Raw genomic sequence first — 72,089 nt, 5'->3', positions numbered from 1 at the left:
CAATTCTCACAGGGAAACAATGTGCTAGATGCTCCTTCTTGTAACACACATGGTTTTCTGTCAAGAGATATATTTGTTTCTTCAACTTAGTTGAACAGGCCTATTTAGAAAAAATGAGCTTTTCTCCACCTTGAAACTTCTGATTTGTAGTGAATATTCATTCAAAAACTAACTCAATATTAACAGGGAAACAATGTGCAGGAGGCTCGAGCTTCTAACAAAGATGATTTTCTTTCGTGAGATACAAGTCTTTCTTCACCTTAGTTGAATTGGTCCATTTGGAACAAAATGAGCCTTTTTCCATCTTGAAAACTGTGATTAGCAGGAATTATTCCTTGCAAAACAAACTCAATTCTGACAGGGACATAATGTACTAGTTGCTACTGCTCATAACACAGTTGGGTTTCTTTCGAGAGGTATACTTGTTTTTTCAACTCTGCTGTATGGGCCTATTTGGAACAAAGAGAGCTTATTATTATCTTGGAAAAGGCTCATAGCAAGCAGTATTCATTTGAAACACGGTATCAATTCTCCCAGTAACCAGTACACTAGATGCTGTAGCTTCCAACATAGATTGTTTTCTTTGGAGAGATGTATGTGTTTCTTCAGCTTAACTGTATTGGCTTACAAAATGAGCCTTTCTCCACCTTGAAATTTCTGACTTGAGGGAAGTATTCGTTCAAAACCTAAATCAATTCTCACAGGAAAACAATGTGTTTGATGCTACTGCTTCTAACAGAGTTGTTCTTTTCAGAGATACATGTGTTTCTTCAAGTTAACTGGAGAGTTCAATTTGGAACCAAATGAGACTTTTCCAACTTGAATATTCTGATTTGCAGATAGTATTCCTTTCAAAAATTAACTCAATTGTCACCGAGAAATAATGTGCTAGATGCTTCAGCTTCTAATACAGATAGTTTCTTTCTGGATATACATGTGTTTTTTCAGCTTAGCCTAATATGCCTGTTTGGAACAAAGTGAGCCTTCTTGACCTTGAAAACGATTTTAAGGAGGAAGTATTCCTTTCAAATAATCACTCAGTTCTTACAGGGAAACAATGTGCTAGATGCTGCAGCTTCTTAAGTGGATGATTTTCTTTGAATAGATGCATGTGTTCTTCAACTCAGCCAAATAGGCCTATTTGGAGCAAACAGAGCCCATACACACCTTGAATCACAAAAGTTGCCGGAAGTATTCCTTTGAAAAATGAACTCAGTTCTCACAGGGAAGCAAAGTGCTTGATGCTCCTGCTTCCAACACAGGTGGTTTCCTTTCAAGATATACATGTGTTTCTTCAACTAACCTGAGTTAGGCCCACTTGGAAAAAAATAAACCTTTCTCTACCAGGAAAACTATGTGAAGCAGGAAGAATTCCTTTCAAAAACTAACTCAATTCTTACAGAGAAACAATGTTTCAGATGCTGCCACTTCTAACATAGATGGTTTTCTTTGGAGAGGTGAACATGCGCTTTAACTCAGAAGAATAGGCGTATTTGGAGATAACACAGCCTATCTCCATCTTTACGCACCGAAGTTGGAGGAAGTATTTCTTTGAAAAACTAACTCAATTCTCACAGGGAAACAATGTACTAGACGCTACTGCTTCTAGCACAAATGGATTTCTTTCCAGAGATACATGTGTTTCATCAACTTAGCTGAATACACCTATTTGGAACAAAGAGAGCCTATGTGCACCTTGAAAAACACAAGTGGCCGCAAGAATTCCTTTCAGAAATTAATTGAATTGTCCCAGGGAAATAATGTGCTTCTGCTTCTAACACATATGGTTTTCTTTCAAGAGAGAAAGTGTTTCTTCAACTCAACTTAATAGGCCTATTTGTAGCAAACAGAGCCTATAATCCACCTTGAAAAACCTAAAGCTTGAAGCATTCGATTCAAAAACTAACTGAGTTCTCACAGGGAAAAAACGTGCTATGTGTTCCTGCTTCTAACACAGATGGTTTTCTTTCAAGTGCTACATGTGTTTCTTCAGCAGAGGTGAATAGGCTTGTTTGGAAAAACATCAGCCTTTCTCCACTTAGAAAATTCTGATTTCCTGAATGTATTCCTTTCAAAAACTAACTCAGTTCTCACAGGGAGACAAGGTGCAAGATGCTGCTAATCTAACACACATGGGTTTCTACCCAGAGATATATGTGTTTCATGAGCTCAGCTGTATATAGCTGGAACAAAGAGAGCCTATCTCCACTTTGGAAAATGCATATAGCAGGAAGTATTCCTTTCAAAAGCTACATCAATTCTCACTGGAAAACAATGTGCTAGATGCTGCAGCTTCTAATATTGATAGATTTCTTTCGAGACATGCATGGGTTTCTTCAACCTAAATGAATGTACCTATTGGGAGCAAACAGAGCCTAACTCCACCCTGAAAAACCTAAGTTGCAGGACGGATTCCTTTCTAAAACAAGCTCAATTCTCATAAGGAAACAATGTGCTATATGCTACACCTTCTAACATAGATAGTTTTCTTTGGAAAGATACATGTGTTTCTTCAACTCAGCTAAATTGGCCTATTTGGAACAGAGAGAGCTTATCTTCACCTTGAAACATCTAAGTTGCAGGAAGTATTCCTTTTAAAAACTAACTCAATTTTAATAGGAAACAATGTGCAAGAGGCTCCTGCTTCTAACACAGATGATTTTCTCTGGTGAGATAAACGTCTTTCTACAACTCAGCTGAATAGGCCTACTTGGAAAAAAGGAGCATTTCTCCATCTTGAAAATGCTTATTGCAAGGATATATTCTCTTCACAAACTAACTCAATAATCAGAAGGAAACAATGTGTTAGATGTTGCAACTATGCGCATAGATGGTTTTCTTTGGAGAGGTACATATGTTTCATCCACTCAACTGAATAGGCCTATTTGGAACAAAATGAGCCTTTCTCCACTGCGAAAACTATGATTAGCTTGGAGTACTAGTTTCAAAAGCTCACTCAATTCTCCAGGGAAACAATATCCTAGATCTTCCTGCTTCTAACACAGATAGTTTTCCCTCAAGAGATACATGTGTTTCTTCATCCAATTTGAATACCCTGTTTGCAAGAAAATGACCCTTTCTACATCTTAAAAACTATGATTTGCAGGAAGTATTCATTTCAAAAGTAACTCAATGGTCACGTATAAACCATGTGCAAGATGCTGCAGCTGCTAGCCTGGATACTTTTCTTTGGATTGGTACATGTGTTTCTTCAACTCAGCTGAATAGGGTTCATGGAGTAAACAGAGCCTACTCACACCTTGAAACCCTGCTGTTGCAGGATGTATTCCTTCCAAAAGTGACACAATCATCGGAGGAAGACAATGTGCTTGGTACTCCTGCTGTTAACATGTGTGGTTTTGTTTGCAAGATACACATGTTCCTTCAGCTTTGATGAAGAGTCCTCTTTGGAACCAAATGAACCTTTCCCCACTCTGAATATTGTGACTTGCAGGAGTTATTCCTTCCAAAAGAGACCCACTGCTCACATGTAAATAATGAGCAAGATGCTTTGCTTCTAGCACAGGTGGTGTTCTTTTGACAAATACATAGGTTTCTACAACTTAGCTGAATAGGCCTACTTACAACAAAATGAGCCATTATCTACATTGAAAAGTATGATTAGAAGGAAGGATTTCTGCAAGAACTAAGTCAATTCTCAAAGGGAAACTACGTGCTAGATGCTTCTGCTTCTCACAGGGATTGTGTTCTTTTGAAAAATGCATGTGTTTCTTCTACTTAGATGAATAGACCTATTTGGAACAAAATGAGCCTTTCACCACCTTGAAAAGTGTAATTTACACGAGGTATTCTACTAAAACATACTCAATTCTCACAGAGAACAAAGTGCCAGATGCTCCTACTTCTAAATAGTGGTTTTCATTCGTGATATACATGTGTTTCACCCTAGCTGAATAGGCCAATTTGGCACAAACGAGCCACTCTCCACCTTTAAAACTTTGATTTGCAGAAAGTACTCCTTTGAAAACTAACTTTATTCTCACAGGGAAAGAATGTTCTAGGTGCTCCTGCTTCTAAGACAGTTGGTTTTCTTGCGAGAGATTCTTGTGTTCCTTCAACTTACTGAAATGGCCTATATGGAACAAAATGAACCTTTCTCCACTTTGAAAATTCTGTTTTGCAAGAAGTATTTCTTTCAAAACCTAACTATAGTCACACAGGTAAACAAAGTGGTGGATGCTAGTGCTTCTAACTCAAATGGCTTTCTTTCAAGAGATACATGTGTTTCCTCAACTGAGCTGAATAGGCCTATTTGCAATAAAGTCAGCCTATCTCCACCTTAAAGAACCAAAGGGGCAGAAAGTATTCCTTTCCAAACCTAACTCAGTTTTCCCAGGGAAACAGTGTGCTAGATGCTCCAGCTTCTAACACAGATTTTTTTAGGGGGGATATATATGTGTTTCTTCAACTCGGCTGAATAGGTCTATTTGGAAATAAATGAGCCTTTCTCAACCTTGAAAATTCTGATTTGCAGGAAGTATTCCTTTGAAAAATTAACTAAACTCTCAGAGTTAAGCAATGAGATAGATTCTGCTGCTTTTTACATCCATGGGTTTCTTTGGAGAGACATGCGTGATTCATCAACTCAGGTGTATAGGCCTACTTGGAAGAAAGAGAGGCTATCTGTACCATGGAAAACCCACCTAGCATGAAGTATTCCTTTCAAAAACTAACTCAATTCTCAAAAGGAAACAATGGGCTTGATGGTGCAGCTTCTAACAAAGATGTTTTTCTTAGAAGAGGTATACTCAGCTGAATATACCTATTTGGAGCAAACAGAGTCTAACTCCACCTTCAAATACCTAAGTTGCAGAAAAGGATTCGATTCAAAAACTAAGTCAATTCTTACATGGAAACAATGTGCTAGAGTGTGCAGCATCTGACGTAGATGTTTTTCTAAGGAGAGGTACATGTGTTTCTTCAACTCAGCTGAATTGCCTGTTTGGAACAAAATGAGCCTTTATCCACCTTGAAAATTATGATTGGCAGGAAGCATTCCTTTCAAAAGTAACACAAATTTACATGGAAGCTATGTGCAAGATGCTTCAGCTCCTAAAACAGATGGCTTACTTTGGATACATACATGTATTTCTTCAACTCAGGTGAAGAAGCCTTTTGGGAGCAAACTGCGCCTATCTCCCCTTGAAACAGCTAAGTTTCCTTTCAAAATCTAACTCAATTCTCACAGGGAAGAAATGTGCTACATGCTGCTGCTTCTAACACAAATGGACTTCTTTTCAAAACTAAATGTGTTTCTTAAACTTAGCTGAATAGGCCAACTTGGAAAATATAAGCCTTTCTGCATGTTCAAAACTGTGATTTGCACTATGTACTGCTTTGGAAACTACCTCAGTTCTCACAGGGTAGTGCTAACACACATGGTTTTCTTTCAAGATATATATGTGTTTCACCAACTCACCTGTACACGCCTATTTCTAACAAAAAGAGCCTGTCAATACCCTTGGATAACCCACATAGCAGGAAGTATTCCTCTCAAATACTAGCTCAAATCTCACAAGGAAACAATGTGCTTGAACCTGCATCTGCTAACACAGATGGTTTTCTTTGGAGAGATACATGGGTTGCTTGAACTCAGCTGCATATCCCTATTTGGAGCAAAGAGAGCCTATGTCCACCTTGAATCACCTAAGTGGCAGGAAGTCTTCCTTTCAAAAACGAACTCAATTCTCACAGGGAAACAATGTGCTAGATGCTCCTTCTTGTAACACACATGGTTTTCTGTCAAGAGATATATTTGTTTCTTCAACTTAGTTGAACAGGCCTATTTAGAAAAAATGAGCTTTTCTCCACCTTGAAACTTCTGATTTGTAGTGAATATTCATTCAAAAACTAACTCAATATTAACAGGGAAACAATGTGCAGGAGGCTCGAGCTTCTAACAAAGATGATTTTCTTTCGTGAGATACAAGTCTTTCTTCACCTTAGTTGAATTGGTCCATTTGGAACAAAATGAGCCTTTTTCCATCTTGAAAACTGTGATTAGCAGGAATTATTCCTTGCAAAACAAACTCAATTCTGACAGGGACATAATGTACTAGTTGCTACTGCTCATAACACAGTTGGGTTTCTTTCGAGAGGTATACTTGTTTTTTCAACTCTGCTGTATGGGCCTATTTTGAACAATGAGAGCTTATTATTATCTTGGAAAAGGCTCATAGCAAGCAGTATTCATTTGAAACACGGTATCAATTCTCCCAGTAACCAGTACACTAGATGCTGTAGCTTCCAACATAGATTGTTTTCTTTGGAGAGATGTATGTGTTTCTTCAGCTTAACTGTATTGGCTTACAAAATGAGCCTTTCTCCACCTTGAAATTTCTGACTTGAGGGAAGTATTCGTTCAAAACCTAAATCAATTCTCACAGGAAAACAATGTGTTTGATGCTACTGCTTCTAACAGAGTTGTTCTTTTCAGAGATACATGTGTTTCTTCAAGTTAACTGGAGAGTTCAATTTGGAACCAAATGAGACTTTTCCAACTTGAATATTCTGATTTGCAGATAGTATTCCTTTCAAAAATTAACTCAATTGTCACCGAGAAATAATGTGCTAGATGCTTCAGCTTCTAATACAGATAGTTTCTTTCTGGATATACATGTGTTTTTTCAGCTTAGCCTAATATGCCTGTTTGGAACAAAGTGAGCCTTCTTGACCTTGAAAACGATTTTAAGGAGGAAGTATTCCTTTCAAATAATCACTCAGTTCTTACAGGGAAACAATGTGCTAGATGCTGCAGCTTCTTAAGTGGATGATTTTCTTTGAATAGATGCATGTGTTCTTCAACTCAGCCAAATAGGCCTATTTGGAGCAAACAGAGCCCATACACACCTTGAATCACAAAAGTTGCCGGAAGTATTCCTTTGAAAAATGAACACAGTTCTCACAGGGAAGCAAAGTGCTTGATGCTCCTGCTTCCAACACAGGTGGTTTCCTTTCAAGATATACATGTGTTTCTTCAACTAACCTGAGTTAGGCCCACTTGGAAAAAAATAAACCTTTCTCTACCAGGAAAACTATGTGAAGCAGGAAGAATTCCTTTCAAAAACTAACTCAATTCTTACAGAGAAACAATGTTTCAGATGCTGCCACTTCTAACATAGATGGTTTTCTTTGGAGAGGTGAACATGCGCTTTAACTCAGAAGAATAGGCGTATTTGGAGATAACACAGCCTATCTCCATCTTTACGCACCGAAGTTGGAGGAAGTATTTCTTTGAAAAACTAACTCAATTCTCACAGGGAAACAATGTACTAGACGCTACTGCTTCTAGCACAAATGGATTTCTTTCCAGAGATACATGTGTTTCATCAACTTAGCTGAATACACCTATTTGGAACAAAGAGAGCCTATGTGCACCTTGAAAAACACAAGTGGCCGCAAGAATTCCTTTCAGAAATTAATTGAATTGTCCCAGGGAAATAATGTGCTTCTGCTTCTAACACATATGGTTTTCTTTCAAGAGAGAAAGTGTTTCTTCAACTCAACTTAATAGGCCTATTTGTAGCAAACAGAGCCTATAATCCACCTTGAAAAACCTAAAGCTTGAAGCATTCGATTCAAAAACTAACTGAGTTCTCACAGGGAAAAAACGTGCTATGTGTTCCTGCTTCTAACACAGATGGTTTTCTTTCAAGTGCTACATGTGTTTCTTCAGCAGAGGTGAATAGGCTTGTTTGGAAAAACATCAGCCTTTCTCCACTTAGAAAATTCTGATTTCCTGAATGTATTCCTTTCAAAAACTAACTCAGTTCTCACAGGGAGACAAGGTGCAAGATGCTGCTAATCTAACACACATGGGTTTCTACCCAGAGATATATGTGTTTCATGAGCTCAGCTGTATATAGCTGGAACAAAGAGAGCCTATCTCCACTTTGGAAAATGCATATAGCAGGAAGTATTCCTTTCAAAAGCTACATCAATTCTCACTGGAAAACAATGTGCTAGATGCTGCAGCTTCTAATATTGATAGATTTCTTTCGAGACATGCATGGGTTTCTTCAACCTAAATGAATGTACCTATTGGGAGCAAACAGAGCCTAACTCCACCCTGAAAAACCTAAGTTGCAGGACGGATTCCTTTCTAAAACAAGCTCAATTCTCATAAGGAAACAATGTGCTATATGCTACACCTTCTAACATAGATAGTTTTCTTTGGAAAGATACATGTGTTTCTTCAACTCAGCTAAATTGGCCTATTTGGAACAGAGAGAGCTTATCTTCACCTTGAAACATCTAAGTTGCAGGAAGTATTCCTTTTAAAAACTAACTCAATTTTAATAGGAAACAATGTGCAAGAGGCTCCTGCTTCTAACACAGATGATTTTCTCTGGTGAGATAAACGTCTTTCTACAACTCAGCTGAATAGGCCTACTTGGAAAAAAGGAGCATTTCTCCATCTTGAAAATGCTTATTGCAAGGATATATTCTCTTCACAAACTAACTCAATAATCAGAAGGAAACAATGTGTTAGATGTTGCAACTATGCGCATAGATGGTTTTCTTTGGAGAGGTACATATGTTTCATCCACTCAACTGAATAGGCCTATTTGGAACAAAATGAGCCTTTCTCCACTGCGAAAACTATGATTAGCTTGGAGTACTAGTTTCAAAAGCTCACTCAATTCTCCAGGGAAACAATATCCTAGATCTTCCTGCTTCTAACACAGATAGTTTTCCCTCAAGAGATACATGTGTTTCTTCATCCAATTTGAATACCCTGTTTGCAAGAAAATGACCCTTTCTACATCTTAAAAACTATGATTTGCAGGAAGTATTCATTTCAAAAGTAACTCAATGGTCACGTATAAACCATGTGCAAGATGCTGCAGCTGCTAGCCTGGATACTTTTCTTTGGATTGGTACATGTGTTTCTTCAACTCAGCTGAATAGGGTTCATGGAGTAAACAGAGCCTACTCACACCTTGAAACCCTGCTGTTGCAGGATGTATTCCTTCCAAAAGTGACACAATCATCGGAGGAAGACAATGTGCTTGGTACTCCTGCTGTTAACATGTGTGGTTTTGTTTGCAAGATACACATGTTCCTTCAGCTTTGATGAAGAGTCCTCTTTGGAACCAAATGAACCTTTCCCCACTCTGAATATTGTGACTTGCAGGAGTTATTCCTTCCAAAAGAGACCCACTGCTCACATTTAAATAATGAGCAAGATGCTTTGCTTCTAGCACAGGTGGTGTTCTTTTGACAAATACATAGGTTTCTACAACTTAGCTGAATAGGCCTACTTACAACAAAATGAGCCATTATCTACATTGAAAAGTATGATTAGAAGGAAGGATTTCTGCAAGAACTAAGTCAATTCTCAAAGGGAAACTACGTGCTAGATGCTTCTGCTTCTCACAGGGATTGTGTTCTTTCGAAAAATGCATGTGTTTCTTCTACTTAGATGAATAGACCTATTTGGAACAAAATGAGCCTTTCACCACCTTGAAAAGTGTAATTTACACGAGGTATTCTACTAAAACATACTCAATTCTCACAGAGAACAAAGTGCCAGATGCTCCTACTTCTAAATAGTGGTTTTCATTCGTGATATACATGTGTTTCACCCTAGCTGAATAGGCCAATTTGGCACAAACGAGCCACTCTCCACCTTTAAAACTTTGATTTGCAGAAAGTACTCCTTTGAAAACTAACTTTATTCTCACAGGGAAAGAATGTTCTAGGTGCTCCTGCTTCTAAGACAGTTGGTTTTCTTGCGAGAGATTCTTGTGTTCCTTCAACTTACTGAAATGGCCTATATGGAACAAAATGAACCTTTCTCCACTTTGAAAATTCTGTTTTGCAAGAAGTATTTCTTTCAAAACCTAACTATAGTCACACAGGTAAACAAAGTGGTGGATGCTAGTGCTTCTAACTCAAATGGCTTTCTTTCAAGAGATACATGTGTTTCCTCAACTGAGCTGAATAGGCCTATTTGCAATAAAGTCAGCCTATCTCCACCTTAAAGAACCAAAGGGGCAGAAAGTATTCCTTTCCAAACCTAACTCAGTTTTCCCAGGGAAACAGTGTGCTAGATGCTCCAGCTTCTAACACAGATTTTTTTAGGGGGGATATATATGTGTTTCTTCAACTCGGCTGAATAGGTCTATTTGGAAATAAATGAGCCTTTCTCAACCTTGAAAATTCTGATTTGCAGGAAGTATTCCTTTGAAAAATTAACTAAACTCTCAGAGTTAAGCAATGAGATAGATTCTGCTGCTTTTTACATCCATGGGTTTCTTTGGAGAGACATGCGTGATTCATCAACTCAGGTGTATAGGCCTACTTGGAAGAAAGAGAGGCTATCTGTACCATGGAAAACCCACCTAGCATGAAGTATTCCTTTCAAAAACTAACTCAATTCTCAAAAGGAAACAATGGGCTTGATGGTGCAGCTTCTAACAAAGATGTTTTTCTTAGAAGAGGTATACTCAGCTGAATATACCTATTTGGAGCAAACAGAGTCTAACTCCACCTTCAAATACCTAAGTTGCAGAAAAGGATTCGATTCAAAAACTAAGTCAATTCTTACATGGAAACAATGTGCTAGAGTGTGCAGCATCTGACGTAGATGTTTTTCTAAGGAGAGGTACATGTGTTTCTTCAACTCAGCTGAATTGCCTGTTTGGAACAAAATGAGCCTTTATCCACCTTGAAAATTATGATTGGCAGGAAGCATTCCTTTCAAAAGTAACACAAATTTACATGGAAGCTATGTGCAAGATGCTTCAGCTCCTAAAACAGATGGCTTACTTTGGATACATACATGTATTTCTTCAACTCAGGTGAAGAAGCCTTTTGGGAGCAAACTGCGCCTATCTCCCCTTGAAACAGCTAAGTTTCCTTTCAAAATCTAACTCAATTCTCACAGGGAAGAAATGTGCTACATGCTGCTGCTTCTAACACAAATGGACTTCTTTTCAAAACTAAATGTGTTTCTTAAACTTAGCTGAATAGGCCAACTTGGAAAATATAAGCCTTTCTGCATGTTCAAAACTGTGATTTGCACTATGTACTGCTTTGGAAACTACCTCAGTTCTCACAGGGTAGTGCTAACACACATGGTTTTCTTTCAAGATATATATGTGTTTCACCAACTCACCTGTACACGCCTATTTCTAACAAAAAGAGCCTGTCAATACCCTTGGATAACCCACATAGCAGGAAGTATTCCTCTCAAATACTAGCTCAAATCTCACAAGGAAACAATGTGCTTGAACCTGCATCTGCTAACACAGATGGTTTTCTTTGGAGAGATACATGGGTTGCTTGAACTCAGCTGCATATCCCTATTTGGAGCAAAGAGAGCCTATGTCCACCTTGAATCACCTAAGTGGCAGGAAGTCTTCCTTTCAAAAACGAACTCAATTCTCACAGGGAAACAATGTGCTAGATGCTCCTTCTTGTAACACACATGGTTTTCTGTCAAGAGATATATTTGTTTCTTCAACTTAGTTGAACAGGCCTATTTAGAAAAAATGAGCTTTTCTCCACCTTGAAACTTCTGATTTGTAGTGAATATTCATTCAAAAACTAACTCAATATTAACAGGGAAACAATGTGCAGGAGGCTCGAGCTTCTAACAAAGATGATTTTCTTTCGTGAGATACAAGTCTTTCTTCACCTTAGTTGAATTGGTCCATTTGGAACAAAATGAGCCTTTTTCCATCTTGAAAACTGTGATTAGCAGGAATTATTCCTTGCAAAACAAACTCAATTCTGACAGGGACATAATGTACTAGTTGCTACTGCTCATAACACAGTTGGGTTTCTTTCGAGAGGTATACTTGTTTTTTCAACTCTGCTGTATGGGCCTATTTGGAACAAAGAGAGCTTATTATTATCTTGGAAAAGGCTCATAGCAAGCAGTATTCATTTGAAACACGGTATCAATTCTCCCAGTAACCAGTACACTAGATGCTGTAGCTTCCAACATAGATTGTTTTCTTTGGAGAGATGTATGTGTTTCTTCAGCTTAACTGTATTGGCTTACAAAATGAGCCTTTCTCCACCTTGAAATTTCTGACTTGAGGGAAGTATTCGTTCAAAACCTAAATCAATTCTCACAGGAAAACAATGTGTTTGATGCTACTGCTTCTAACAGAGTTGTTCTTTTCAGAGATACATGTGTTTCTTCAAGTTAACTGGAGAGTTCAATTTGGAACCAAATGAGACTTTTCCAACTTGAATATTCTGATTTGCAGATAGTATTCCTTTCAATTGTCACCGAGAAATAATGTGCTAGATGCTTCAGCTTCTAATACAGATAGTTTCTTTCTGGATATACATGTGTTTTTTCAGCTTAGCCTAATATGCCTGTTTGGAACAAAGTGAGCCTTCTTGACCTTGAAAACGATTTTAAGGAGGAAGTATTCCTTTCAAATAATCACTCAGTTCTTACAGGGAAACAATGTGCTAGATGCTGCAGCTTCTTAAGTGGATGATTTTCTTTGAATAGATGCATGTGTTCTTCAACTCAGCCAAATAGGCCTATTTGGAGCAAACAGAGCCCATACACACCTTGAATCACAAAAGTTGCCGGAAGTATTCCTTTGAAAAATGAACACAGTTCTCACAGGGAAGCAAAGTGCTTGATGCTCCTGCTTCCAACACAGGTGGTTTCCTTTCAAGATATACATGTGTTTCTTCAACTAACCTGAGTTAGGCCCACTTGGAAAAAAATAAACCTTTCTCTACCAGGAAAACTATGTGAAGCAGGAAGAATTCCTTTCAAAAACTAACTCAATTCTTACAGAGAAACAATGTTTCAGATGCTGCCACTTCTAACATAGATGGTTTTCTTTGGAGAGGTGAACATGCGCTTTAACTCAGAAGAATAGGCGTATTTGGAGATAACACAGCCTATCTCCATCTTTACGCACCGAAGTTGGAGGAAGTATTTCTTTGAAAAACTAACTCAATTCTCACAGGGAAACAATGTACTAGACGCTACTGCTTCTAGCACAAATGGATTTCTTTCCAGAGATACATGTGTTTCATCAACTTAGCTGAATACACCTATTTGGAACAAAGAGAGCCTATGTGCACCTTGAAAAACACAAGTGGCCGCAAGAATTCCTTTCAGAAATTAATTGAATTGTCCCAGGGAAATAATGTGCTTCTGCTTCTAACACATATGGTTTTCTTTCAAGAGAGAAAGTGTTTCTTCAACTCAACTTAATAGGCCTATTTGTAGCAAACAGAGCCTATAATCCACCTTGAAAAACCTAAAGCTTGAAGCATTCGATTCAAAAACTAACTGAGTTCTCACAGGGAAAAAACGTGCTATGTGTTCCTGCTTCTAACACAGATGGTTTTCTTTCAAGTGCTACATGTGTTTCTTCAGCAGAGGTGAATAGGCTTGTTTGGAAAAACATCAGCCTTTCTCCACTTAGAAAATTCTGATTTCCTGAATGTATTCCTTTCAAAAACTAACTCAGTTCTCACAGGGAGACAAGGTGCAAGATGCTGCTAATCTAACACACATGGGTTTCTACCCAGAGATATATGTGTTTCATGAGCTCAGCTGTATATAGCTGGAACAAAGAGAGCCTATCTCCACTTTGGAAAATGCATATAGCAGGAAGTATTCCTTTCAAAAGCTACATCAATTCTCACTGGAAAACAATGTGCTAGATGCTGCAGCTTCTAATATTGATAGATTTCTTTCGAGACATGCATGGGTTTCTTCAACCTAAATGAATGTACCTATTGGGAGCAAACAGAGCCTAACTCCACCCTGAAAAACCTAAGTTGCAGGACGGATTCCTTTCTAAAACAAGCTCAATTCTCATAAGGAAACAATGTGCTATATGCTACACCTTCTAACATAGATAGTTTTCTTTGGAAAGATACATGTGTTTCTTCAACTCAGCTAAATTGGCCTATTTGGAACAGAGAGAGCTTATCTTCACCTTGAAACATCTAAGTTGCAGGAAGTATTCCTTTTAAAAACTAACTCAATTTTAATAGGAAACAATGTGCAAGAGGCTCCTGCTTCTAACACAGATGCTTTTCTCTGGTGAGATAAACGTCTTTCTACAACTCAGCTGAATAGGCCTACTTGGAAAAAAGGAGCATTTCTCCATCTTGAAAATGCTTATTGCAAGGATATATTCTCTTCACAAACTAACTCAATAATCAGAAGGAAACAATGTGTTAGATGTTGCAACTATGCGCATAGATGGTTTTCTTTGGAGAGGTACATATGTTTCATCCACTCAACTGAATAGGCCTATTTGGAACAAAATGAGCCTTTCTCCACTGCGAAAACTATGATTAGCTTGGAGTACTAGTTTCAAAAGCTCACTCAATTCTCCAGGGAAACAATATCCTAGATCTTCCTGCTTCTAACACAGATAGTTTTCCCTCAAGAGATACATGTGTTTCTTCATCCAATTTGAATACCCTGTTTGCAAGAAAATGACCCTTTCTACATCTTAAAAACTATGATTTGCAGGAAGTATTCATTTCAAAAGTAACTCAATGGTCACGTATAAACCATGTGCTAGATGCTGCAGCTGCTAGCCTGGATACTTTTCTTTGGATTGGTACATGTGTTTCTTCAACTCAGCTGAATAGGGTTCATGGAGTAAACAGAGCCTACTCACACCTTGAAACCCTGCTGTTGCAGGATGTATTCCTTCCAACACTGACACAATCATCGGAGGAAGACAATGTGCTTGGTACTCCTGCTGTTAACATGTGTGGTTTTGTTTGCAAGATACACATGTTCCTTCAGCTTTGATGAAGAGTCCTCTTTGGAACCAAATGAACCTTTCCCCACTCTGAATATTGTGACTTGCAGGAGTTATTCCTTCCAAAAGAGACCCACTGCTCACATGTAAATAATGAGCAAGATGCTTTGCTTCTAGCACAGGTGGTGTTCTTTTGACAAATACATAGGTTTCTACAACTTAGCTGAATAGGCCTACTTACAACAAAATGAGCCATTATCTACATTGAAAAGTATGATTAGAAGGAAGGATTTCTGCAAGAACTAAGTCAATTCTCAAAGGGAAACTACGTGCTAGATGCTTCTGCTTCTCACAGGGATTGTGTTCTTTCGAAAAATGCATGTGTTTCTTCTACTTAGATGAATAGACCTATTTGGAACAAAATGAGCCTTTCACCACCTTGAAAAGTGTAATTTACACGAGGTATTCTACTAAAACATACTCAATTCTCACAGAGAACAAAGTGCCAGATGCTCCTACTTCTAAATAGTGGTTTTCATTCGTGATATACATGTGTTTCACCCTAGCTGAATAGGCCAATTTGGCACAAACGAGCCACTCTCCACCTTTAAAACTTTGATTTGCAGAAAGTACTCCTTTGAAAACTAACTTTATTCTCACAGGGAAAGAATGTTCTAGGTGCTCCTGCTTCTAAGACAGTTGGTTTTCTTGCGAGAGATTCTTGTGTTCCTTCAACTTACTGAAATGGCCTATATGGAACAAAATGAACCTTTCTCCACTTTGAAAATTCTGTTTTGCAAGAAGTATTTCTTTCAAAACCTAACTATAGTCACACAGGTAAACAAAGTGGTGGATGCTAGTGCTTCTAACTCAAATGGCTTTCTTTCAAGAGATACATGTGTTTCCTCAACTGAGCTGAATAGGCCTATTTGCAATAAAGTCAGCCTATCTCCACCTTAAAGAACCAAAGGGGCAGAAAGTATTCCTTTCCAAACCTAACTCAGTTTTCCCAGGGAAACAGTGTGCTAGATGCTCCAGCTTCTAACACAGATTTTTTTAGGGGGGATATATATGTGTTTCTTCAACTCGGCTGAATAGGTCTATTTGGAAATAAATGAGCCTTTCTCAACCTTGAAAATTCTGATTTGCAGGAAGTATTCCTTTGAAAAATTAACTAAACTCTCAGAGTTAAGCAATGAGATAGATTCTGCTGCTTTTTACATCCATGGGTTTCTTTGGAGAGACATGCGTGATTCATCAACTCAGGTGTATAGGCCTACTTGGAAGAAAGAGAGGCTATCTGTACCATGGAAAACCCACCTAGCATGAAGTATTCCTTTCAAAAACTAACTCAATTCTCAAAAGGAAACAATGGGCTTGATGGTGCAGCTTCTAACAAAGATGTTTTTCTTAGAAGAGGTATACTCAGCTGAATATACCTATTTGGAGCAAACAGAGTCTAACTCCACCTTCAAATACCTAAGTTGCAGAAAAGGATTCGATTCAAAAACTAAGTCAATTCTTACATGGAAACAATGTGCTAGAGTGTGCAGCATCTGACGTAGATGTTTTTCTAAGGAGAGGTACATGTGTTTCTTCAACTCAGCTGAATTGCCTGTTTGGAACAAAATGAGCCTTTATCCACCTTGAAAATTATGATTGGCAGGAAGCATTCCTTTCAAAAGTAACACAAATTTACATGGAAGCTATGTGCAAGATGCTTCAGCTCCTAAAACAGATGGCTTACTTTGGATACATACATGTATTTCTTCAACTCAGGTGAAGAAGCCTTTTGGGAGCAAACTGCGCCTATCTCCCCTTGAAACAGCTAAGTTTCCTTTCAAAATCTAACTCAATTCTCACAGGGAAGAAATGTGCTACATGCTGCTGCTTCTAACACAAATGGACTTCTTTTCAAAACTAAATGTGTTTCTTAAACTTAGCTGAATAGGCCAACTTGGAAAATATAAGCCTTTCTGCATGTTCAAAACTGTGATTTGCACTATGTACTGCTTTGGAAACTACCTCAGTTCTCACAGGGTAGTGCTAACACACATGGTTTTCTTTCAAGATATATATGTGTTTCACCAACTCACCTGTACACGCCTATTTCTAACAAAAAGAGCCTGTCAATACCCTTGGATAACCCACATAGCAGGAAGTATTCCTCTCAAATACTAGCTCAAATCTCACAAGGAAACAATGTGCTTGAACCTGCATCTGCTAACACAGATGGTTTTCTTTGGAGAGATACATGGGTTGCTTGAACTCAGCTGCATATCCCTATTTGGAGCAAAGAGAGCCTATGTCCACCTTGAATCACCTAAGTGGCAGGAAGTCTTCCTTTCAAAAACGAACTCAATTCTCACAGGGAAACAATGTGCTAGATGCTCCTTCTTGTAACACACATGGTTTTCTGTCAAGAGATATATTTGTTTCTTCAACTTAGTTGAACAGGCCTATTTAGAAAAAATGAGCTTTTCTCCACCTTGAAACTTCTGATTTGTAGTGAATATTCATTCAAAAACTAACTCAATATTAACAGGGAAACAATGTGCAGGAGGCTCGAGCTTCTAACAAAGATGATTTTCTTTCGTGAGATACAAGTCTTTCTTCACCTTAGTTGAATTGGTCCATTTGGAACAAAATGAGCCTTTTTCCATCTTGAAAACTGTGATTAGCAGGAATTATTCCTTGCAAAACAAACTCAATTCTGACAGGGACATAATGTACTAGTTGCTACTGCTCATAACACAGTTGGGTTTCTTTCGAGAGGTATACTTGTTTTTTCAACTCTGCTGTATGGGCCTATTTGGAACAAAGAGAGCTTATTATTATCTTGGAAAAGGCTCATAGCAAGCAGTATTCATTTGAAACACGGTATCAATTCTCCCAGTAACCAGTACACTAGATGCTGTAGCTTCCAACATAGATTGTTTTCTTTGGAGAGATGTATGTGTTTCTTCAGCTTAACTGTATTGGCTTACAAAATGAGCCTTTCTCCACTTTGAAATTTCTGACTTGAGGGAAGTATTCGTTCAAAACCTAAATCAATTCTCACAGGAAAACAATGTGTTTGATGCTACTGCTTCTAACAGAGTTGTTCTTTTCAGAGATACATGTGTTTCTTCAAGTTAACTGGAGAGTTCAATTTGGAACCAAATGAGACTTTTCCAACTTGAATATTCTGATTTGCAGATAGTATTCCTTTCAAAAATTAACTCAATTGTCACCGAGAAATAATGTGCTAGATGCTTCAGCTTCTAATACAGATAGTTTCTTTCTGGATATACATGTGTTTTTTCAGCTTAGCCTAATATGCCTGTTTGGAACAAAGTGAGCCTTCTTGACCTTGAAAACGATTTTAAGGAGGAAGTATTCCTTTCAAATAATCACTCAGTTCTTACAGGGAAACAATGTGCTAGATGCTGCAGCTTCTTAAGTGGATGATTTTCTTTGAATAGATGCATGTGTTCTTCAACTCAGCCAAATAGGCCTATTTGGAGCAAACAGAGCCCATACACACCTTGAATCACAAAAGTTGCTGGAAGTATTCCTTTGAAAAATGAACACAGTTCTCACAGGGAAGCAAAGTGCTTGATGCTCCTGCTTCCAACACAGGTGGTTTCCTTTCAAGATATACATGTGTTTCTTCAACTAACCTGAGTTAGGCCCACTTGGAAAAAAATAAACCTTTCTCTACCAGGAAAACTATGTGAAGCAGGAAGAATTCCTTTCAAAAACTAACTCAATTCTTACAGAGAAACAATGTTTCAGATGCTGCCACTTCTAACATAGATGGTTTTCTTTGGAGAGTTGAACATGCGCTTTAACTCAGAAGAATAGGCGTATTTGGAGATAACACAGCCTATCTCCATCTTTACGCACCGAAGTTGGAGGAAGTATTTCTTTGAAAAACTAACTCAATTCTCACAGGGAAACAATGTACTAGACGCTACTGCTTCTAGCACAAATGGATTTCTTTCCAGAGATACATGTGTTTCATCAACTTAGCTGAATACACCTATTTGGAACAAAGAGAGCCTATGTGCACCTTGAAAAACACAAGTGGCCGCAAGAATTCCTTTCAGAAATTAATTGAATTGTCCCAGGGAAATAATGTGCTTCTGCTTCTAACACATATGGTTTTCTTTCAAGAGAGAAAGTGTTTCTTCAACTCAACTTAATAGGCCTATTTGTAGCAAACAGAGCCTATAATCCACCTTGAAAAACCTAAAGCTTGAAGCATTCGATTCAAAAACTAACTGAGTTCTCACAGGGAAAAAACGTGCTATGTGTTCCTGCTTCTAACACAGATGGTTTTCTTTCAAGTGCTACATGTGTTTCTTCAGCAGAGGTGAATAGGCTTGTTTGGAAAAACATCAGCCTTTCTCCACTTAGAAAATTCTGATTTCCTGAATGTATTCCTTTCAAAAACTAACTCAGTTCTCACAGGGAGACAAGGTGCAAGATGCTGCTAATCTAACACACATGGGTTTCTACCCAGAGATATATGTGTTTCATGAGCTCAGCTGTATATAGCTGGAACAAAGAGAGCCTATCTCCACTTTGGAAAATGCATATAGCAGGAAGTATTCCTTTCAAAAGCTACATCAATTCTCACTGGAAAACAATGTGCTAGATGCTGCAGCTTCTAATATTGATAGATTTCTTTCGAGACATGCATGGGTTTCTTCAACCTAAATGAATGTACCTATTGGGAGCAAACAGAGCCTAACTCCACCCTGAAAAACCTAAGTTGCAGGACGGATTCCTTTCTAAAACAAGCTCAATTCTCATAAGGAAACAATGTGCTATATGCTACACCTTCTAACATAGATAGTTTTCTTTGGAAAGATACATGTGTTTCTTCAACTCAGCTAAATTGGCCTATTTGGAACAGAGAGAGCTTATCTTCACCTTGAAACATCTAAGTTGCAGGAAGTATTCCTTTTAAAAACTAACTCAATTTTAATAGGAAACAATGTGCAAGAGGCTCCTGCTTCTAACACAGATGATTTTCTCTGGTGAGATAAACGTCTTTCTACAACTCAGCTGAATAGGCCTACTTGGAAAAAAGGAGCATTTCTCCATCTTGAAAATGCTTATTGCAAGGATATATTCTCTTCACAAACTAACTCAATAATCAGAAGGAAACAATGTGTTAGATGTTGCAACTATGCGCATAGATGGTTTTCTTTGGAGAGGTACATATGTTTCATCCACTCAACTGAATAGGCCTATTTGGAACAAAATGAGCCTTTCTCCACTGCGAAAACTATGATTAGCTTGGAGTACTAGTTTCAAAAGCTCACTCAATTCTCCAGGGAAACAATATCCTAGATCTTCCTGCTTCTAACACAGATAGTTTTCCCTCAAGAGATACATGTGTTTCTTCATCCAATTTGAATACCCTGTTTGCAAGAAAATGACCCTTTCTACATCTTAAAAACTATGATTTGCAGGAAGTATTCATTTCAAAAGTAACTCAATGGTCACGTATAAACCATGTGCAAGATGCTGCAGCTGCTAGCCTGGATACTTTTCTTTGGATTGGTACATGTGTTTCTTCAACTCAGCTGAATAGGGTTCATGGAGTAAACAGAGCCTACTCACACCTTGAAACCCTGCTGTTGCAGGATGTATTCCTTCCAAAAGTGACACAATCATCGGAGGAAGACAATGTGCTTGGTACTCCTGCTGTTAACATGTGTGGTTTTGTTTGCAAGATACACATGTTCCTTCAGCTTTGATGAAGAGTCCTCTTTGGAACCAAATGAACCTTTCCCCACTCTGAATATTGTGACTTGCAGGAGTTATTCCTTCCAAAAGAGACCCACTGCTCACATTTAAATAATGAGCAAGATGCTTTGCTTCTAGCACAGGTGGTGTTCTTTTGACAAATACATAGGTTTCTACAACTTAGCTGAATAGGCCTACTTACAACAAAATGAGCCATTATCTACATTGAAAAGTATGATTAGAAGGAAGGATTTCTGCAAGAACTAAGTCAATTCTCAAAGGGAAACTACGTGCTAGATGCTTCTGCTTCTCACAGGGATTGTGTTCTTTCGAAAAATGCATGTGTTTCTTCTACTTAGATGAATAGACCTATTTGGAACAAAATGAGCCTTTCACCACCTTGAAAAGTGTAATTTACACGAGGTATTCTACTAAAACATACTCAATTCTCACAGAGAACAAAGTGCCAGATGCTCCTACTTCTAAATAGTGGTTTTCATTCGTGATATACATGTGTTTCACCCTAGCTGAATAGGCCAATTTGGCACAAACGAGCCACTCTCCACCTTTAAAACTTTGATTTGCAGAAAGTACTCCTTTGAAAACTAACTTTATTCTCACAGGGAAAGAATGTTCTAGGTGCTCCTGCTTCTAAGACAGTTGGTTTTCTTGCGAGAGATTCTTGTGTTCCTTCAACTTACTGAAATGGCCTATATGGAACAAAATGAACCTTTCTCCACTTTGAAAATTCTGTTTTGCAAGAAGTATTTCTTTCAAAACCTAACTATAGTCACACAGGTAAACAAAGTGGTGGATGCTAGTGCTTCTAACTCAAATGGCTTTCTTTCAAGAGATACATGTGTTTCCTCAACTGAGCTGAATAGGCCTATTTGCAATAAAGTCAGCCTATCTCCACCTTAAAGAACCAAAGGGGCAGAAAGTATTCCTTTCCAAACCTAACTCAGTTTTCCCAGGGAAACAGTGTGCTAGATGCTCCAGCTTCTAACACAGATTTTTTTAGGGGGGATATATATGTGTTTCTTCAACTCGGCTGAATAGGTCTATTTGGAAATAAATGAGCCTTTCTCAACCTTGAAAATTCTGATTTGCAGGAAGTATTCCTTTGAAAAATTAACTAAACTCTCAGAGTTAAGCAATGAGATAGATTCTGCTGCTTTTTACATCCATGGGTTTCTTTGGAGAGACATGCGTGATTCATCAACTCAGGTGTATAGGCCTACTTGGAAGAAAGAGAGGCTATCTGTACCATGGAAAACCCACCTAGCATGAAGTATTCCTTTCAAAAACTAACTCAATTCTCAAAAGGAAACAATGGGCTTGATGGTGCAGCTTCTAACAAAGATGTTTTTCTTAGAAGAGGTATACTCAGCTGAATATACCTATTTGGAGCAAACAGAGTCTAACTCCACCTTCAAATACCTAAGTTGCAGAAAAGGATTCGATTCAAAAACTAAGTCAATTCTTACATGGAAACAATGTGCTAGAGTGTGCAGCATCTGACGTAGATGTTTTTCTAAGGAGAGGTACATGTGTTTCTTCAACTCAGCTGAATTGCCTGTTTGGAACAAAATGAGCCTTTATCCACCTTGAAAATTATGATTGGCAGGAAGCATTCCTTTCAAAAGTAACACAAATTTACATGGAAGCTATGTGCAAGATGCTTCAGCTCCTAAAACAGATGGCTTACTTTGGATACATACATGTATTTCTTCAACTCAGGTGAAGAAGCCTTTTGGGAGCAAACTGCGCCTATCTCCCCTTGAAACAGCTAAGTTTCCTTTCAAAATCTAACTCAATTCTCACAGGGAAGAAATGTGCTACATGCTGCTGCTTCTAACACAAATGGACTTCTTTTCAAAACTAAATGTGTTTCTTAAACTTAGCTGAATAGGCCAACTTGGAAAATATAAGCCTTTCTGCATGTTCAAAACTGTGATTTGCACTATGTACTGCTTTGGAAACTACCTCAGTTCTCACAGGGTAGTGCTAACACACATGGTTTTCTTTCAAGATATATATGTGTTTCACCAACTCACCTGTACACGCCTATTTCTAACAAAAAGAGCCTGTCAATACCCTTGGATAACCCACATAGCAGGAAGTATTCCTCTCAAATACTAGCTCAAATCTCACAAGGAAACAATGTGCTTGAACCTGCATCTGCTAACACAGATGGTTTTCTTTGGAGAGATACATGGGTTGCTTGAACTCAGCTGCATATCCCTATTTGGAGCAAAGAGAGCCTATGTCCACCTTGAATCACCTAAGTGGCAGGAAGTCTTCCTTTCAAAAACGAACTCAATTCTCACAGGGAAACAATGTGCTAGATGCTCCTTCTTGTAACACACATGGTTTTCTGTCAAGAGATATATTTGTTTCTTCAACTTAGTTGAACAGGCCTATTTAGAAAAAATGAGCTTTTCTCCACCTTGAAACTTCTGATTTGTAGTGAATATTCATTCAAAAACTAACTCAATATTAACAGGGAAACAATGTGCAGGAGGCTCGAGCTTCTAACAAAGATGATTTTCTTTCGTGAGATACAAGTCTTTCTTCACCTTAGTTGAATTGGTCCATTTGGAACAAAATGAGCCTTTTTCCATCTTGAAAACTGTGATTAGCAGGAATTATTCCTTGCAAAACAAACTCAATTCTGACAGGGACATAATGTACTAGTTGCTACTGCTCATAACACAGTTGGGTTTCTTTCGAGAGGTATACTTGTTTTTTCAACTCTGCTGTATGGGCCTATTTGGAACAAAGAGAGCTTATTATTATCTTGGAAAAGGCTCATAGCAAGCAGTATTCATTTGAAACACGGTATCAATTCTCCCAGTAACCAGTACACTAGATGCTGTAGCTTCCAACATAGATTGTTTTCTTTGGAGAGATGTATGTGTTTCTTCAGCTTAACTGTATTGGCTTACAAAATGAGCCTTTCTCCACCTTGAAATTTCTGACTTGAGGGAAGTATTCGTTCAAAACCTAAATCAATTCTCACAGGAAAACAATGTGTTTGATGCTACTGCTTCTAACAGAGTTGTTCTTTTCAGAGATACATGTGTTTCTTCAAGTTAACTGGAGAGTTCAATTTGGAACCAAATGAGACTTTTCCAACTTGAATATTCTGATTTGCAGATAGTATTCCTTTCAATTGTCACCGAGAAATAATGTGCTAGATGCTTCAGCTTCTAATACAGATAGTTTCTTTCTGGATATACATGTGTTTTTTCAGCTTAGCCTAATATGCCTGTTTGGAACAAAGTGAGCCTTCTTGACCTTGAAAACGATTTTAAGGAGGAAGTATTCCTTTCAAATAATCACTCAGTTCTTACAGGGAAACAATGTGCTAGATGCTGCAGCTTCTTAAGTGGATGATTTTCTTTGAATAGATGCATGTGTTCTTCAACTCAGCCAAATAGGCCTATTTGGAGCAAACAGAGCCCATACACACCTTGAATCACAAAAGTTGCCGGAAGTATTCCTTTGAAAAATGAACACAGTTCTCACAGGGAAGCAAAGTGCTTGATGCTCCTGCTTCCAACACAGGTGGTTTCCTTTCAAGATATACATGTGTTTCTTCAACTAACCTGAGTTAGGCCCACTTGGAAAAAAATAAACCTTTCTCTACCAGGAAAACTATGTGAAGCAGGAAGAATTCCTTTCAAAAACTAACTCAATTCTTACAGAGAAACAATGTTTCAGATGCTGCCACTTCTAACATAGATGGTTTTCTTTGGAGAGGTGAACATGCGCTTTAACTCAGAAGAATAGGCGTATTTGGAGATAACACAGCCTATCTCCATCTTTACGCACCGAAGTTGGAGGAAGTATTTCTTTGAAAAACTAACTCAATTCTCACAGGGAAACAATGTACTAGACGCTACTGCTTCTAGCACAAATGGATTTCTTTCCAGAGATACATGTGTTTCATCAACTTAGCTGAATACACCTATTTGGAACAAAGAGAGCCTATGTGCACCTTGAAAAACACAAGTGGCCGCAAGAATTCCTTTCAGAAATTAATTGAATTGTCCCAGGGAAATAATGTGCTTCTGCTTCTAACACATATGGTTTTCTTTCAAGAGAGAAAGTGTTTCTTCAACTCAACTTAATAGGCCTATTTGTAGCAAACAGAGCCTATAATCCACCTTGAAAAACCTAAAGCTTGAAGCATTCGATTCAAAAACTAACTGAGTTCTCACAGGGAAAAAACGTGCTATGTGTTCCTGCTTCTAACACAGATGGTTTTCTTTCAAGTGCTACATGTGTTTCTTCAGCAGAGGTGAATAGGCTTGTTTGGAAAAACATCAGCCTTTCTCCACTTAGAAAATTCTGATTTCCTGAATGTATTCCTTTCAAAAACTAACTCAGTTCTCACAGGGAGACAAGGTGCAAGATGCTGCTAATCTAACACACATGGGTTTCTACCCAGAGATATATGTGTTTCATGAGCTCAGCTGTATATAGCTGGAACAAAGAGAGCCTATCTCCACTTTGGAAAATGCATATAGCAGGAAGTATTCCTTTCAAAAGCTACATCAATTCTCACTGGAAAACAATGTGCTAGATGCTGCAGCTTCTAATATTGATAGATTTCTTTCGAGACATGCATGGGTTTCTTCAACCTAAATGAATGTACCTATTGGGAGCAAACAGAGCCTAACTCCACCCTGAAAAACCTAAGTTGCAGGACGGATTCCTTTCTAAAACAATCTCAATTCTCATAAGGAAACAATGTGCTATATGCTACACCTTCTAACATAGATAGTTTTCTTTGGAAAGATACATGTGTTTCTTCAACTCAGCTAAATTGGCCTATTTGGAACAGAGAGAGCTTATCTTCACCTTGAAACATCTAAGTTGCAGGAAGTATTCCTTTTAAAAACTAACTCAATTTTAATAGGAAACAATGTGCAAGAGGCTCCTGCTTCTAACACAGATGATTTTCTCTGGTGAGATAAACGTCTTTCTACAACTCAGCTGAATAGGCCTACTTGGAAAAAAGGAGCATTTCTCCATCTTGAAAATGCTTATTGCAAGGATATATTCTCTTCACAAACTAACTCAATAATCAGAAGGAAACAATGTGTTAGATGTTGCAACTATGCGCATAGATGGTTTTCTTTGGAGAGGTACATATGTTTCATCCACTCAACTGAATAGGCCTATTTGGAACAAAATGAGCCTTTCTCCACTGCGAAAACTATGATTAGCTTGGAGTACTAGTTTCAAAAGCTCACTCAATTCTCCAGGGAAACAATATCCTAGATCTTCCTGCTTCTAACACAGATAGTTTTCCCTCAAGAGATACATGTGTTTCTTCATCCAATTTGAATACCCTGTTTGCAAGAAAATGACCCTTTCTACATCTTAAAAACTATGATTTGCAGGAAGTATTCATTTCAAAAGTAACTCAATGGTCACGTATAAACCATGTGCTAGATGCTGCAGCTGCTAGCCTGGATACTTTTCTTTGGATTGGTACATGTGTTTCTTCAACTCAGCTGAATAGGGTTCATGGAGTAAACAGAGCCTACTCACACCTTGAAACCCTGCTGTTGCAGGATGTATTCCTTCCAACACTGACACAATCATCGGAGGAAGACAATGTGCTTGGTACTCCTGCTGTTAACATGTGTGGTTTTGTTTGCAAGATACACATGTTCCTTCAGCTTTGATGAAGAGTCCTCTTTGGAACCAAATGAACCTTTCCCCACTCTGAATATTGTGACTTGCAGGAGTTATTCCTTCCAAAAGAGACCCACTGCTCACATGTAAATAATGAGCAAGATGCTTTGCTTCTAGCACAGGTGGTGTTCTTTTGACAAATACATAGGTTTCTACAACTTAGCTGAATAGGCCTACTTACAACAAAATGAGCCATTATCTACATTGAAAAGTATGATTAGAAGGAAGGATTTCTGCAAGAACTAAGTCAATTCTCAAAGGGAAACTACGTGCTAGATGCTTCTGCTTCTCACAGGGATTGTGTTCTTTCGAAAAATGCATGTGTTTCTTCTACTTAGATGAATAGACCTATTTGGAACAAAATGAGCCTTTCACCACCTTGAAAAGTGTAATTTACACGAGGTATTCTACTAAAACATACTCAATTCTCACAGAGAACAAAGTGCCAGATGCTCCTACTTCTAAATAGTGGTTTTCATTCGTGATATACATGTGTTTCACCCTAGCTGAATAGGCCAATTTGGCACAAACGAGCCACTCTCCACCTTTAAAACTTTGATTTGCAGAAAGTACTCCTTTGAAAACTAACTTTATTCTCACAGGGAAAGAATGTTCTAGGTGCTCCTGCTTCTAAGACAGTTGGTTTTCTTGCGAGAGATTCTTGTGTTCCTTCAACTTACTGAAATGGCCTATATGGAACAAAATGAACCTTTCTCCACTTTGAAAATTCTGTTTTGCAAGAAGTATTTCTTTCAAAACCTAACTATAGTCACACAGGTAAACAAAGTGGTGGATGCTAGTGCTTCTAACTCAAATGGCTTTCTTTCAAGAGATACATGTGTTTCCTCAACTGAGCTGAATAGGCCTATTTGCAATAAAGTCAGCCTATCTCCACCTTAAAGAACCAAAGGGGCAGAAAGTATTCCTTTCCAAACCTAACTCAGTTTTCCCAGGGAAACAGTGTGCTAGATGCTCCAGCTTCTAACACAGATTTTTTTAGGGGGGATATATATGTGTTTCTTCAACTCGGCTGAATAGGTCTATTTGGAAATAAATGAGCCTTTCTCAACCTTGAAAATTCTGATTTGCAGGAAGTATTCCTTTGAAAAATTAACTAAACTCTCAGAGTTAAGCAATGAGATAGATTCTGCTGCTTTTTACATCCATGGGTTTCTTTGGAGAGACATGCGTGATTCATCAACTCAGGTGTATAGGCCTACTTGGAAGAAAGAGAGGCTATCTGTACCATGGAAAACCCACCTAGCATGAAGTATTCCTTTCAAAAACTAACTCAATTCTCAAAAGGAAACAATGGGCTTGATGGTGCAGCTTCTAACAAAGATGTTTTTCTTAGAAGAGGTATACTCAGCTGAATATACCTATTTGGAGCAAACAGAGTCTAACTCCACCTTCAAATACCTAAGTTGCAGAAAAGGATTCGATTCAAAAACTAAGTCAATTCTTACATGGAAACAATGTGCTAGAGTGTGCAGCATCTGACGTAGATGTTTTTCTAAGGAGAGGTACATGTGTTTCTTCAACTCAGCTGAATTGCCTGTTTGGAACAAAATGAGCCTTTATCCACCTTGAAAATTATGATTGGCAGGAAGCATTCCTTTCAAAAGTAACACAAATTTACATGGAAGCTATGTGCAAGATGCTTCAGCTCCTAAAACAGATGGCTTACTTTGGATACATACATGTATTTCTTCAACTCAGGTGAAGAAGCCTTTTGGGAGCAAACTGCGCCTATCTCCCCTTGAAACAGCTAAGTTTCCTTTCAAAATCTAACTCAATTCTCACAGGGAAGAAATGTGCTACATGCTGCTGCTTCTAACACAAATGGACTTCTTTTCAAAACTAAATGTGTTTCTTAAACTTAGCTGAATAGGCCAACTTGGAAAATATAAGCCTTTCTGCATGTTCAAAACTGTGATTTGCACTATGTACTGCTTTGGAAACTACCTCAGTTCTCACAGGGTAGTGCTAACACACATGGTTTTCTTTCAAGATATATATGTGTTTCACCAACTCACCTGTACACGCCTATTTCTAACAAAAAGAGCCTGTCAATACCCTTGGATAACCCACATAGCAGGAAGTATTCCTCTCAAATACTAGCTCAAATCTCACAAGGAAACAATGTGCTTGAACCTGCATCTGCTAACACAGATGGTTTTCTTTGGAGAGATACATGGGTTGCTTGAACTCAGCTGCATATCCCTATTTGGAGCAAAGAGAGCCTATGTCCACCTTGAATCACCTAAGTGGCAGGAAGTCTTCCTTTCAAAAACGAACTCAATTCTCACAGGGAAACAATGTGCTAGATGCTCCTTCTTGTAACACACATGGTTTTCTGTCAAGAGATATATTTGTTTCTTCAACTTAGTTGAACAGGCCTATTTAGAAAAAATGAGCTTTTCTCCACCTTGAAACTTCTGATTTGTAGTGAATATTCATTCAAAAACTAACTCAATATTAACAGGGAAACAATGTGCAGGAGGCTCGAGCTTCTAACAAAGATGATTTTCTTTCGTGAGATACAAGTCTTTCTTCACCTTAGTTGAATTGGTCCATTTGGAACAAAATGAGCCTTTTTCCATCTTGAAAACTGTGATTAGCAGGAATTATTCCTTGCAAAACAAACTCAATTCTGACAGGGACATAATGTACTAGTTGCTACTGCTCATAACACAGTTGGGTTTCTTTCGAGAGGTATACTTGTTTTTTCAACTCTGCTGTATGGGCCTATTTGGAACAAAGAGAGCTTATTATTATCTTGGAAAAGGCTCATAGCAAGCAGTATTCATTTGAAACACGGTATCAATTCTCCCAGTAACCAGTACACTAGATGCTGTAGCTTCCAACATAGATTGTTTTCTTTGGAGAGATGTATGTGTTTCTTCAGCTTAACTGTATTGGCTTACAAAATGAGCCTTTCTCCACCTTGAAATTTCTGACTTGAGGGAAGTATTCGTTCAAAACCTAAATCAATTCTCACAGGAAAACAATGTGTTTGATGCTACTGCTTCTAACAGAGTTGTTCTTTTCAGAGATACATGTGTTTCTTCAAGTTAACTGGAGAGTTCAATTTGGAACCAAATGAGACTTTTCCAACTTGAATATTCTGATTTGCAGATAGTATTCCTTTCAAAAATTAACTCAATTGTCACCGAGAAATAATGTGCTAGATGCTTCAGCTTCTAATACAGATAGTTTCTTTCTGGATATACATGTGTTTTTTCAGCTTAGCCTAATATGCCTGTTTGGAACAAAGTGAGCCTTCTTGACCTTGAAAACGATTTTAAGGAGGAAGTATTCCTTTCAAATAATCACTCAGTTCTTACAGGGAAACAATGTGCTAGATGCTGCAGCTTCTTAAGTGGATGATTTTCTTTGAATAGATGCATGTGTTCTTCAACTCAGCCAAATAGGCCAATTTGGAGCAAACAGAGCCCATACACACCTTGAATCACAAAAGTTGCCGGAAGTATTCCTTTGAAAAATGAACTCAGTTCTCACAGGGAAGCAAAGTGCTTGATGCTCCTGCTTCCAACACAGGTGGTTTCCTTTCAAGATATACATGTGTTTCTTCAACTAACCTGAGTTAGGCCCACTTGGAAAAAAATAAACCTTTCTCTACCAGGAAAACTATGTGAAGCAGGAAGAATTCCTTTCAAAAACTAACTCAATTCTTACAGAGAAACAATGTTTCAGATGCTGCCACTTCTAACATAGATGGTTTTCTTTGGAGAGTTGAACATGCGCTTTAACTCAGAAGAATAGGCGTATTTGGAGATAACACAGCCTATCTCCATCTTTACGCACCGAAGTTGGAGGAAGTATTTCTTTGAAAAACTAACTCAATTCTCACAGGGAAACAATGTACTAGACGCTACTGCTTCTAGCACAAATGGATTTCTTTCCAGAGATACATGTGTTTCATCAACTTAGCTGAATACACCTATTTGGAACAAAGAGAGCCTATGTGCACCTTGAAAAACACAAGTGGCCGCAAGAATTCCTTTCAGAAATTAATTGAATTGTCCCAGGGAAATAATGTGCTTCTGCTTCTAACACATATGGTTTTCTTTCAAGAGAGAAAGTGTTTCTTCAACTCAACTTAATAGGCCTATTTGTAGCAAACAGAGCCTATAATCCACCTTGAAAAACCTAAAGCTTGAAGCATTCGATTCAAAAACTAACTGAGTTCTCACAGGGAAAAAACGTGCTATGTGTTCCTGCTTCTAACACAGATGGTTTTCTTTCAAGTGCTACATGTGTTTCTTCAGCAGAGGTGAATAGGCTTGTTTGGAAAAACATCAGCCTTTCTCCACTTAGAAAATTCTGATTTCCTGAATGTATTCCTTTCAAAAACTAACTCAGTTCTCACAGGGAGACAAGGTGCAAGATGCTGCTAATCTAACACACATGGGTTTCTACCCAGAGATATATGTGTTTCATGAGCTCAGCTGTATATAGCTGGAACAAAGAGAGCCTATCTCCACTTTGGAAAATGCATATAGCAGGAAGTATTCCTTTCAAAAGCTACATCAATTCTCACTGGAAAACAATGTGCTAGATGCTGCAGCTTCTAATATTGATAGATTTCTTTCGAGACATGCATGGGTTTCTTCAACCTAAATGAATGTACCTATTGGGAGCAAACAGAGCCTAACTCCACCCTGAAAAACCTAAGTTGCAGGACGGATTCCTTTCTAAAACAAGCTCAATTCTCATAAGGAAACAATGTGCTATATGCTACACCTTCTAACATAGATAGTTTTCTTTGGAAAGATACATGTGTTTCTTCAACTCAGCTAAATTGGCCTATTTGGAACAGAGAGAGCTTATCTTCACCTTGAAACATCTAAGTTGCAGGAAGTATTCCTTTTAAAAACTAACTCAATTTTAATAGGAAACAATGTGCAAGAGGCTCCTGCTTCTAACACAGATGATTTTCTCTGGTGAGATAAACGTCTTTCTACAACTCAGCTGAATAGGCCTACTTGGAAAAAAGGAGCATTTCTCCATCTTGAAAATGCTTATTGCAAGGATATATTCTCTTCACAAACTAACTCAATAATCAGAAGGAAACAATGTGTTAGATGTTGCAACTATGCGCATAGATGGTTTTCTTTGGAGAGGTACATATGTTTCATCCACTCAACTGAATAGGCCTATTTGGAACAAAATGAGCCTTTCTCCACTGCGAAAACTATGATTAGCTTGGAGTACTAGTTTCAAAAGCTCACTCAATTCTCCAGGGAAACAATATCCTAGATCTTCCTGCTTCTAACACAGATAGTTTTCCCTCAAGAGATACATGTGTTTCTTCATCCAATTTGAATACCCTGTTTGCAAGAAAATGACCCTTTCTACATCTTAAAAACTATGATTTGCAGGAAGTATCCATTTCAAAAGTAACTCAATGGTCACGTATAAACCATGTGCTAGATGCTGCAGCTGCTAGCCTGGATACTTTTCTTTGGATTGGTACATGTGTTTCTTCAACTCAGCTGAATAGGGTTCATGGAGTAAACAGAGCCTACTCACACCTTGAAACCCTGCTGTTGCAGGATGTATTCCTTCCAAAAGTGACACAATCATCGGAGGAAGACAATGTGCTTGGTACTCCTGCTGTTAACATGTGTGGTTTTGTTTGCAAGATACACATGTTCCTTCAGCTTTGATGAAGAGTCCTCTTTGGAACCAAATGAACCTTTCCCCACTCTGAATATTGTGACTTGCAGGAGTTATTCCTTCCAAAAGAGACCCACTGCTCACATGTAAATAATGAGCAAGATGCTTTGCTTCTAGCACAGGTGGTGTTCTTTTGACAAATACATAGGTTTCTACAACTTAGCTGAATAGGCCTACTTACATCAAAATGAGCCATTATCTACATTGAAAAGTATGATTAGAAGGAAGGATTTCTGCAAGAACTAAGTCAATTCTCAAAGGGAAACTACGTGCTAGATGCTTCTGCTTCTCACAGGGATTGTGTTCTTTCGAAAAATGCATGTGTTTCTTCTACTTAGATGAATAGACCTATTTGGAACAAAATGAGCCTTTCACCACCTTGAAAAGTGTAATTTACACGAGGTATTCTACTAAAACATACTCAATTCTCACAGAGAACAAAGTGCCAGATGCTCCTACTTCTAAATAGTGGTTTTCATTCGTGATATACATGTGTTTCACCCTAGCTGAATAGGCCAATTTGGCACAAACGAGCCACTCTCCACCTTTAAAACTTTGATTTGCAGAAAGTACTCCTTTGAAAACTAACTTTATTCTCACAGGGAAAGAATGTTCTAGGTGCTCCTGCTTCTAAGACAGTTGGTTTTCTTGCGAGAGATTCTTGTGTTCCTTCAACTTACTGAAATGGCCTATATGGAACAAAATGAACCTTTCTCCACTTTGAAAATTCTGTTTTGCAAGAAGTATTTCTTTCAAAACCTAACTATAGTCACACAGGTAAACAAAGTGGTGGATGCTAGTGCTTCTAACTCAAATGGCTTTCTTTCAAGAGATACATGTGTTTCCTCAACTGAGCTGAATAGGCCTATTTGCAATAAAGTCAGCCTATCTCCACCTTAAAGAACCAAAGGGGCAGAAAGTATTCCTTTCCAAACCTAACTCAGTTTTCCCAGGGAAACAGTGTGCTAGATGCTCCAGCTTCTAACACAGATTTTTTTTTAGGGGGGATATATATGTGTTTCTTCAACTCGGCTGAATAGGTCTATTTGGAAATAAATGAGCCTTTCTCAACCTTGAAAATTCTGATTTGCAGGAAGTATTCCTTTGAAAAATTAACTAAACTCTCAGAGTTAAGCAATGAGATAGATTCTGCTGCTTTTTACATCCATGGGTTTCTTTGGAGAGACATGCGTGATTCATCAACTCAGGTGTATAGGCCTACTTGGAAGAAAGAGAGGCTATCTGTACCATGGAAAACCCACCTAGCATGAAGTATTCCTTTCAAAAACTAACTCAATTCTCAAAAGGAAACAATGGGCTTGATGGTGCAGCTTCTAACAAAGATGTTTTTCTTAGAAGAGGTATACTCAGCTGAATATACCTATTTGGAGCAAACAGAGTCTAACTCCACCTTCAAATACCTAAGTTGCAGAAAAGGATTCGATTCAAAAACTAAGTCAATTCTTACATGGAAACAATGTGCTAGAGTGTGCAGCATCTGACGTAGATGTTTTTCTAAGGAGAGGTACATGTGTTTCTTCAACTCAGCTGAATTGCCTGTTTGGAACAAAATGAGCCTTTATCCACCTTGAAAATTATGATTGGCAGGAAGCATTCCTTTCAAAAGTAACGCAAATTTACATGGAAGCTATGTGCAAGATGCTTCAGCTCCTAAAACAGATGGCTTACTTTGGATACATACATGTATTTCTTCAACTCAGGTGAAGAAGCCTTTTGGGAGCAAACTGCGCCTATCTCCCCTTGAAACAGCTAAGTTTCCTTTCAAAATCTAACTCAATTCTCACAGGGAAGAAATGTGCTACATGCTGCTGCTTCTAACACAAATGGACTTCTTTTCAAAACTAAATGTGTTTCTTAAACTTAGCTGAATAGGCCAACTTGGAAAATATAAGCCTTTCTGCATGTTCAAAACTGTGATTTGCACTATGTACTGCTTTGGAAACTACCTCAGTTCTCACAGGGTAGTGCTAACACACATGGTTTTCTTTCAAGATATATATGTGTTTCACCAACTCACCTGTACACGCCTATTTCTAACAAAAAGAGCCTGTCAATACCCTTGGATAACCCACATAGCAGGAAGTATTCCTCTCAAATACTAGCTCAAATCTCACAAGGAAACAATGTGCTTGAACCTGCATCTGCTAACACAGATGGTTTTCTTTGGAGAGATACATGGGTTGCTTGAACTCAGCTGCATATCCCTATTTGGAGCAAAGAGAGCCTATGTCCACCTTGAATCACCTAAGTGGCAGGAAGTCTTCCTTTCAAAAACGAACTCAATTCTCACAGGGAAACAATGTGCTAGATGCTCCTTCTTGTAACACACATGGTTTTCTGTCAAGAGATATATTTGTTTCTTCAACTTAGTTGAACAGGCCTATTTAGAAAAAATGAGCTTTTCTCCACCTTGAAACTTCAGATTTGTAGTGAATATTCATTCAAAAACTAACTCAATATTAACAGGGAAACAATGTGCAGGAGGCTCGAGCTTCTAACAAAGATGATTTTCTTTCGTGAGATACAAGTCTTTCTTCACCTTAGTTGAATTGGTCCATTTGGAACAAAATGAGCCTTTTTCCATCTTGAAAACTGTGATTAGCAGGAATTATTCCTTGCAAAACAAACTCAATTCTGACAGGGACATAATGTACTAGTTGCTACTGCTCATAACACAGTTGGGTTTCTTTCGAGAGGTATACTTGTTTTTTCAACTCTGCTGTATGGGCCTATTTGGAACAAAGAGAGCTTATTATTATCTTGGAAAAGGCTCATAGCAAGCAGTATTCATTTGAAACACGGTATCAATTCTCCCAGTAACCAGTACACTAGATGCTGTAGCTTCCAACATAGATTGTTTTCTTTGGAGAGATGTATGTGTTTCTTCAGCTTAACTGTATTGGCTTACAAAATGAGCCTTTCTCCACCTTGAAATTTCTGACTTGAGGGAAGTATTCGTTCAAAACCTAAATCAATTCTCACAGGAAAACAATGTGTTTGATGCTACTGCTTCTAACAGAGTTGTTCTTTTCAGAGATACATGTGTTTCTTCAAGTTAACTGGAGAGTTCAATTTGGAACCAAATGAGACTTTTCCAACTTGAATATTCTGATTTGCAGATAGTATTCCTTTCAAAAATTAACTCAATTGTCACCGAGAAATAATGTGCTAGATGCTTCAGCTTCTAATACAGATAGTTTCTTTCTGGATATACATGTGTTTTTTCAGCTTAGCCTAATATGCCTGTTTGGAACAAAGTGAGCCTTCTTGACCTTGAAAACGATTTTAAGGAGGAAGTATTCCTTTCAAATAATCACTCAGTTCTTACAGGGAAACAATGTGCTAGATGCTGCAGCTTCTTAAGTGGATGATTTTCTTTGAATAGATGCATGTGTTCTTCAACTCAGCCAAATAGGCCTATTTGGAGCAAACAGAGCCCATACACACCTTGAATCACAAAAGTTGCCGGAAGTATTCCTTTGAAAAATGAACACAGTTCTCACAGGGAAGCAAAGTGCTTGATGCTCCTGCTTCCAACACAGGTGGTTTCCTTTCAAGATATACATGTGTTTCTTCAACTAACCTGAGTTAGGCCCACTTGGAAAAAAATAAACCTTTCTCTACCAGGAAAACTATGTGAAGCAGGAAGAATTCCTTTCAAAAACTAACTCAATTCTTACAGAGAAACAATGTTTCAGATGCTGCCACTTCTAACATAGATGGTTTTCTTTGGAGAGGTGAACATGCGCTTTAACTCAGAAGAATAGGCGTATTTGGAGATAACACAGCCTATCTCCATCTTTACGCACCGAAGTTGGAGGAAGTATTTCTTTGAAAAACTAACTCAATTCTCACAGGGAAACAATGTACTAGACGCTACTGCTTCTAGCACAAATGGATTTCTTTCCAGAGATACATGTGTTTCATCAACTTAGCTGAATACACCTATTTGGAACAAAGAGAGCCTATGTGCACCTTGAAAAACACAAGTGGCCGCAAGAATTCCTTTCAGAAATTAATTGAATTGTCCCAGGGAAATAATGTGCTTCTGCTTCTAACACATATGGTTTTCTTTCAAGAGAGAAAGTGTTTCTTCAACTCAACTTAATAGGCCTATTTGTAGCAAACAGAGCCTATAATCCACCTTGAAAAACCTAAAGCTTGAAGCATTCGATTCAAAAACTAACTGAGTTCTCACAGGGAAAAAACGTGCTATGTGTTCCTACTTCTAACACAGATGGTTTTCTTTCAAGTGCTACATGTGTTTCTTCAGCAGAGGTGAATAGGCTTGTTTGGAAAAACATCAGCCTTTCTCCACTTAGAAAATTCTGATTTCCTGAATGTATTCCTTTCAAAAACTAACTCAGTTCTCACAGGGAGACAAGGTGCAAGATGCTGCTAATCTAACACACATGGGTTTCTACCCAGAGATATATGTGTTTCATGAGCTCAGCTGTATATAGCTGGAACAAAGAGAGCCTATCTCCACTTTGGAAAATGCATATAGCAGGAAGTATTCCTTTCAAAAGCTACATCAATTCTCACTGGAAAACAATGTGCTAGATGCTGCAGCTTCTAATATTGATAGATTTCTTTCGAGACATGCATGGGTTTCTTCAACCTAAATGAATGTACCTATTGGGAGCAAACAGAGCCTAACTCCACCCTGAAAAACCTAAGTTGCAGGACGGATTCCTTTCTAAAACAAGCTCAATTCTCATAAGGAAACAATGTGCTATATGCTACACCTTCTAACATAGATAGTTTTCTTTGGAAAGATACATGTGTTTCTTCAACTCAGCTAAATTGGCCTATTTGGAACAGAGAGAGCTTATCTTCACCTTGAAACATCTAAGTTGCAGGAAGTATTCCTTTTAAAAACTAACTCAATTTTAATAGGAAACAATGTGCAAGAGGCTCCTGCTTCTAACACAGATGATTTTCTCTGGTGAGATAAACGTCTTTCTACAACTCAGCTGAATAGGCCTACTTGGAAAAAAGGAGCATTTCTCCATCTTGAAAATGCTTATTGCAAGGATATATTCTCTTCACAAACTAACTCAATAATCAGAAGGAAACAATGTGTTAGATGTTGCAACTATGCGCATAGATGGTTTTCTTTGGAGAGGTACATATGTTTCATCCACTCAACTGAATAGGCCTATTTGGAACAAAATGAGCCTTTCTCCACTGCGAAAACTATGATTAGCTTGGAGTACTAGTTTCAAAAGCTCACTCAATTCTCCAGGGAAACAATATCCTAGATCTTCCTGCTTCTAACACAGATAGTTTTCCCTCAAGAGATACATGTGTTTCTTCATCCAATTTGAATACCCTGTTTGCAAGAAAATGACCCTTTCTACATCTTAAAAACTATGATTTGCAGGAAGTATTCATTTCAAAAGTAACTCAATGGTCACGTATAAACCATGTGCTAGATGCTGCAGCTGCTAGCCTGGATACTTTTCTTTGGATTGGTACATGTGTTTCTTCAACTCAGCTGAATAGGGTTCATGGAGTAAACAGAGCCTACTCACACCTTGAAACCCTGCTGTTGCAGGATGTATTCCTTCCAAAAGTGACACAATCATCGGAGGAAGACAATGTGCTTGGTACTCCTGCTGTTAACATGTGTGGTTTTGTTTGCAAGATACACATGTTCCTTCAGCTTTGATGAAGAGTCCTCTTTGGAACCAAATGAACCTTTCCCCACTCTGAATATTGTGACTTGCAGGAGTTATTCCTTCCAAAAGAGACCCACTGCTCACATGTAAATAATGAGCAAGATGCTTTGCTTCTAGCACAGGTGGTGTTCTTTTGACAAATACATAGGTTTCTACAACTTAGCTGAATAGGCCTACTTACAACAAAATGAGCCATTATCTACATTGAAAAGTATGATTAGAAGGAAGGATTTCTGCAAGAACTAAGTCAATTCTCAAAGGGAAACTACGTGCTAGATGCTTCTGCTTCTCACAGGGATTGTGTTCTTTCGAAAAATGCATGTGTTTCTTCTACTTAGATGAATAGACCTATTTGGAACAAAATGAGCCTTTCACCACCTTGAAAAGTGTAATTTACACGAGGTATTCTACTAAAACATACTCAATTCTCACAGAGAACAAAGTGCCAGATGCTCCTACTTCTAAATAGTGGTTTTCATTCGTGATATACATGTGTTTCACCCTAGCTGAATAGGCCAATTTGGCACAAACGAGCCACTCTCCACCTTTAAAACTTTGATTTGCAGAAAGTACTCCTTTGAAAACTAACTTTATTCTCACAGGGAAAGAATGTTCTAGGTGCTCCTGCTTCTAAGACAGTTGGTTTTCTTGCGAGAGATTCTTGTGTTCCTTCAACTTACTGAAATGGCCTATATGGAACAAAATGAACCTTTCTCCACTTTGAAAATTCTGTTTTGCAAGAAGTATTTCTTTCAAAACCTAACTATAGTCACACAGGTAAACAAAGTGGTGGATGCTAGTGCTTCTAACTCAAATGGCTTTCTTTCAAGAGATACATGTGTTTCCTCAACTGAGCTGAATAGGCCTATTTGCAATAAAGTCAGCCTATCTCCACCTTAAAGAACCAAAGGGGCAGAAAGTATTCCTTTCCAAACCTAACTCAGTTTTCCCAGGGAAACAGTGTGCTAGATGCTCCAGCTTCTAACACAGATTTTTTTAGGGGGGATATATATGTGTTTCTTCAACTCGGCTGAATAGGTCTATTTGGAAATAAATGAGCCTTTCTCAACCTTGAAAATTCTGATTTGCAGGAAGTATTCCTTTGAAAAATTAACTAAACTCTCAGAGTTAAGCAATGAGATAGATTCTGCTGCTTTTTACATCCATGGGTTTCTTTGGAGAGACATGCGTGATTCATCAACTCAGGTGTATAGGCCTACTTGGAAGAAAGAGAGGCTATCTGTACCATGGAAAACCCACCTAGCATGAAGTATTCCTTTCAAAAACTAACTCAATTCTCAAAAGGAAACAATGGGCTTGATGGTGCAGCTTCTAACAAAGATGTTTTTCTTAGAAGAGGTATACTCAGCTGAATATACCTATTTGGAGCAAACAGAGTCTAACTCCACCTTCAAATACCTAAGTTGCAGAAAAGGATTCGATTCAAAAACTAAGTCAATTCTTACATGGAAACAATGTGCTAGAGTGTGCAGCATCTGACGTAGATGTTTTTCTAAGGAGAGGTACATGTGTTTCTTCAACTCAGCTGAATTGCCTGTTTGGAACAAAATGAGCCTTTATCCACCTTGAAAATTATGATTGGCAGGAAGCATTCCTTTCAAAAGTAACACAAATTTACATGGAAGCTATGTGCAAGATGCTTCAGCTCCTAAAACAGATGGCTTACTTTGGATACATACATGTATTTCTTCAACTCAGGTGAAGAAGCCTTTTGGGAGCAAACTGCGCCTATCTCCCCTTGAAACAGCTAAGTTTCCTTTCAAAATCTAACTCAATTCTCACAGGGAAGAAATGTGCTACATGCTGCTGCTTCTAACACAAATGGACTTCTTTTCAAAACTAAATGTGTTTCTTAAACTTAGCTGAATAGGCCAACTTGGAAAATATAAGCCTTTCTGCATGTTCAAAACTGTGATTTGCACTATGTACTGCTTTGGAAACTACCTCAGTTCTCACAGGGTAGTGCTAACACACATGGTTTTCTTTCAAGATATATATGTGTTTCACCAACTCACCTGTACACGCCTATTTCTAACAAAAAGAGCCTGTCAATACCCTTGGATAACCCACATAGCAGGAAGTATTCCTCTCAAATACTAGCTCAAATCTCACAAGGAAACAATGTGCTTGAACCTGCATCTGCTAACACAGATGGTTTTCTTTGGAGAGATACATGGGTTGCTTGAACTCAGCTGCATATCCCTATTTGGAGCAAAGAGAGCCTATGTCCACCTTGAATCACCTAAGTGGCAGGAAGTCTTCCTTTCAAAAACGAACTCAATTCTCACAGGGAAACAATGTGCTAGATGCTCCTTCTTGTAACACACATGGTTTTCTGTCAAGAGATATATTTGTTTCTTCAACTTAGTTGAACAGGCCTATTTAGAAAAAATGAGCTTTTCTCCACCTTGAAACTTCAGATTTGTAGTGAATATTCATTCAAAAACTAACTCAATATTAACAGGGAAACAATGTGCAGGAACCTCGAGCTTCTAACAAAGATGATTTTCTTTCGTGAGATACAAGTCTTTCTTCACCTTAGTTGAATTGGTCCATTTGGAACAAAATGAGCCTTTTTCCATCTTGAAAACTGTGATTAGCAGGAATTATTCCTTGCAAAACAAACTCAATTCTGACAGGGACATAATGTACTAGTTGCTACTGCTCATAACACAGTTGGGTTTCTTTCGAGAGGTATACTTGTTTTTTCAACTCTGCTGTATGGGCCTATTTGGAACAAAGAGAGCTTATTATTATCTTGGAAAAGGCTCATAGCAAGCAGTATTCATTTGAAACACGGTATCAATTCTCCCAGTAACCAGTACACTAGATGCTGTAGCTTCCAACATAGATTGTTTTCTTTGGAGAGATGTATGTGTTTCTTCAGCTTAACTGTATTGGCTTACAAAATGAGCCTTTCTCCACCTTGAAATTTCTGACTTGAGGGAAGTATTCGTTCAAAACCTAAATCAATTCTCACAGGAAAACAATGTGTTTGATGCTACTGCTTCTAACAGAGTTGTTCTTTTCAGAGATACATGTGTTTCTTCAAGTTAACTGGAGAGTTCAATTTGGAACCAAATGAGACTTTTCCAACTTGAATATTCTGATTTGCAGATAGTATTCCTTTCAAAAATTAACTCAATTGTCACCGAGAAATAATGTGCTAGATGCTTCAGCTTCTAATACAGATAGTTTCTTTCTGGATATACATGTGTTTTTTCAGCTTAGCCTAATATGCCTGTTTGGAACAAAGTGAGCCTTCTTGACCTTGAAAACGATTTTAAGGAGGAAGTATTCCTTTCAAATAATCACTCAGTTCTTACAGGGAAACAATGTGCTAGATGCTGCAGCTTCTTAAGTGGATGATTTTCTTTGAATAGATGCATGTGTTCTTCAACTCAGCCAAATAGGCCTATTTGGAGCAAACAGAGCCCATACACACCTTGAATCACAAAAGTTGCCGGAAGTATTCCTTTGAAAAATGAACACAGTTCTCACAGGGAAGCAAAGTGCTTGATGCTCCTGCTTCCAACACAGGTGGTTTCCTTTCAAGATATACATGTGTTTCTTCAACTAACCTGAGTTAGGCCCACTTGGAAAAAAATAAACCTTTCTCTACCAGGAAAACTATGTGAAGCAGGAAGAATTCCTTTCAAAAACTAACTCAATTCTTACAGAGAAACAATGTTTCAGATGCTGCCACTTCTAACATAGATGGTTTTCTTTGGAGAGGTGAACATGCGCTTTAACTCAGAAGAATAGGCGTATTTGGAGATAACACAGCCTATCTCCATCTTTACGCACCGAAGTTGGAGGAAGTATTTCTTTGAAAAACTAACTCAATTCTCACAGGGAAACAATGTACTAGACGCTACTGCTTCTAGCACAAATGGATTTCTTTCCAGAGATACATGTGTTTCATCAACTTAGCTGAATACACCTATTTGGAACAAAGAGAGCCTATGTGCACCTTGAAAAACACAAGTGGCCGCAAGAATTCCTTTCAGAAATTAATTGAATTGTCCCAGGGAAATAATGTGCTTCTGCTTCTAACACATATGGTTTTCTTTCAAGAGAGAAAGTGTTTCTTCAACTCAACTTAATAGGCCTATTTGTAGCAAACAGAGCCTATAATCCACCTTGAAAAACCTAAAGCTTGAAGCATTCGATTCAAAAACTAACTGAGTTCTCACAGGGAAAAAACGTGCTATGTGTTCCTACTTCTAACACAGATGGTTTTCTTTCAAGTGCTACATGTGTTTCTTCAGCAGAGGTGAATAGGCTTGTTTGGAAAAACATCAGCCTTTCTCCACTTAGAAAATTCTGATTTCCTGAATGTATTCCTTTCAAAAACTAACTCAGTTCTCACAGGGAGACAAGGTGCAAGATGCTGCTAATCTAACACACATGGGTTTCTACCCAGAGATATATGTGTTTCATGAGCTCAGCTGTATATAGCTGGAACAAAGAGAGCCTATCTCCACTTTGGAAAATGCATATAGCAGGAAGTATTCCTTTCAAAAGCTACATCAATTCTCACTGGAAAACAATGTGCTAGATGCTGCAGCTTCTAATATTGATAGATTTCTTTCGAGACATGCATGGGTTTCTTCAACCTAAATGAATGTACCTATTGGGAGCAAACAGAGCCTAACTCCACCCTGAAAAACCTAAGTTGCAGGACGGATTCCTTTCTAAAACAAGCTCAATTCTCATAAGGAAACAATGTGCTATATGCTACACCTTCTAACATAGATAGTTTTCTTTGGAAAGATACATGTGTTTCTTCAACTCAGCTAAATTGGCCTATTTGGAACAGAGAGAGCTTATCTTCACCTTGAAACATCTAAGTTGCAGGAAGTATTCCTTTTAAAAACTAACTCAATTTTAATAGGAAACAATGTGCAAGAGGCTCCTGCTTCTAACACAGATGATTTTCTCTGGTGAGATAAACGTCTTTCTACAACTCAGCTGAATAGGCCTACTTGGAAAAAAGGAGCATTTCTCCATCTTGAAAATGCTTATTGCAAGGATATATTCTCTTCACAAACTAACTCAATAATCAGAAGGAAACAATGTGTTAGATGTTGCAACTATGCGCATAGATGGTTTTCTTTGGAGAGGTACATATGTTTCATCCACTCAACTGAATAGGCCTATTTGGAACAAAATGAGCCTTTCTCCACTGCGAAAACTATGATTAGCTTGGAGTACTAGTTTCAAAAGCTCACTCAATTCTCCAGGGAAACAATATCCTAGATCTTCCTGCTTCTAACACAGATAGTTTTCCCTCAAGAGATACATGTGTTTCTTCATCCAATTTGAATACCCTGTTTGCAAGAAAATGACCCTTTCTACATCTTAAAAACTATGATTTGCAGGAAGTATTCATTTCAAAAGTAACTCAATGGTCACGTATAAACCATGTGCTAGATGCTGCAGCTGCTAGCCTGGATACTTTTCTTTGGATTGGTACATGTGTTTCTTCAACTCAGCTGAATAGGGTTCATGGAGTAAACAGAGCCTACTCACACCTTGAAACCCTGCTGTTGCAGGATGTATTCCTTCCAAAAGTGACACAATCATCGGAGGAAGACAATGTGCTTGGTACTCCTGCTGTTAACATGTGTGGTTTTGTTTGCAAGATACACATGTTCCTTCAGCTTTGATGAAGAGTCCTCTTTGGAACCAAATGAACCTTTCCCCACTCTGAATATTGTGACTTGCAGGAGTTATTCCTTCCAAAAGAGACCCACTGCTCACATGTAAATAATGAGCAAGATGCTTTGCTTCTAGCACAGGTGGTGTTCTTTTGACAAATACATAGGTTTCTACAACTTAGCTGAATAGGCCTACTTACAACAAAATGAGCCATTATCTACATTGAAAAGTATGATTAGAAGGAAGGATTTCTGCAAGAACTAAGTCAATTCTCAAAGGGAAACTACGTGCTAGATGCTTCTGCTTCTCACAGGGATTGTGTTCTTTCGAAAAATGCATGTGTTTCTTCTACTTAGATGAATAGACCTATTTGGAACAAAATGAGCCTTTCACCACCTTGAAAAGTGTAATTTACACGAGGTATTCTACTAAAACATACTCAATTCTCACAGAGAACAAAGTGCCAGATGCTCCTACTTCTAAATAGTGGTTTTCATTCGTGATATACATGTGTTTCACCCTAGCTGAATAGGCCAATTTGGCACAAACGAGCCACTCTCCACCTTTAAAACTTTGATTTGCAGAAAGTACTCCTTTGAAAACTAACTTTATTCTCACAGGGAAAGAATGTTCTAGGTGCTCCTGCTTCTAAGACAGTTGGTTTTCTTGCGAGAGATTCTTGTGTTCCTTCAACTTACTGAAATGGCCTATATGGAACAAAATGAACCTTTCTCCACTTTGAAAATTCTGTTTTGCAAGAAGTATTTCTTTCAAAACCTAACTATAGTCACACAGGTAAACAAAGTGGTGGATGCTAGTGCTTCTAACTCAAATGGCTTTCTTTCAAGAGATACATGTGTTTCCTCAACTGAGCTGAATAGGCCTATTTGCAATAAAGTCAGCCTATCTCCACCTTAAAGAACCAAAGGGGCAGAAAGTATTCCTTTCCAAACCTAACTCAGTTTTCCCAGGGAAACAGTGTGCTAGATGCTCCAGCTTCTAACACAGATTTTTTTAGGGGGGATATATATGTGTTTCTTCAACTCGGCTGAATAGGTCTATTTGGAAATAAATGAGCCTTTCTCAACCTTGAAAATTCTGATTTGCAGGAAGTATTCCTTTGAAAAATTAACTAAACTCTCAGAGTTAAGCAATGAGATAGATTCTGCTGCTTTTTACATCCATGGGTTTCTTTGGAGAGACATGCGTGATTCATCAACTCAGGTGTATAGGCCTACTTGGAAGAAAGAGAGGCTATCTGTACCATGGAAAACCCACCTAGCATGAAGTATTCCTTTCAAAAACTAACTCAATTCTCAAAAGGAAACAATGGGCTTGATGGTGCAGCTTCTAACAAAGATGTTTTTCTTAGAAGAGGTATACTCAGCTGAATATACCTATTTGGAGCAAACAGAGTCTAACTCCACCTTCAAATACCTAAGTTGCAGAAAAGGATTCGATTCAAAAACTAAGTCAATTCTTACATGGAAACAATGTGCTAGAGTGTGCAGCATCTGACGTAGATGTTTTTCTAAGGAGAGGTACATGTGTTTCTTCAACTCAGCTGAATTGCCTGTTTGGAACAAAATGAGCCTTTATCCACCTTGAAAATTATGATTGGCAGGAAGCATTCCTTTCAAAAGTAACACAAATTTACATGGAAGCTATGTGCAAGATGCTTCAGCTCCTAAAACAGATGGCTTACTTTGGATACATACATGTATTTCTTCAACTCAGGTGAAGAAGCCTTTTGGGAGCAAACTGCGCCTATCTCCCCTTGAAACAGCTAAGTTTCCTTTCAAAATCTAACTCAATTCTCACAGGGAAGAAATGTGCTACATGCTGCTGCTTCTAACACAAATGGACTTCTTTTCAAAACTAAATGTGTTTCTTAAACTTAGCTGAATAGGCCAACTTGGAAAATATAAGCCTTTCTGCATGTTCAAAACTGTGATTTGCACTATGTACTGCTTTGGAAACTACCTCAGTTCTCACAGGGTAGTGCTAACACACATGGTTTTCTTTCAAGATATATATGTGTTTCACCAACTCACCTGTACACGCCTATTTCTAACAAAAAGAGCCTGTCAATACCCTTGGATAACCCACATAGCAGGAAGTATTCCTCTCAAATACTAGCTCAAATCTCACAAGGAAACAATGTGCTTGAACCTGCATCTGCTAACACAGATGGTTTTCTTTGGAGAGATACATGGGTTGCTTGAACTCAGCTGCATATCCCTATTTGGAGCAAAGAGAGCCTATGTCCACCTTGAATCACCTAAGTGGCAGGAAGTCTTCCTTTCAAAAACGAACTCAATTCTCACAGGGAAACAATGTGCTAGATGCTCCTTCTTGTAACACACATGGTTTTCTGTCAAGAGATATATTTGTTTCTTCAACTTAGTTGAACAGGCCTATTTAGAAAAAATGAGCTTTTCTCCACCTTGAAACTTCTGATTTGTAGTGAATATTCATTCAAAAACTAACTCAATATTAACAGGGAAACAATGTGCAGGAGGCTCAAGCTTCTAACAAAGATGATTTTCTTTCGTGAGATACAAGTCTTTCTTCACCTTAGTTGAATTGGTCCATTTGGAACAAAATGAGCCTTTTTCCATCTTGAAAACTGTGATTAGCAGGAATTATTCCTTGCAAAACAAACTCAATTCTGACAGGGACATAATGTACTAGTTGCTACTGCTCATAACACAGTTGGGTTTCTTTCGAGAGGTATACTTGTTTTTTCAACTCTGCTGTATGGGCCTATTTGGAACAAAGAGAGCTTATTATTATCTTGGAAAAGGCTCATAGCAAGCAGTATTCATTTGAAACACGGTATCAATTCTCCCAGTAACCAGTACACTAGATGCTGTAGCTTCCAACATAGATTGTTTTCTTTGGAGAGATGTATGTGTTTCTTCAGCTTAACTGTATTGGCTTACAAAATGAGCCTTTCTCCACCTTGAAATTTCTGACTTGAGGGAAGTATTCGTTCAAAACCTAAATCAATTCTCACAGGAAAACAATGTGTTTGATGCTACTGCTTCTAACAGAGTTGTTCTTTTCAGAGATACATGTGTTTCTTCAAGTTAACTGGAGAGTTCAATTTGGAACCAAATGAGACTTTTCCAACTTGAATATTCTGATTTGCAGATAGTATTCCTTTCAAAAATTAACTCAATTGTCACCGAGAAATAATGTGCTAGATGCTTCAGCTTCTAATACAGATAGTTTCTTTCTGGATATACATGTGTTTTTTCAGCTTAGCCTAATATGCCTGTTTGGAACAAAGTGAGCCTTCTTGACCTTGAAAACGATTTTAAGGAGGAAGTATTCCTTTCAAATAATCACTCAGTTCTTACAGGGAAACAATGTGCTAGATGCTGCAGCTTCTTAAGTGGATGATTTTCTTTGAATAGATGCATGTGTTCTTCAACTCAGCCAAATAGGCCAATTTGGAGCAAACAGAGCCCATACACACCTTGAATCACAAAAGTTGCCGGAAGTATTCCTTTGAAAAATGAACTCAGTTCTCACAGGGAAGCAAAGTGCTTGATGCTCCTGCTTCCAACACAGGTGGTTTCCTTTCAAGATATACATGTGTTTCTTCAACTAACCTGAGTTAGGCCCACTTGGAAAAAAATAAACCTTTCTCTACCAGGAAAACTATGTGAAGCAGGAAGAATTCCTTTCAAAAACTAACTCAATTCTTACAGAGAAACAATGTTTCAGATGCTGCCACTTCTAACATAGATGGTTTTCTTTGGAGAGGTGAACATGCGCTTTAACTCAGAAGAATAGGCGTATTTGGAGATAACACAGCCTATCTCTATCTTTACGCACCGAAGTTGGAGGAAGTATTTCTTTGAAAAACTAACTCAATTCTCACAGGGAAACAATGTACTAGATGCTACTGCTTCTAGCACAAATGGATTTCTTTCCAGAGATACATGTGTTTCATCAACTTAGCTGAATACACCTATTTGGAACAAAGAGAGCCTATGTGCACCTTGAAAAACACAAGTGGCCGCAAGAATTCCGTTCAGAAATTAATTGAATTGTCCCAGGGAAATAATGTGCTTCTGCTTCTAACACATATGGTTTTCTTTCAAGAGAGAAAGTGTTTCTTCAACTCAACTTAATAGGCCTATTTGTAGCAAACAGAGCCTATAATCCACCTTGAAAAACCTAAAGCTTGAAGCATTCGATTCAAAAACTAACTGAGTTCTCACAGGGAAAAAACGTGCTATGTGTTCCTGCTTCTAACACAGATGGTTTTCTTTCAAGTGCTACATGTGTTTCTTCAGCAGAGGTGAATAGGCTTGTTTGGAAAAACATCAGCCTTTCTCCACTTAGAAAATTCTGATTTCCTGAATGTATTCCTTTCAAAAACTAACTCAGTTCTCACAGGGAGACAAGGTGCAAGATGCTGCTAATCTAACACACATGGGTTTCTACCCAGAGATATATGTGTTTCATGAGCTCAGCTGTATATAGCTGGAACAAAGAGAGCCTATCTCCACTTTGGAAAATGCATATAGCAGGAAGTATTCCTTTCAAAAGCTACATCAATTCTCACTGGAAAACAATGTGCTAGATGCTGCAGCTTCTAATATTGATAGATTTCTTTCGAGACATGCATGGGTTTCTTCAACCTAAATGAATGTACCTATTGGGAGCAAACAGAGCCTAACTCCACCCTGAAAAACCTAAGTTGCAGGACGGATTCCTTTCTAAAACAAGCTCAATTCTCATAAGGAAACAATGTGCTATATGCTACACCTTCTAACATAGATAGTTTTCTTTGGAAAGATACATGTGTTTCTTCAACTCAGCTAAATTGGCCTATTTGGAACAGAGAGAGCTTATCTTCACCTTGAAACATCTAAGTTGCAGGAAGTATTCCTTTTAAAAACTAACTCAATTTTAATAGGAAACAATGTGCAAGAGGCTCCTGCTTCTAACACAGATGCTTTTCTCTGGTGAGATAAACGTCTTTCTACAACTCAGCTGAATAGGCCTACTTGGAAAAAAGGAGCATTTCTCCATCTTGAAAATGCTTATTGCAAGGATATATTCTCTTCACAAACTAACTCAATAATCAGAAGGAAACAATGTGTTAGATGTTGCAACTATGCGCATAGATGGTTTTCTTTGGAGAGGTACATATGTTTCATCCACTCAACTGAATAGGCCTATTTGGAACAAAATGAGCCTTTCTCCACTGCGAAAACTATGATTAGCTTGGAGTACTAGTTTCAAAAGCTCACTCAATTCTCCAGGGAAACAATATCCTAGATCTTCCTGCTTCTAACACAGATAGTTTTCCCTCAAGAGATACATGTGTTTCTTCATCCAATTTGAATACCCTGTTTGCAAGAAAATGACCCTTTCTACATCTTAAAGCTATGATTTGCAGGAAGTATTCATTTCAAAAGTAACTCAATGGTCACGTATAAACCATGTGCTAGATGCTGCAGCTGCTAGCCTGGATACTTTTCTTTGGATTGGTACATGTGTTTCTTCAACTCAGCTGAATAGGGTTCATGGAGTAAACAGAGCCTACTCACACCTTGAAACCCTGCTGTTGCAGGATGTATTCCTTCCAACACTGACACAATCATCGGAGGAAGACAATGTGCTTGGTACTCCTGCTGTTAACATGTGTGGTTTTGTTTGCAAGATACACATGTTCCTTCAGCTTTGATGAAGAGTCCTCTTTGGAACCAAATGAACCTTTCCCCACTCTGAATATTGTGACTTGCAGGAGTTATTCCTTCCAAAAGAGACCCACTGCTCACATGTAAATAATGAGCAAGATGCTTTGCTTCTAGCACAGGTGGTGTTCTTTTGACAAATACATAGGTTTCTACAACTTAGCTGAATAGGCCTACTTACATCAAAATGAGCCATTATCTACATTGAAAAGTATGATTAGAAGGAGGGATTTCTGCAAGAACTAAGTAAATTCTCAAAGGGAAACTACGTGCTAGATGCTTCTGCTTCTCACAGGGATTGTGTTCTTTCGAAAAATGCATGTGTTTCTTCTACTTAGATGAATAGACCTATTTGGAACAAAATGAGCCTTTCACTACCTTGAAAAGTGTAATTTACACGAGGTATTCTACTAAAACATACTCAATTCTCACAGAGAACAAAGTGCCAGATGCTCCTACTTCTAAATAGTGGTTTTCATTCGTGATATACATGTGTTTCACCCTAGCTGAATAGGCCAATTTGGCACAAACGAGCCACTCTCCACCTTTAAAACTTTGATTTGCAGAAAGTACTCCTTTGAAAACTAACTTTATTCTCACAGGGAAAGAATGTTCTAGGTGCTCCTGCTTCTAAGACAGTTGGTTTTCTTGCGAGAGATTCTTGTGTTCCTTCAACTTACTGAAATGGCCTATATGGAACAAAATGAACCTTTCTCCACTTTGAAAATTCTGTTTTGCAAGAAGTATTTCTTTCAAAACCTAACTATAGTCACACAGGTAAACAAAGTGGTGGATGCTAGTGCTTCTAACTCAAATGGCTTTCTTTCAAGAGATACATGTGTTTCCTCAACTGAGCTGAATAGGCCTATTTGCAATAAAGTCAGCCTATCTCCACCTTAAAGAACCAAAGGGGCAGAAAGTATTCCTTTCCAAACCTAACTCAGTTTTCCCAGGGAAACAGTGTGCTAGATGCTCCAGCTTCTAACACAGATTTTTTTAGGGGGGATATATATGTGTTTCTTCAACTCGGCTGAATAGGTCTATTTGGAAATAAATGAGCCTTTCTCAACCTTGAAAATTCTGATTTGCAGGAAGTATTCCTTTGAAAAATTAACTAAACTCTCAGAGTTAAGCAATGAGATAGATTCTGCTGCTTTTTACATCCATGGGTTTCTTTGGAGAGACATGCGTGATTCATCAACTCAGGTGTATAGGCCTACTTGGAAGAAAGAGAGGCTATCTGTACCATGGAAAACCCACCTAGCATGAAGTATTCCTTTCAAAAACTAACTCAATTCTCAAAAGGAAACAATGGGCTTGATGGTGCAGCTTCTAACAAAGATGTTTTTCTTAGAAGAGGTATACTCAGCTGAATATACCTATTTGGAGCAAACAGAGTCTAACTCCACCTTCAAATACCTAAGTTGCAGAAAAGGATTCGATTCAAAAACTAAGTCAATTCTTACATGGAAACAATGTGCTAGAGTGTGCAGCATCTGACGTAGATGTTTTTCTAAGGAGAGGTACATGTGTTTCTTCAACTCAGCTGAATTGCCTGTTTGGAACAAAATGAGCCTTTATCCACCTTGAAAATTATGATTGGCAGGAAGCATTCCTTTCAAAAGTAACACAAATTTACATGGAAGCTATGTGCAAGATGCTTCAGCTCCTAAAACAGATGGCTTACTTTGGATACATACATGTATTTCTTCAACTCAGGTGAAGAAGCCTTTTGGGAGCAAACTGCGCCTATCTCCCCTTGAAACAGCTAAGTTTCCTTTCAAAATCTAACTCAATTCTCACAGGGAAGAAATGTGCTACATGCTGCTGCTTCTAACACAAATGGACTTCTTTTCAAAACTAAATGTGTTTCTTAAACTTAGCTGAATAGGCCAACTTGGAAAATATAAGCCTTTCTGCATGTTCAAAACTGTGATTTGCACTATGTACTGCTTTGGAAACTACCTCAGTTCTCACAGGGTAGTGCTAACACACATGGTTTTCTTTCAAGATATATATGTGTTTCACCAACTCACCTGTACACGCCTATTTCTAACAAAAAGAGCCTGTCAATACCCTTGGATAACCCACATAGCAGGAAGTATTCCTCTCAAATACTAGCTCAAATCTCACAAGGAAACAATGTGCTTGAACCTGCATCTGCTAACACAGATGGTTTTCTTTGGAGAGATACATGGGTTGCTTGAACTCAGCTGCATATCCCTATTTGGAGCAAAGAGAGCCTATGTCCACCTTGAATCACCTAAGTGGCAGGAAGTCTTCCTTTCAAAAACGAACTCAATTCTCACAGGGAAACAATGTGCTAGATGCTCCTTCTTGTAACACACATGGTTTTCTGTCAAGAGATATATTTGTTTCTTCAACTTAGTTGAACAGGCCTATTTAGAAAAAATGAGCTTTTCTCCACCTTGAAACTTCTGATTTGTAGTGAATATTCATTCAAAAACTAACTCAATATTAACAGGGAAACAATGTGCAGGAGGCTCGAGCTTCTAACAAAGATGATTTTCTTTCGTGAGATACAAGTCTTTCTTCACCTTAGTTGAATTGGTCCATTTGGAACAAAATGAGCCTTTTTCCATCTTGAAAACTGTGATTAGCAGGAATTATTCCTTGCAAAACAAACTCAATTCTGACAGGGACATAATGTACTAGTTGCTACTGCTCATAACACAGTTGGGTTTCTTTCGAGAGGTATACTTGTTTTTTCAACTCTGCTGTATGGGCCTATTTGGAACAAAGAGAGCTTATTATTATCTTGGAAAAGGCTCATAGCAAGCAGTATTCATTTGAAACACGGTATCAATTCTCCCAGTAACCAGTACACTAGATGCTGTAGCTTCCAACATAGATTGTTTTCTTTGGAGAGATGTATGTGTTTCTTCAGCTTAACTGTATTGGCTTACAAAATGAGCCTTTCTCCACCTTGAAATTTCTGACTTGAGGGAAGTATTCGTTCAAAACCTAAATCAATTCTCACAGGAAAACAATGTGTTTGATGCTACTGCTTCTAACAGAGTTGTTCTTTTCAGAGATACATGTGTTTCTTCAAGTTAACTGGATAGTTCAATTTGGAACCAAATGAGACTTTTCCCACTTGAATATTCTGATTTGCAGATAGTAGTCCTTTCAAAAATTAACTCAATTGTCACCGAGAAATAATGTGCTAGATGCTTCAGCTTCTAATACAGATAGTTTCTTTCTGGATATACATGTGTTTTTTCAGCTTAGCCTAATATGCCTGTTTGGAACAAAGTGAGCCTTCTTGACCTTGAAAACGATTTTAAGGAGGAAGTATTCCTTTCAAATAATCACTCAGTTCTTACAGGGAAACAATGTGCTAGATGCTGCAGCTTCTTAACTGGATGATTTTCTTTGAATAGATGCATGTGTTCTTCAACTCAGCCAAATAGGCCAATTTGGAGCAAACAGAGCCCATACACACCTTGAATCACAAAAGTTGCCGGAAGTATTCCTTTGAAAAATGAACTCAGTTCTCACAGGGAAGCAAAGTGCTTGATGCTCCTGCTTCCAACACAGGTGGTTTCCTTTCAAGATATACATGTGTTTCTTCAACTAACCTGAGTTAGGCCCACTTGGAAAAAAATAAACCTTTCTCTACCAGGAAAACTATGTGAAGCAGGAAGAATTCCTTTCAAAAACTAACTCAATTCTTACAGAGAAACAATGTTTCAGATGCTGCCACTTCTAACATAGATGGTTTTCTTTGGAGAGGTGAACATGCGCTTTAACTCAGAAGAATAGGCGTATTTGGAGATAACACAGCCTATCTCCATCTTTACGCACCGAAGTTGGAGGAAGTATTTCTTTGAAAAACTAACTCAATTCTCACAGGGAAACAATGTACTAGACGCTACTGCTTCTAGCACAAATGGATTTCTTTCCAGAGATACATGTGTTTCATCAACTTAGCTGAATACACCTATTTGGAACAAAGAGAGCCTATGTGCACCTTGAAAAACACAAGTGGCCGCAAGAATTCCTTTCAGAAATTAATTGAATTGTCCCAGGGAAATAATGTGCTTCTGCTTCTAACACATATGGTTTTCTTTCAAGAGAGAAAGTGTTTCTTCAACTCAACTTAATAGGCCTATTTGTAGCAAACAGAGCCTATAATCCACCTTGAAAAACCTAAAGCTTGAAGCATTCGATTCAAAAACTAACTGAGTTCTCACAGGGAAAAAACGTGCTATGTGTTCCTGCTTCTAACACAGATGGTTTTCTTTCAAGTGCTACATGTGTTTCTTCAGCAGAGGTGAATAGGCTTGTTTGGAAAAACATCAGCCTTTCTCCACTTAGAAAATTCTGATTTCCTGAATGTATTCCTTTCAAAAACTAACTCAGTTCTCACAGGGAGACAAGGTGCAAGATGCTGCTAATCTAACACACATGGGTTTCTACCCAGAGATATATGTGTTTCATGAGCTCAGCTGTATATAGCTGGAACAAAGAGAGCCTATCTCCACTTTGGAAAATGCATATAGCAGGAAGTATTCCTTTCAAAAGCTACATCAATTCTCACTGGAAAACAATGTGCTAGATGCTGCAGCTTCTAATATTGATAGATTTCTTTCGAGACATGCATGGGTTTCTTCAACCTAAATGAATGTACCTATTGGGAGCAAACAGAGCCTAACTCCACCCTGAAAAACCTAAGTTGCAGGACGGATTCCTTTCTAAAACAAGCTCAATTCTCATAAGGAAACAATGTGCTATATGCTACACCTTCTAACATAGATAGTTTTCTTTGGAAAGATACATGTGTTTCTTCAACTCAGCTAAATTGGCCTATTTGGAACAGAGAGAGCTTATCTTCACCTTGAAACATCTAAGTTGCAGGAAGTATTCCTTTTAAAAACTAACTCAATTTTAATAGGAAACAATGTGCAAGAGGCTCCTGCTTCTAACACAGATGCTTTTCTCTGGTGAGATAAACGTCTTTCTACAACTCAGCTGAATAGGCCTACTTGGAAAAAAGGAGCATTTCTCCATCTTGAAAATGCTTATTGCAAGGATATATTCTCTTCACAAACTAACTCAATAATCAGAAGGAAACAATGTGTTAGATGTTGCAACTATGCGCATAGATGGTTTTCTTTGGAGAGGTACATATGTTTCATCCACTCAACTGAATAGGCCTATTTGGAACAAAATGAGCCTTTCTCCACTGCGAAAACTATGATTAGCTTGGAGTACTAGTTTCAAAAGCTCACTCAATTCTCCAGGGAAACAATATCCTAGATCTTCCTGCTTCTAACACAGATAGTTTTCCCTCAAGAGATACATGTGTTTCTTCATCCAATTTGAATACCCTGTTTGCAAGAAAATGACCCTTTCTACATCTTAAAAACTATGATTTGCAGGAAGTATTCATTTCAAAAGTAACTCAATGGTCACGTATAAACCATGTGCTAGATGCTGCAGCTGCTAGCCTGGATACTTTTCTTTGGATTGGTACATGTGTTTCTTCAACTCAGCTGAATAGGGTTCATGGAGTAAACAGAGCCTACTCACACCTTGAAACCCTGCTGTTGCAGGATGTATTCCTTCCAAAAGTGACACAATCATCGGAGGAAGACAATGTGCTTGGTACTCCTGCTGTTAACATGTGTGGTTTTGTTTGCAAGATACACATGTTCCTTCAGCTTTGATGAAGAGTCCTCTTTGGAACCAAATGAACCTTTCCCCACTCTGAATATTGTGACTTGCAGGAGTTATTCCTTCCAAAAGAGACCCACTGCTCACATGTAAATAATGAGCAAGATGCTTTGCTTCTAGCACAGGTGGTGTTCTTTTGACAAATACATAGGTTTCTACAACTTAGCTGAATAGGCCTACTTACAACAAAATGAGCCATTATCTACATTGAAAAGTATGATTAGAAGGAAGGATTTCTGCAAGAACTAAGTCAATTCTCAAAGGGAAACTACGTGCTAGATGCTTCTGCTTCTCACAGGGATTGTGTTCTTTCGAAAAATGCATGTGTTTCTTCTACTTAGATGAATAGACCTATTTGGAACAAAATGAGCCTTTCACCACCTTGAAAAGTGTAATTTACACGAGGTATTCTACTAAAACATACTCAATTCTCACAGAGAACAAAGTGCCAGATGCTCCTACTTCTAAATAGTGGTTTTCATTCGTGATATTCATGTGTTTCACCCTAGCTGAATAGGCCAATTTGGCACAAACGAGCCACTCTCCACCTTTAAAACTTTGATTTGCAGAAAGTACTCCTTTGAAAACTAACTTTATTCTCACAGGGAAAGAATGTTCTAGGTGCTCCTGCTTCTAAGACAGTTGGTTTTCTTGCGAGAGATTCTTGTGTTCCTTCAACTTACTGAAATGGCCTATATGGAACAAAATGAACCTTTCTCCACTTTGAAAATTCTGTTTTGCAAGAAGTATTTCTTTCAAAACCTAACTATAGTCACACAGGTAAACAAAGTGGTGGATGCTAGTGCTTCTAACTCAAATGGCTTTCTTTCAAGAGATACATGTGTTTCCTCAACTGAGCTGAATAGGCCTATTTGCAATAAAGTCAGCCTATCTCCACCTTAAAGAACCAAAGGGGCAGAAAGTATTCCTTTCCAAACCTAACTCAGTTTTCCCAGGGAAACAGTGTGCTAGATGCTCCAGCTTCTAACACAGATTTTTTTAGGGGGGATATATATGTGTTTCTTCAACTCGGCTGAATAGGTCTATTTGGAAATAAATGAGCCTTTCTCAACCTTGAAAATTCTGATTTGCAGGAAGTATTCCTTTGAAAAATTAACTAAACTCTCAGAGTTAAGCAATGAGATAGATTCTGCTGCTTTTTACATCCATGGGTTTCTTTGGAGAGACATGCGTGATTCATCAACTCAGGTGTATAGGCCTACTTGGAAGAAAGAGAGGCTATCTGTACCATGGAAAACCCACCTAGCATGAAGTATTCCTTTCAAAAACTAACTCAATTCTCAAAAGGAAACAATGGGCTTGATGGTGCAGCTTCTAACAAAGATGTTTTTCTTAGAAGAGGTATACTCAGCTGAATATACCTATTTGGAGCAAACAGAGTCTAACTCCACCTTCAAATACCTAAGTTGCAGAAAAGGATTCGATTCAAAAACTAAGTCAATTCTTACATGGAAACAATGTGCTAGAGTGTGCAGCATCTGACGTAGATGTTTTTCTAAGGAGAGGTACATGTGTTTCTTCAACTCAGCTGAATTGCCTGTTTGGAACAAAATGAGCCTTTATCCACCTTGAAAATTATGATTGGCAGGAAGCATTCCTTTCAAAAGTAACACAAATTTACATGGAAGCTATGTGCAAGATGCTTCAGCTCCTAAAACAGATGGCTTACTTTGGATACATACATGTATTTCTTCAACTCAGGTGAAGAAGCCTTTTGGGAGCAAACTGCGCCTATCTCCCCTTGAAACAGCTAAGTTTCCTTTCAAAATCTAACTCAATTCTCACAGGGAAGAAATGTGCTACATGCTGCTGCTTCTAACACAAATGGACTTCTTTTCAAAACTAAATGTGTTTCTTAAACTTAGCTGAATAGGCCAACTTGGAAAATATAAGCCTTTCTGCATGTTCAAAACTGTGATTTGCACTATGTACTGCTTTGGAAACTACCTCAGTTCTCACAGGGTAGTGCTAACACACATGGTTTTCTTTCAAGATATATATGTGTTTCACCAACTCACCTGTACACGCCTATTTCTAACAAAAAGAGCCTGTCAATACCCTTGGATAACCCACATAGCAGGAAGTATTCCTCTCAAATACTAGCTCAAATCTCACAAGGAAACAATGTGCTTGAACCTGCATCTGCTAACACAGATGGTTTTCTTTGGAGAGATACATGGGTTGCTTGAACTCAGCTGCATATCCCTATTTGGAGCAAAGAGAGCCTATGTCCACCTTGAATCACCTAAGTGGCAGGAAGTCTTCCTTTCAAAAACGAACTCAATTCTCACAGGGAAACAATGTGCTAGATGCTCCTTCTTGTAACACACATGGTTTTCTGTCAAGAGATATATTTGTTTCTTCAACTTAGTTGAACAGGCCTATTTAGAAAAAATGAGCTTTTCTCCACCTTGAAACTTCAGATTTGTAGTGAATATTCATTCAAAAACTAACTCAATATTAACAGGGAAACAATGTGCAGGAGGCTCGAGCTTCTAACAAAGATGATTTTCTTTCGTGAGATACAAGTCTTTCTTCACCTTAGTTGAATTGGTCCATTTGGAACAAAATGAGCCTTTTTCCATCTTGAAAACTGTGATTAGCAGGAATTATTCCTTGCAAAACAAACTCAATTCTGACAGGGACATAATGTACTAGTTGCTACTGCTCATAACACAGTTGGGTTTCTTTCGAGAGGTATACTTGTTTTTTCAACTCTGCTGTATGGGCCTATTTGGAACAAAGAGAGCTTATTATTATCTTGGAAAAGGCTCATAGCAAGCAGTATTCATTTGAAACACGGTATCAATTCTCCCAGTAACCAGTACACTAGATGCTGTAGCTTCCAACATAGATTGTTTTCTTTGGAGAGATGTATGTGTTTCTTCAGCTTAACTGTATTGGCTTACAAAATGAGCCTTTCTCCACCTTGAAATTTCTGACTTGAGGGAAGTATTCGTTCAAAACCTAAATCAATTCTCACAGGAAAACAATGTGTTTGATGCTACTGCTTCTAACAGAGTTGTTCTTTTCAGAGATACATGTGTTTCTTCAAGTTAACTGGAGAGTTCAATTTGGAACCAAATGAGACTTTTCCAACTTGAATATTCTGATTTGCAGATAGTATTCCTTTCAAAAATTAACTCAATTGTCACCGAGAAATAATGTGCTAGATGCTTCAGCTTCTAATACAGATAGTTTCTTTCTGGATATACATGTGTTTTTTCAGCTTAGCCTAATATGCCTGTTTGGAACAAAGTGAGCCTTCTTGACCTTGAAAACGATTTTAAGGAGGAAGTATTCCTTTCAAATAATCACTCAGTTCTTACAGGGAAACAATGTGCTAGATGCTGCAGCTTCTTAAGTGGATGATTTTCTTTGAATAGATGCATGTGTTCTTCAACTCAGCCAAATAGGCCTATTTGGAGCAAACAGAGCCCATACACACCTTGAATCACAAAAGTTGCTGGAAGTATTCCTTTGAAAAATGAACACAGTTCTCACAGGGAAGCAAAGTGCTTGATGCTCCTGCTTCCAACACAGGTGGTTTCCTTTCAAGATATACATGTGTTTCTTCCACTAACCTGAGTTAGGCCCACTTGGAAAAAAATAAACCTTTCTCTACCAGGAAAACTATGTGAAGCAGGAAGAATTCCTTTCAAAAACTAACTCAATTCTTACAGAGAAACAATGTTTCAGATGCTGCCACTTCTAACATAGATGGTTTTCTTTGGAGAGGTGAACATGCGCTTTAACTCAGAAGAATAGGCGTATTTGGAGATAACACAGCCTATCTCCATCTTTACGCACCGAAGCTGGAGGAAGTATTTCTTTGAAAAACTAACTCAATTCTCACAGGGAAACAATGTACTAGACGCTACTGCTTCTAGCACAAATGGATTTCTTTCCAGAGATACATGTGTTTCATCAACTTAGCTGAATACACCTATTTGGAACAAAGAGAGCCTATGTGCACCTTGAAAAACACAAGTGGCCGCAAGAATTCCTTTCAGAAATTAATTGAATTGTCCCAGGGAAATAATGTGCTTCTGCTTCTAACACATATGGTTTTCTTTCAAGAGAGAAAGTGTTTCTTCAACTCAACTTAATAGGCCTATTTGTAGCAAACAGAGCCTATAATCCACCTTGAAAAACCTAAAGCTTGAAGCATTCGATTCAAAAACTAACTGAGTTCTCACAGGGAAAAAACGTGCTATGTGTTCCTGCTTCTAACACAGATGGTTTTCTTTCAAGTGCTACATGTGTTTCTTCAGCAGAGGTGAATAGGCTTGTTTGGAAAAACATCAGCCTTTCTCCACTTAGAAAATTCTGATTTCCTGAATGTATTCCTTTCAAAAACTAACTCAGTTCTCACAGGGAGACAAGGTGCAAGATGCTGCTAATCTAACACACATGGGTTTCTACCCAGAGATATATGTGTTTCATGAGCTCAGCTGTATATAGCTGGAACAAAGAGAGCCTATCTCCACTTTGGAAAATGCATATAGCAGGAAGTATTCCTTTCAAAAGCTACATCAATTCTCACTGGAAAACAATGTGCTAGATGCTGCAGCTTCTAATATTGATAGATTTCTTTCGAGACATGCATGGGTTTCTTCAACCTAAATGAATGTACCTATTGGGAGCAAACAGAGCCTAACTCCACCCTGAAAAACCTAAGTTGCAGGACGGATTCCTTTCTAAAACAAGCTCAATTCTCATAAGGAAACAATGTGCTATATGCTACACCTTCTAACATAGATAGTTTTCTTTGGAAAGATACATGTGTTTCTTCAACTCAGCTAAATTGGCCTATTTGGAACAGAGAGAGCTTATCTTCACCTTGAAACATCTAAGTTGCAGGAAGTATTCCTTTTAAAAACTAACTCAATTTTAATAGGAAACAATGTGCAAGAGGCTCCTGCTTCTAACACAGATGATTTTCTCTGGTGAGATAAACGTCTTTCTACAACTCAGCTGAATAGGCCTACTTGGAAAAAAGGAGCATTTCTCCATCTTGAAAATGCTTATTGCAAGGATATATTCTCTTCACAAACTAACTCAATAATCAGAAGGAAACAATGTGTTAGATGTTGCAACTATGCGCATAGATGGTTTTCTTTGGAGAGGTACATATGTTTCATCCACTCAACTGAATAGGCCTATTTGGAACAAAATGAGCCTTTCTCCACTGCGAAAACTATGATTAGCTTGGAGTACTAGTTTCAAAAGCTCACTCAATTCTCCAGGGAAACAATATCCTAGATCTTCCTGCTTCTAACACAGATAGTTTTCCCTCAAGAGATACATGTGTTTCTTCATCCAATTTGAATACCCTGTTTGCAAGAAAATGACCCTTTCTACATCTTAAAAACTATGATTTGCAGGAAGTATTCATTTCAAAAGTAACTCAATGGTCACGTATAAACCATGTGCTAGATGCTGCAGCTGCTAGCCTGGATACTTTTCTTTGGATTGGTACATGTGTTTCTTCAACTCAGCTGAATAGGGTTCATGGAGTAAACAGAGCCTACTCACACCTTGAAACCCTGCTGTTGCAGGATGTATTCCTTCCAAAAGTGACACAATCATCGGAGGAAGACAATGTGCTTGGTACTCCTGCTGTTAACATGTGTGGTTTTGTTTGCAAGATACACATGTTCCTTCAGCTTTGATGAAGAGTCCTCTTTGGAACCAAATGAACCTTTCCCCACTCTGAATATTGTGACTTGCAGGAGTTATTCCTTCCAAAAGAGACCCACTGCTCACATGTAAATAATGAGCAAGATGCTTTGCTTCTAGCACAGGTGGTGTTCTTTTGACAAATACATAGGTTTCTACAACTTAGCTGAATAGGCCTACTTACAACAAAATGAGCCATTATCTACATTGAAAAGTATGATTAGAAGGAAGGATTTCTGCAAGAACTAAGTCAATTCTCAAAGGGAAACTACGTGCTAGATGCTTCTGCTTCTCACAGGGATTGTGTTCTTTCGAAAAATGCATGTGTTTCTTCTACTTAGATGAATAGACCTATTTGGAACAAAATGAGCCTTTCACCACCTTGAAAAGTGTAATTTACACGAGGTATTCTACTAAAACATACTCAATTCTCACAGAGAACAAAGTGCCAGATGCTCCTACTTCTAAATAGTGGTTTTCATTCGTGATATTCATGTGTTTCACCCTAGCTGAATAGGCCAATTTGGCACAAACGAGCCACTCTCCACCTTTAAAACTTTGATTTGCAGAAAGTACTCCTTTGAAAACTAACTTTATTCTCACAGGGAAAGAATGTTCTAGGTGCTCCTGCTTCTAAGACAGTTGGTTTTCTTGCGAGAGATTCTTGTGTTCCTTCAACTTACTGAAATGGCCTATATGGAACAAAATGAACCTTTCTCCACTTTGAAAATTCTGTTTTGCAAGAAGTATTTCTTTCAAAACCTAACTATAGTCACACAGGTAAACAAAGTGGTGGATGCTAGTGCTTCTAACTCAAATGGCTTTCTTTCAAGAGATACATGTGTTTCCTCAACTGAGCTGAATAGGCCTATTTGCAATAAAGTCAGCCTATCTCCACCTTAAAGAACCAAAGGGGCAGAAAGTATTCCTTTCCAAACCTAACTCAGTTTTCCCAGGGAAACAGTGTGCTAGATGCTCCAGCTTCTAACACAGATTTTTTTAGGGGGGATATATATGTGTTTCTTCAACTCGGCTGAATAGGTCTATTTGGAAATAAATGAGCCTTTCTCAACCTTGAAAATTCTGATTTGCAGGAAGTATTCCTTTGAAAAATTAACTAAACTCTCAGAGTTAAGCAATGAGATAGATTCTGCTGCTTTTTACATCCATGGGTTTCTTTGGAGAGACATGCGTGATTCATCAACTCAGGTGTATAGGCCTACTTGGAAGAAAGAGAGGCTATCTGTACCATGGAAAACCCACCTAGCATGAAGTATTCCTTTCAAAAACTAACTCAATTCTCAAAAGGAAACAATGGGCTTGATGGTGCAGCTTCTAACAAAGATGTTTTTCTTAGAAGAGGTATACTCAGCTGAATATACCTATTTGGAGCAAACAGAGTCTAACTCCACCTTCAAATACCTAAGTTGCAGAAAAGGATTCGATTCAAAAACTAAGTCAATTCTTACATGGAAACAATGTGCTAGAGTGTGCAGCATCTGACGTAGATGTTTTTCTAAGGAGAGGTACATGTGTTTCTTCAACTCAGCTGAATTGCCTGTTTGGAACAAAATGAGCCTTTATCCACCTTGAAAATTATGATTGGCAGGAAGCATTCCTTTCAAAAGTAACACAAATTTACATGGAAGCTATGTGCAAGATGCTTCAGCTCCTAAAACAGATGGCTTACTTTGGATACATACATGTATTTCTTCAACTCAGGTGAAGAAGCCTTTTGGGAGCAAACTGCGCCTATCTCCCCTTGAAACAGCTAAGTTTCCTTTCAAAATCTAACTCAATTCTCACAGGGAAGAAATGTGCTACATGCTGCTGCTTCTAACACAAATGGACTTCTTTTCAAAACTAAATGTGTTTCTTAAACTTAGCTGAATAGGCCAACTTGGAAAATATAAGCCTTTCTGCATGTTCAAAACTGTGATTTGCACTATGTACTGCTTTGGAAACTACCTCAGTTCTCACAGGGTAGTGCTAACACACATGGTTTTCTTTCAAGATATATATGTGTTTCACCAACTCACCTGTACACGCCTATTTCTAACAAAAAGAGCCTGTCAATACCCTTGGATAACCCACATAGCAGGAAGTATTCCTCTCAAATACTAGCTCAAATCTCACAAGGAAACAATGTGCTTGAACCTGCATCTGCTAACACAGATGGTTTTCTTTGGAGAGATACATGGGTTGCTTGAACTCAGCTGCATATCCCTATTTGGAGCAAAGAGAGCCTATGTCCACCTTGAATCACCTAAGTGGCAGGAAGTCTTCCTTTCAAAAACGAACTCAATTCTCACAGGGAAACAATGTGCTAGATGCTCCTTCTTGTAACACACATGGTTTTCTGTCAAGAGATATATTTGTTTCTTCAACTTAGTTGAACAGGCCTATTTAGAAAAAATGAGCTTTTCTCCACCTTGAAACTTCTGATTTGTAGTGAATATTCATTCAAAAACTAACTCAATATTAACAGGGAAACAATGTGCAGGAGGCTCGAGCTTCTAACAAAGATGATTTTCTTTCGTGAGATACAAGTCTTTCTTCACCTTAGTTGAATTGGTCCATTTGGAACAAAATGAGCCTTTTTCCATCTTGAAAACTGTGATTAGCAGGAATTATTCCTTGCAAAACAAACTCAATTCTGACAGGGACATAATGTACTAGTTGCTACTGCTCATAACACAGTTGGGTTTCTTTCGAGAGGTATACTTGTTTTTTCAACTCTGCTGTATGGGCCTATTTGGAACAAAGAGAGCTTATTATTATCTTGGAAAAGGCTCATAGCAAGCAGTATTCATTTGAAACACGGTATCAATTCTCCCAGTAACCAGTACACTAGATGCTGTAGCTTCCAACATAGATTGTTTTCTTTGGAGAGATGTATGTGTTTCTTCAGCTTAACTGTATTGGCTTACAAAATGAGCCTTTCTCCACCTTGAAATTTCTGACTTGAGGGAAGTATTCGTTCAAAACCTAAATCAATTCTCACAGGAAAACAATGTGTTTGATGCTACTGCTTCTAACAGAGTTGTTCTTTTCAGAGATACATGTGTTTCTTCAAGTTAACTGGAGAGTTCAATTTGGAACCAAATGAGACTTTTCCAACTTGAATATTCTGATTTGCAGATAGTATTCCTTTCAAAAATTAACTCAATTGTCACCGAGAAATAATGTGCTAGATGCTTCAGCTTCTAATACAGATAGTTTCTTTCTGGATATACATGTGTTTTTTCAGCTTAGCCTAATATGCCTGTTTGGAACAAAGTGAGCCTTCTTGACCTTGAAAACGATTTTAAGGAGGAAGTATTCCTTTCAAATAATCACTCAGTTCTTACAGGGAAACAATGTGCTAGATGCTGCAGCTTCTTAACTGGATGATTTTCTTTGAATAGATGCATGTGTTCTTCAACTCAGCCAAATAGGCCAATTTGGAGCAAACAGAGCCCATACACACCTTGAATCACAAAAGTTGCCGGAAGTATTCCTTTGAAAAATGAACTCAGTTCTCACAGGGAAGCAAAGTGCTTGATGCTCCTGCTTCCAACACAGGTGGTTTCCTTTCAAGATATACATGTGTTTCTTCAACTAACCTGAGTTAGGCCCACTTGGAAAAAAATAAACCTTTCTCTACCAGGAAAACTATGTGAAGCAGGAAGAATTCCTTTCAAAAACTAACTCAATTCTTACAGAGAAACAATGTTTCAGATGCTGCCACTTCTAACATAGATGGTTTTCTTTGGAGAGGTGAACATGCGCTTTAACTCAGAAGAATAGGCGTATTTGGAGATAACACAGCCTATCTCCATCTTTACGCACCGAAGCTGGAGGAAGTATTTCTTTGAAAAACTAACTCAATTCTCACAGGGAAACAATGTACTAGACGCTACTGCTTCTAGCACAAATGGATTTCTTTCCAGAGATACATGTGTTTCATCAACTTAGCTGAATACACCTATTTGGAACAAAGAGAGCCTATGTGCACCTTGAAAAACACAAGTGGCCGCAAGAATTCCTTTCAGAAATTAATTGAATTGTCCCAGGGAAATAATGTGCTTCTGCTTCTAACACATATGGTTTTCTTTCAAGAGAGAAAGTGTTTCTTCAACTCAACTTAATAGGCCTATTTGTAGCAAACAGAGCCTATAATCCACCTTGAAAAACCTAAAGCTTGAAGCATTCGATTCAAAAACTAACTGAGTTCTCACAGGGAAAAAACGTGCTATGTGTTCCTGCTTCTAACACAGATGGTTTTCTTTCAAGTGCTACATGTGTTTCTTCAGCAGAGGTGAATAGGCTTGTTTGGAAAAACATCAGCCTTTCTCCACTTAGAAAATTCTGATTTCCTGAATGTATTCCTTTCAAAAACTAACTCAGTTCTCACAGGGAGACAAGGTGCAAGATGCTGCTAATCTAACACACATGGGTTTCTACCCAGAGATATATGTGTTTCATGAGCTCAGCTGTATATAGCTGGAACAAAGAGAGCCTATCTCCACTTTGGAAAATGCATATAGCAGGAAGTATTCCTTTCAAAAGCTACATCAATTCTCACTGGAAAACAATGTGCTAGATGCTGCAGCTTCTAATATTGATAGATTTCTTTCGAGACATGCATGGGTTTCTTCAACCTAAATGAATGTACCTATTGGGAGCAAACAGAGCCTAACTCCACCCTGAAAAACCTAAGTTGCAGGACGGATTCCTTTCTAAAACAAGCTCAATTCTCATAAGGAAACAATGTGCTATATGCTACACCTTCTAACATAGATAGTTTTCTTTGGAAAGATACATGTGTTTCTTCAACTCAGCTAAATTGGCCTATTTGGAACAGAGAGAGCTTATCTTCACCTTGAAACATCTAAGTTGCAGGAAGTATTCCTTTTAAAAACTAACTCAATTTTAATAGGAAACAATGTGCAAGAGGCTCCTGCTTCTAACACAGATGATTTTCTCTGGTGAGATAAACGTCTTTCTACAACTCAGCTGAATAGGCCTACTTGGAAAAAAGGAGCATTTCTCCATCTTGAAAATGCTTATTGCAAGGATATATTCTCTTCACAAACTAACTCAATAATCAGAAGGAAACAATGTGTTAGATGTTGCAACTATGCGCATAGATGGTTTTCTTTGGAGAGGTACATATGTTTCATCCACTCAACTGAATAGGCCTATTTGGAACAAAATGAGCCTTTCTCCACTGCGAAAACTATGATTAGCTTGGAGTACTAGTTTCAAAAGCTCACTCAATTCTCCAGGGAAACAATATCCTAGATCTTCCTGCTTCTAACACAGATAGTTTTCCCTCAAGAGATACATGTGTTTCTTCATCCAATTTGAATACCCTGTTTGCAAGAAAATGACCCTTTCTACATCTTAAAAACTATGATTTGCAGGAAGTATTCATTTCAAAAGTAACTCAATGGTCACGTATAAACCATGTGCTAGATGCTGCAGCTGCTAGCCTGGATACTTTTCTTTGGATTGGTACATGTGTTTCTTCAACTCAGCTGAATAGGGTTCATGGAGTAAACAGAGCCTACTCACACCTTGAAACCCTGCTGTTGCAGGATGTATTCCTTCCAACACTGACACAATCATCGGAGGAAGACAATGTGCTTGGTACTCCTGCTGTTAACATGTGTGGTTTTGTTTGCAAGATACACATGTTCCTTCAGCTTTGATGAAGAGTCCTCTTTGGAACCAAATGAACCTTTCCCCACTCTGAATATTGTGACTTGCAGGAGTTATTCCTTCCAAAAGAGACCCACTGCTCACATGTAAATAACGAGCAAGATGCTTTGCTTCTAGCACAGGTGGTGTTCTTTTGACAAATACATAGGTTTCTACAACTTAGCTGAATAGGCCTACTTACAACAAAATGAGCCATTATCTACATTGAAAAGTATGATTAGAAGGAAGGATTTCTGCAAGAACTAAGTCAATTCTCAAAGGGAAACTACGTGCTAGATGCTTCTGCTTCTCACAGGGATTGTGTTCTTTCGAAAAATGCATGTGTTTCTTCTACTTAGATGAATAGACCTATTTGGAACAAAATGAGCCTTTCACCACCTTGAAAAGTGTAATTTACACGAGGTATTCTACTAAAACATACTCAATTCTCACAGAGAACAAAGTGCCAGATGCTCCTACTTCTAAATAGTGGTTTTCATTCGTGATATACATGTGTTTCACCCTAGCTGAATAGGCCAATTTGGCACAAACGAGCCACTCTCCACCTTTAAAACTTTGATTTGCAGAAAGTACTCCTTTGAAAACTAACTTTATTCTCACTGGGAAAGAATGTTCTAGGTGCTCCTGCTTCTAAGACAGTTGGTTTTCTTGCGAGAGATTCTTGTGTTCCTTCAACTTACTGAAATGGCCTATATGGAACAAAATGAACCTTTCTCCACTTTGAAAATTCTGTTTTGCAAGAAGTATTTCTTTCAAAACCTAACTATAGTCACACAGGTAAACAAAGTGGTGGATGCTAGTGCTTCTAACTCAAATGGCTTTCTTTCAAGAGATACATGTGTTTCCTCAACTGAGCTGAATAGGCCTAATTGCAATAAAGTCAGCCTATCTCCACCTTAAAGAACCAAAGGGGCAGAAAGTATTCCTTTCCAAACCTAACTCAGTTTTCCCAGGGAAACAGTGTGCTAGATGCTCCAGCTTCTAACACAGATTTTTTTAGGGGGGATATATATGTGTTTCTTCAACTCGGCTGAATAGGTCTATTTGGAAATAAATGAGCCTTTCTCAACCTTGAAAATTCTGATTTGCAGGAAGTATTCCTTTGAAAAATTAACTAAACTCTCAGAGTTAAGCAATGAGATAGATTCTGCTGCTTTTTACATCCATGGGTTTCTTTGGAGAGACATGCGTGATTCATCAACTCAGGTGTATAGGCCTACTTGGAAGAAAGAGAGGCTATCTGTACCATGGAAAACCCACCTAGCATGAAGTATTCCTTTCAAAAACTAACTCAATTCTCAAAAGGAAACAATGGGCTTGATGGTGCAGCTTCTAACAAAGATGTTTTTCTTAGAAGAGGTATACTCAGCTGAATATACCTATTTGGAGCAAACAGAGTCTAACTCCACCTTCAAATACCTAAGTTGCAGAAAAGGATTCGATTCAAAAACTAAGTCAATTCTTACATGGAAACAATGTGCTAGAGTGTGCAGCATCTGACGTAGATGTTTTTCTAAGGAGAGGTACATGTGTTTCTTCAACTCAGCTGAATTGCCTGTTTGGAACAAAATGAGCCTTTATCCACCTTGAAAATTATGATTGGCAGGAAGCATTCCTTTCAAAAGTAACACAAATTTACATGGAAGCTATGTGCAAGATGCTTCAGCTCCTAAAACAGATGGCTTACTTTGGATACATACATGTATTTCTTCAACTCAGGTGAAGAAGCCTTTTGGGAGCAAACTGCGCCTATCTCCCCTTGAAACAGCTAAGTTTCCTTTCAAAATCTAACTCAATTCTCACAGGGAAGAAATGTGCTACATGCTGCTGCTTCTAACACAAATGGACTTCTTTTCAAAACTAAATGTGTTTCTTAAACTTAGCTGAATAGGCCAACTTGGAAAATATAAGCCTTTCTGCATGTTCAAAACTGTGATTTGCACTATGTACTGCTTTGGAAACTACCTCAGTTCTCACAGGGTAGTGCTAACACACATGGTTTTCTTTCAAGATATATATGTGTTTCACCAACTCACCTGTACACGCCTATTTCTAACAAAAAGAGCCTGTCAATACCCTTGGATAACCCACATAGCAGGAAGTATTCCTCTCAAATACTAGCTCAAATCTCACAAGGAAACAATGTGCTTGAACCTGCATCTGCTAACACAGATGGTTTTCTTTGGAGAGATACATGGGTTGCTTGAACTCAGCTGCATATCCCTATTTGGAGCAAAGAGAGCCTATGTCCACCTTGAATCACCTAAGTGGCAGGAAGTCTTCCTTTCAAAAACGAACTCAATTCTCACAGGGAAACAATGTGCTAGATGCTCCTTCTTGTAACACACATGGTTTTCTGTCAAGAGATATATTTGTTTCTTCAACTTAGTTGAACAGGCCTATTTAGAAAAAATGAGCTTTTCTCCACCTTGAAACTTCTGATTTGTAGTGAATATTCATTCAAAAACTAACTCAATATTAACAGGGAAACAATGTGCAGGAGGCTCGAGCTTCTAACAAAGATGATTTTCTTTCGTGAGATACAAGTCTTTCTTCACCTTAGTTGAATTGGTCCATTTGGAACAAAATGAGCCTTTTTCCATCTTGAAAACTGTGATTAGCAGGAATTATTCCTTGCAAAACAAACTCAATTCTGACAGGGACATAATGTACTAGTTGCTACTGCTCATAACACAGTTGGGTTTCTTTCGAGAGGTATACTTGTTTTTTCAACTCTGCTGTATGGGCCTATTTGGAACAAAGAGAGCTTATTATTATCTTGGAAAAGGCTCATAGCAAGCAGTATTCATTTGAAACACGGTATCAATTCTCCCAGTAACCAGTACACTAGATGCTGTAGCTTCTAACATAGATTGTTTTTTTTGGAGAGATGTATGTGTTTCTTCAACTTAACTGTTTTGGATTACAAAATGATCCTTTCTGCACCTTGAGATTTCAGACTTGAGGGAAGTATTCTTTCAAAAACTAAATCAATTCTCACAGGAAAACAATGTGTTTTATGATGCTGCTTCTAACAGAGTTGTTCTTTTCAGAGATACATGTGTTTCTTCAATTTAACTGAATATTTCAATTTGGAACACAATGAGACTTTTCCAACTTGAATATTCTGATTTGCAGATAGTATTCCTTTCAAAAATTAACTCAATTGTCACAGAAAAATAATGTGCTAGATGCTTCAGCTTCTAATACAGATAGTTTCTTTCTGGATATACATGTGTTTGTTCAGCTTAGCCTTATATGCCTGTTTGGAACAAAGTGAGCCTTCTTGACCTTGAAAACGATTTTAAGGAGGAAGTATTCCTTTCAAATAATCACTCAGTTCTTACAGGGAAACAATGTGCTAGATGCTGCAGCTTCTTGAATGGATGGTTTTCTTTGAATAGATGCATGTGTTCTTCAACTCAGCCAAATAGGCCTATTTGGAGCAAACAGAGCCCATACACACCTTGAAACACAAAAGTTGCCGGAAGTATTCCTTTGAAAAATGAACTCAGTACTCACAGGGAAGCAAAGTGCTTGATGCTCCTGCTTCCAACACAGATGGTTTCCTTTCAAGATATACATGTGTTTCTTCAACTTTCCTGAGTAGGCCCACTTGGAGAAAAATAAGCCTTTCTCTACCTGGAAAACTGTGTGAAGCGGGAAGTATTCCTTTCAAAAACTAACTCAATTCTTACAGAGAAACAATATTTTAGGTGCTGCCACTTCTAACATAGATGGTTTTCTTTGGAGAGGTGAACATGCGCTTTAACTCAGAAGAATAGGCGTATTTAGAGATAACACAGCCTATCTCCATCTTTACGCACCGAAGCTGGAGGAAGTATTTCTTTGAAAAACTAACTCAATTCTCACAGGGAAACAGTGTACTAGATGCTACGGCTTCTACCAGAAATGACTTTCTTTCGAGAGAAACATGTGTTTCATCAACTTAGCTGAATACACCTATTTGGAACAAAGAGAGCCTATGTGCACCTTGAAAAACACAAGTGGCCGCAAGAATTCCTTTCAGAAATTAACTCAATTGTCCCAGGGAAATAATGTGCTTCTGCTTCTAACACATATGGTTTTCTTTCAAGAGAGAAAGTGTTTCTTCAACTCAACTTAATAGGCCTATTTGTAGCAAACAGATACTATATCCACCTTGAAAAACCTAAAGCTTGATGTATTCGATTCAAAAACTAACTGAATTCTCACAGGGAAAAAACGTGCTATTTGTTCCTGCTTCTAACACAGATGGTTTTCTTTCAAGAGCTACATGTGTTTCTTCAGCAGAGGTGTATAGGCTTGTGTGGAAAAACATGAGCCTTTCTCCACATAGAAAATTCTGATTTCCTGGACGTATTTCTTTCAAAAACTAACTCAGTTCTCACAGGGTATTGGGGGGGGGGAGAGAGAGGGGGCAAAGTGGGTGGTAAGGGAGGGGGTGTTGGAAGTGTTGAGAAATGAACCAATCCTTGTATGCACATATGAATAATAAAGGAAAAATGAAAATAAATAAATAAATTAATAAATTCAGGAAAAACAAAAAAACTACAAAAAAAGAGAGTGAACCTTAATGTAACTATGAGCTTAGGATAATTAAGATGTGTTAATGTAGGCTCATTGATAGTAGCAAATGTTTCACTCTGGTGTGGGATATTGATAACATGTAGCTTGTGTATCTGTAATAATGGTGGATATATGAGAACTCTGTAGTTTCTATTCAATTTTGCTGTGAACCTAAAATTGCTCTAAAATTTCAAAATTAATAAGGGAGACAATGTGCAAGATGCTGCTAATCTAACACACATGGGTTTCTACCCAGAGATATATTTGTTTCATGAACTCAGCTATATATAGCTGGAACAAAGAGAGCCTATCTCCACTTTGGAAAATGCATATAGCAGGAAGTATTCCTTTCAAAAGCTACATCAATTGTCACTGGAAAACAATGTGCTAGATGCTGCAGCTTCTAATATTGATAGATTTCTTTCGAGACATACATGGGTTTCTTCAACCTAGATGAATATACCTATTGGGAGCGAACAGAGCCTAACTCCACCTTGAAAAACCTAAGTTGCAGGATGGATTCCTTTCTAAAACAAACTCAATTCTGATAAGGAAACAATGTGCTATATGCTGCAGCTTCTAACATAGATAGTTTTCTTTGGAATGATACATGTGTTTTTTGAACTCAGCTAAATTGGCCCATTTGGAACAGAGAGAGCTTATCTCCACCTTGAAACATCTAAGTTGCAGGAAGTATTCCTTTTAAAGACTAACTCAATTTTAATAGGAAACAATGTGCAAGAGGCTCCTGCTTCTTTGTGAGATAAACATCTTTCTACAACTCAGCTGAGTAGGCCTACTTGGAAAAAAATGAGCATTTCTCCATCTTGAAAATGCTTGTTGGCAGGATATATTCTCTTCAAAAACTAACTCAATACTCAGAAGGAAACAATGTTAAATGTTGCAACTACTCGCATTGATGGTTTTCTTTGGAGAGGTACATATGTTTCATCCACTCAACTGAATAGGCCTATTTGGAACAAAATGAGCCTTTCTCCACTGTAAAAACTATGATTAGCTTGGAGTACTAGTTTCAAAAGCTCACTCAGTTCTCCAGGGAAAAAATATCCTAGATCTTCCTGCTTCTAACACAGATACTTTTCCCTCAAGAGATAAATGTGTTTCTTCATCCAATTTGAATACCCTGTTTGCAAGAAAATGAGCCTTTCTACATCTGAAAAACTATGATTTGCAGGAAGTATTCATTTCAATAGTAACTCAATGGTCACATTGAGTATGTCACATAGTAGTAGGCAATGTGCAAAAAGACAAACTAAGCAAACCAAATAATAAAAATAATTTTGTTGAAAAGAACCATTGTTTTATTCCCAAGTTTGTCTTTAAATGTATATCAAATTTGTGTTATTGGTATTTTCAGTCACATCTTCAGTTATTTCATCTTTAAA

Source organism: Castor canadensis, chromosome 6 (assembly GCF_047511655.1).
Source record: "Castor canadensis chromosome 6, mCasCan1.hap1v2, whole genome shotgun sequence".
Classification (NCBI taxonomy): Eukaryota; Metazoa; Chordata; class Mammalia; order Rodentia; family Castoridae; genus Castor; species Castor canadensis.
The sequence above is the reverse complement of the archived record's forward strand: the minus strand, read 5'-3'. Positions refer to the sequence as shown.